Source organism: Rhynchophorus ferrugineus, unplaced genomic scaffold (assembly GCF_030347505.1).
Source record: "Rhynchophorus ferrugineus isolate W39M unplaced genomic scaffold, kcgeb_rfMv2 rfM1, whole genome shotgun sequence".
Lineage (NCBI taxonomy): Eukaryota > Metazoa > Arthropoda > Insecta > Coleoptera > Curculionidae > Rhynchophorus > Rhynchophorus ferrugineus.
This window is the reverse complement of record NW_027472580.1, coordinates 64,917,887-64,989,975: the sequence shown is the minus strand read 5'-3', so window position 1 is coordinate 64,989,975 and position 72,089 is coordinate 64,917,887.

Sequence of the window (72,089 nt, the reverse complement as noted above, 5' to 3'; positions counted from 1 at the left end):
CTGCTTCTAACTTGGGCCAGAATTGTAAAATGGTCTTATAAATTAGCGATTTCGTATCAATTCACATTCCAAGTAATATTTGGCATGCTAATTACGTTGCCGATTGCCAAATTGCATTATTTCTTATAGTTTCCGAGATATGGGCAATCGAAATTTTACGCCTTAGTGTCTGTTTCTAACTGGGATCAAACCTGTAAAATGGTCTTATGAATTAGCGATTTCGCTCCAATTCACATACCAAGTAATATTCGGCATGCTAATTACGTTGCCGATTGCCATATTGCATTATCTCTTATGGTTTCCGAGATATGGACTATCGACATCTTACAATATTGGCTCGGCTTCTAACTTGGGCCAAAATTGTAAAACGGTCTTATGAATTAGCGATTTCGTTCAAATTCACATTCCAAGTAATATTCGGCATGCTAATTACATTGCCGATTGCCAAATTTCATTATCTCTTATATTTTCCGAGATATGGGCAATCGAAATTTTACACCTTAGAGTCTGTTTCTAACTGGGGTCAAAATTGTAAAATGGTCTTATGAATTAGCGATTTCGCTCCAATTCACATTCCAAGTAGTATTCGGCATGCTAATTACGTTGCCGATTGCCAAATTGCATTATCTCTTATAGTTTCCGAGATATGGACTATCGACATCTTACAATATTGGCTCGGCTTCTAACTTTGGCCAGAATTGTAAAATGGTCTTATGAATTAGCGATTTCGCTCCAATTCACATTCCAAGTAATATTCGGCATGCTAATTACGTTGCCGATTGCCAAATTGCATTATCTCTTATAGTTTCCGAGATAAGGACTATCGACATCTTACAATATTGGCTCTGCTTCTAACTTGGGCCAGAATTGTAAAATGGTCTTACGAATTAGCTATTTCGTTCCAATTCACATTCCAAGTAATATTCGGCATGCTAATTACGTTGCCGATTGCCAAATTGCATTATTTCCTATAGTTTCCGAGATATGGACTATCGACATCTGACAATATTGGCTATGCTTCTAACTTGGGCCAAAATTGTAAAACGGTCTTATGAATTAGCGATTTCGTTCAAATTCACATTCCAAGTAATATTCGGCATGCTAATTACATTGCCGATTGCCAAATTTCATTATCTCTTATATTTTCCGAGATATGGGCAATCGAAATTTTACACCTTAGTGTCTGTTTCTAACTGGGGTCAAAATTGTAAAATGGTCTTATGAATTAGCGATTTCGCTCCAATTCACATTCCAAGTAGTATTCGGCATGCTAATTACGTTGCCGATTGCCAAATTGCATTATCTCTTATAGTTTCCGAGAAATGGACTATCGACATCTTACAATATTGGCTCGGCTTCTAACTTTGGCCAGAATTGTAAAACGGTCTTATGAATTAGCGATTTCGCTCCAATTCACATTCCAAGTAATATTCAGCATGCTATTTACGTTGCCGATTGCCAAATTGCATTATCTCTTATAGTTTCCGAGATATGGACTATCGACATTTTACAAGATTGGCTCTGCTTCTAACTTGGGCCAAAATTGTAAAATGGTCCTATGTATTAGCGATTTCGCTCCAATTCACATTCCAAGTAATGTTCGGCATGCTAATTACGTTGCCGATTGCCAAATTGCATTATTTCTTATAGTTTCCGAGATATGGGCAATCGAAATTTTACGCCTTAGTGTCTGTTTCTAACTGGGGTCAAAATTGTAAAATGGTCTTATGAATTAGCGATTTCGCTCCAATTCACATTCCAAGTAATATTCGGTATGCTAATTACGTTGCCGATTGCCAAATTGCATTATCTCTTATAGTTTCCGAGATATGGACTATCGACATCTTACAATATTGGCTCTGCTTCTAACTTGGGCCAGAATTGTAAAATGGTCTTACGAATTAGCGATTTCGTTCCAATTCACATTCCAAGTAATACTCGGCATGCTAATTACGTTGCCGATTGCCAAATTGCATTACTTCTTATAGTTTCCGGGATATGGACTATCGACATCTGACAATATTGGCTCTGCTTCTAACTTGGGCCAGAATTGTAAAATGGTCTTATAAATTAGCGATTTCGTACCAATTCATATTCCAAGTAATATTCGGCATGCTAATTACGTTGCCGATTGCCAAATTGCATTATCTCCTATAGTTTCCGAGATATGGACTATCGACATCTGACAATATTGGCTCTGCTTCTAACTTGGGCCAGAATTATAAAATGGTCTTATGAATTAGCGATTTTGTTCCAATTCACATTCCAAGCAATATTCGGCATTCTAATTACGTTGCCGATTGCCAAATTGCATTATTTCTTATAGTTTCCGAGATATGGGCAATCGAAATTTTACGCCTTAGTGTCTGTTTCTAACTGGGGTCAAAATTGTAAAATGGTCTTATGAATTAGCGATTTCGCTCCAATTCACATTCCAAGTAATATTCGGCATTCTAATTACGTTGCCGATTGCCAAATTGCATTGTCTCTTATAGTTTCCGAGATATGGACTATCGACATCTTGCAATATTGGCTCTGCTTCTAACTTGGGCCAGAATTGTAAAATGGTCTTATGAATTAGCGATTTCGTTGTAATTCACATTCCAAGTAATATTCGGCATGCTAATTACGTTGCCGATTGCCAAATTGCATTATCTCTTATAGTTTCCGAGATATGGACTATCGACATCTTGCAATATTGGCTCTGCTTCTAACTTGGGCCAGAATTGTAAAATGGTCTTATGAATTAGCGATTTCGTTGTAATTCACATTCCAAGTAATATTCGGCATGCTAATTACATTGCCGGTTGCCAAATTGCATTATCTCTTATAGTTTCCGAGATATGGACTATCGACATTTTACAATATTGGCTCTTCTTCTAACTTGGGTCAAAATTGTAAATTGGTCTTATGAATTAGCGATTTCGTTGTAATTCACATTCCAAGTAATATTCGGCATGCTAATTACGTTGCCGATTGCCAAATTGCATTATCTCTTATAGTTTCCGAGATATGGACTATCGACATTTTACAATATTGGCTCTGCTTCTAACTTGGGTCAAAATTGTAAAATGGTCTTATGAATTAGCAATTTCGCTCCAATTCACATTCCAAGTAATATTCGGCATGCTAATTACGTTGCCGATTGCCAAATTGCATTATCTCTTATAGTTTCCGAGATATGGACTATCGACATCTTGCAATATTGGCTCTGCTTCTAACTTGGGCCAGAATTGTAAAATGGTCTTATGAATTAGCGATTTCGTTGTAATTCACATTCCAAGTAATATTCGGCATGCTAATTACGTTGCCGATTGCCAAATTGCATTATCTCTTATAGTTTCCGAGATATGGACTATCGACAACTTGCAATATTGGCTCTGCTTCTAACTTGGGCCAGAATTGTAAAATGGTCTTATGAATTAGCGATTTCGTTGTAATTCACATTCCAAGTAATATTCGGCATGCTAATTACGTTGCCGATTGCCAAATAGCATTATCTCTTATAGTTTCCGAGATATGGACTATCGACATCTTGCAATATTGGCTCTGCTTCTAACTTGGGCTAGAATTGTAAAATGGTCTTATGAATTAGCGATTTCGTTGTAATTCACATTCCAAGTAATATTCGGCATGCTAATTACGTTGCCGATTGCCAAATTGCATTATCTCTTATAGTTTCCGAGATATGGACTATCGACATCTTGCAATATTGGCTCTTCTTCTAACTTGGGCCAGAATTGTAAAATGGTTTTATGAATTAGCGATTTCGCTCCAATTCACATTCCAAGTAATATTCGGCATGCTAATTACGTTGCCGATTGCCAAATTGCATTATCTCTTATAGTTTCCGAGATATGGACTATCGACATCTTGCAATATTGGCTCTGCTTCTAACTTGGGCCAGAATTGTAAAATGGTCTTATGAATTAGCGATTTCGTTGTAATTCACATTCCAAGTAATATTCGGCATGCTAATTACGTTGCCGATTGCCAAATTGCATTATCTCTTATAGTTTCCGAGATATGGACTATCGACATCTTGCAATATTGGCTCTTCTTCTAACTTGGGCCAGAATTGTAAAATGGTCTTATGAATTAGCGATTTCGTTGTAATTCACATTCCAAGTAATATTCGGCATGCTAATTACGTTGCCGATTGCCAAATTGCATTATCTCTTATAGTTTCCGAGATATGGACTATCGACATCTTGCAATATTGGCTCTGCTTCTAACTTGGGCCAGAATTGTAAAATGGTCTTATGAATTAGCGATTTCTTTGTAATTCACATTTCAAGTAATATTCGGCATGCTAATTACGTTGCCGATTGCCAAATTGCATTATCTCTTATAGTTTCCGAGATATGGACTATCGACATCTTGCAATATTGGCTCTTCTTCTAACTTGGGCCAGAATTGTAAAATGGTCTTATGAATTAGCGATTTCGTTGTAATTCATATTCCGAGTAATATTCGGCATGCTAATTACACTGCCGATGGCCAAATTGCATTATCTCTTATAGTTTCCGAGATATGGACTATCGACATTTTACAATATTGGCTCGGCTTCTAACTTGGGCCAGAATTGTAAAATGGTCTTATGAATTAGCGATTTCGCTCCAATTCACATTCCAAGTAATATTCGGCATGCTAATTACGTTGCCGATTGCCATATTGCATTATCTCTTATAGTTTCCGAGATATGGACTATCGACATCTTACAATATTGGCTCGGCTTCTAACTTGGGCCAGAATTGTAAAATGGTCTTATGAATTAGCGATTTCGCTCCAATTCACATTCCAAGTAATATTCAGCATGCTAATTACTTTGCCGATTGCCAAATTGCATTATCTCTTATAGTTTCCGAGATATGGGCAATCGAAATTTTACACCTTAGAGTCTGTTTCTAACTGGGGTCAAAATTGTAAAATGGTCCTATGAATTAGCGATTTCGCTCCAATTCACATTCCAAGTAATATTCGGCATGCTAATTACGTTGCCGATTGCCAAATTGCATTATTTCTTATAGTTTCCGAGATATGGACTATCGACATCTTACAATATTGGCTCGGCTTCTAACTTGGGCCAGAATTGTAAAATGGTCTTATGAATTAGCGATTTCGCTCCAATTCACATTCCAAGTAATATTCAGCGTGCTAATTACTTTGCCGATTGCCAAATTGCATTATCTCTTATAGTTTCCGAGATATGGGCAATCGAAATTTTACACCTTAGAGTCTGTTTCTAACTGGGGTCAAAATTGTAAAATGGTCCTATGAATTAGCGATTTCGCTCCAATTCACATTCCAAGTAATATTCGGCATGCTAATTACGTTGCCGATTGCCAAATTGCATTATCTCTTATAGTTTCCGAGATATGGACTATCGACATCTTACAATATTGGCTCTGCTTCTAACTTGGGCCAGAATTGTAAAATGGTCTTACGAATTAGCGATTTCGTTCCAATTCACATTCCAAGTAATACTCGGCATGCTAATTATGTTGCCGATTGCCAAATTGCATTACTTCTTATAGTTTCCGGGATATGGACTATCGACATCTGACAATATTGGATCTGCTTCTAACTTGGGCCAGAATTTTAAAATGGTCTTATAAATTAGCGATTTCGTACCAATTCATATTCCAAGTAATATTCGGCATGCTAATTACGTTGCCGATTGCCAAATTGCATTATCTCCTATAGTTTCCGAGATATGGACTATCGACGTCTGACAATATTGGCTCTGCTTCTAACTTGGGCCAGAATTATAAAATGGTCTTATGAATTAGCGATTTTGTTCCAATTCACATTCCAAGCAATATTCGGCATTCTAATTACGTTGCCTATTGCCAAAATGCATTATCTCCTATAGTTTTCGAGATATGGACTATCGACATTTTACAAGATTGGCTCTGCCTCTAACTTGGGCCAAAATTGTAAAATGGTCCTATGTATTAGCGATTTCGCTCCAATTCACATTCCAAGTAATGTTCGGCATGCTAATTACGTTGCCGATTGCCAAATTGCATTATTTCTTATAGTTTCCGAGATATGGACTATCGACATCTGACAATATTGGCTCTGCTTCTAACTTGGGCCAGAATTGTAAAATGGTCTTATAAATTAGCGATTTCGTATCAATTCATATTCCAAGTAATATTTGACATGCTAATTACGTTGCCGATTGCCAAATTGCATTATTTCTTATAGTTTCCGAGATATGGGCAATCGAAATTTTACGCCTTAGTGTCTGTTTCTAACTGGGGTCAAAATTGTAAAATGGTCTTATGAATTAGCGATTTCGCTCCAATTCACATTCCAAGAATATTCGGCATGCTAATTACGTTGCCGATTGCCATATTGCATTATCTCTTATGGTTTCCGAGATATGGACTATCGACATCTTACAATATTGGCTCGGCTTCTAACTTGGGCCAAAATTGTAAAACGGTCTTATGAATTAGCGATTTCGTTCAAATTCACATTCCAAGTAATATTCGGCATGCTAATTACATTGCCGATTGCCAAATTGCATTATTTCTTATAGTTTCCGAGATATGGACTATCGACATCCGACAATATTGGCTCTGCTTCTAACTTGGGCCAGAATTGTAAAATGGTCTTATAAATTAGCGATTTCGTATCAATTCACATTCCAAGTAATATTTGGCATGCTAATTACGTTGCCGATTGCCAAATTGCATTATTTCTTATAGTTTCCGAGATATGGGCAATCGAAATTTTACGCCTTAGTGTCTGTTTCTAACTGGGGTCAAAATTGTAAAATGGTCTTATGAATTAGCGATTTCGCTCCAATTCACATTCCAAGTAATATTCGGCATGCTAATTACGTTGCCGATTGCCATATTGCATTATCTCTTATGGTTTCCGAGATATGGACTATCGACATCTTACAATATTGGCTCGGCTTCTAACTTGGGCCAAAATTGTAAAACGGTCTTATGAATTAGCGATTTCGTTCAAATTCACATTCCAAGTAATATTCGGCATGCTAATTACATTGCCGATTGCCAAATTTCATTATCTCTTATATTTTCCGAGATATGGGCAATCGAAATTTTACACCTTAGAGTCTGTTTCTAACTGGGGTCAAAATTGTAAAATGGTCTTATGAATTAGCGATTTCGCTCCAATTCACATTCCAAGTATTATTCGGCATGCTAATTACGTTGCCGATTGCCAAATTGCATTATCTCTTATAGTTTCCGAGATATGGACTATCGACATCTTACAATATTGGCTCGGCTTCTAACTTTGGCCAGAATTGTAAAATGGTCTTATGAATTAGCGATTTCGCTCCAATTCACATTCCAAGTAATATTCGGCATGCTAATTACGTTGCCGATTGCCAAATTGCATTATCTCTTATAGTTTCCGAGATAAGGACTATCGACATCTTACAATATTGGCTCTGCTTCTAACTTGGGCCAGAATTGTAAAATGGTCTTACGAATTAGCTATTTCGTTCCAATTCACATTCCAAGTAATATTCGGCATGCTAATTACGTTGCCGATTGCCAAATTGCATTATTTCCTATAGTTTCCGAGATATGGACTATCGACATCTGACAATATTGGCTATGCTTCTAACTTGGGCCAAAATTGCAAAACGGTCTTATGAATTAGCGATTTCGTTCAAATTCACATTCCAAGTAATATTCGGCATGCTAATTACATTGCCGATTGCCAAATTTCATTATCTCTTATATTTTCCGAGATATGGGCAATCGAAATTTTACACCTTAGTGTCTGTTTCTAACTGGGGTCAAAATTGTAAAATGGTCTTATGAATTAGCGATTTCGCTCCAATTCACATTCCAAGTAGTATTCGGCATGCTAATTACGTTGCCGATTGCCAAATTGCATTATCTCTTATAGTTTCCGAGAAATGGACTATCGACATCTTACAATATTGGCTCGGCTTCTAACTTTGGCCAGAATTGTAAAATGGTCTTATGAATTAGCGATTTCGCTCCAATTCACATTCCAAGTAATATTCAGCATGCTATTTACATTGCCGATTGCCAAATTGCATTATCTCTTATAGTTTCCGAGATATGGACTATCGACATCTTACAATATTGGCTCTGTTTCTAACTTGGGCCAAAATTGTAAAATGGCCTTAGGAATTAGCGATTTCGTTCCAATTCACATTCCAAGTAATATTCGGCATGCTAATTACACTGCCGATTGCCAAATTGCATTATCTCTTACAGTTTCCGAGATATGGACTATCGACATTTTACAAGATTGGCTCTGCTTCTAACTTGGGCCAAAATTGTAAAATGGTCCTATGTATTAGCGATTTCGCTCCAATTCACATTCCAAGTAATGTTCGGCATGCTAATTACGTTGCCGATTGCCAAATTGCATTATTTCTTATAGTTTCCGAGATATGGGCAATCGAAATTTTACGCCTTAGTGTCTGTTTCTAACTGGGGTCAAAATTGTAAAATGGTCTTATGAATTAGCGATTTCGCTCCAATTCACATTCCAAGTAATATTCGGCATGCTAATTACGTTGCCGATTGCCAAATTGCATTATCTCTTATAGTTTCCGAGATATGGACTATCGACATCTTACAATATTGGCTCTGCTTCTAACTTGGGCCAGAATTGTAAAATGGTCTTACGAATTAGCGATTTCGTTCCAATTCACATTCCAAGTAATACTCGGCATGCTAATTACGTTGCCGATTGCCAAATTGCATTACTTCTTATAGTTTCCGGGATATGGACTATCGACATCTGACAATATTGGCTCTGCTTCTAACTTGGGCCAGAATTGTAAAATGGTCTTATAAATTAGCGATTTCGTACCAATTCATATTCCAAGTAATATTCGGCATGCTAATTACGTTGCCGATTGTCAAATTGCATTATCTCCTATAGTTTTGCGAGATATGGACTATCGACATCTGACAATATTGGCTCTGCTTCTAACTTGGGCCAGAATTATAAAATGGTCTTATGAATTAGCGATTTTGTTCCAATTCACATTCCAAGCAATATTCGGCATTCTAATTACGTTGCCGATTGCCAAATTGCATTATTTCTTATAGTTTCCGAGATATGGGCAATCGAAATTTTACGCCTTAGTGTCTGTTTCTAACTGGGGTCAAAATTGTAAAATGGTCTTATGAATTAGCGATTTCGCTCCAATTCACATTCCAAGTAATATTCGGCATGCTAATTACGTTGCCGATTGCCAAATTGCATTGTCTCTTATAGTTTCCGAGATATGGACTATCGACATCTTGCAATATTGGCTCTGCTTCTAACTTGGGCCAGAATTGTAAAATGGTCTTATGAATTAGCGATTTCGTTGTAATTCACATTCCAAGTAATATTTGGCATGCTAATTACGTTGCCGATTGCCAAATTGCATTATCTCTTATAGTTTCCGAGATATGGACTATCGACATCCTGCAATATTGGCTCTGCTTCTAACTTGGGCCAGAATTGTAAAATGGTCTTATGAATTAGCGATTTCGCTCCAGTTCACATTCCAAGTAATATTCGGCATGCTAATTACGTTGCCGATTGCCATATTGCATTATCTCTTATAGTTTCCGAGATATGGACTATCGACATCTTGCAATATTGGCTCTGCTTCTAACTTGGGCCAGAATTGTAAAATGGTCTTATGAATTAGCGATTTCGCTCCAGTTCACATTCCAAGTAATATTCGGCATGCTAATTACGTAGCCGATTGCCATATTGCATTATCTCTTATAGTTTCCGAGATATGGACTATCGACATCTTGCAATATTGGCTCTGCTTCTAACTTGGGCCAGAATTGTAAAATGGTCTTATGAATTAGCGATTTCGTTGTAATTCACATTCCAAGTAATATTCGGCATGCTAATTACACTGCCGATGGCCAAATTGCATTATCTCTTATAGTTTCCGAGATATGGACTATCGACATTTTACAATATTGGCTCTTCTTCTAACTTGGGTCAAAATTGTAAATTGGTCTTATGAATTAGCGATTTCGTTGTAATTCACATTCCAAGTAATATTCGGCATGCTAATTACGTTGCCGATTGCCAAATTGCATTATCTCTTATAGTTTCCGAGATATGAACTATCGACATTTTACAATATCGGCTCTGCTTCTAACTTGGGCCAGAATTGTAAAATGGTCTTATGAATTAGCGATTTCGCTCCAGTTCACATTCCAAGTAATATTCGGCATGCTAATTACGTTGCCGATTGCCATATTGCATTATCTCTTATAGTTTCCGAGATATGGACTATCGACATCTTGCAATATTGGCTCTGCTTCTAACTTGGGCCAGAATTGTAAAATGGTTTTATGAATTAGCGATTTCGCTCCAATTCACATTCCAAGTAATATTCGGCATGCTAATTACGTTGCCGATTGACAAATTGCATTATTTCTTATAGTTTCCGAGATATGGGCAATCGAAATTTTACACCTTAGAGTCTGTTTCTAACTGGGGTCAATATTGTAAAATGGTCCTATGAATTAGCGATTTCGTTGTAATTCACATTCCAAGTAATATTCGGCATGCTAATTACGTTGCCGATTGCCAAATTGCATTATCTCTTATAGTTTCCGAGATATGGACTATCGACATTTTACAATATCGGCTCTGCTTCTAACTTGGGTCAAAATTGTAAAATGGTCTTATGAATTAGCAATTTCGCTCCATTTCACATTCCAAGTAATATTCGGCATGCTAATTACGTTGCCGATTGCCAAATTGAATTATCTCTTATAGTTTCCGAGATATGGACTATCGACATCTTGCAATATTGGCTCTGCTTCTAACTTGGGCCAGAATTGTAAAATGGTCTTATGAATTAGCGATTTCGTTGTAATTCACATTCCAAGTAATATTCGGCATGCTAATTACGTTGCCGATTGCCAAATTGCATTATCTCTTATAGTTTCCGAGATATGGACTATCGACATCTTGCAATATTGGCTCTGCTTCTAACTTGGGCCAGAATTGTAAAATGGTCTTATGAATTAGCGATTTCGTTGTAATTCACATTCCAAGTAATATTCGGCATGCTAATTACGTTGCCGATTGCCAAATTGCATTATCTCTTATAGTTTCCGAGATATGGACTATCGACATCTTGCAATATTGGCTCTGCTTCTAACTTGGGCTAGAATTGTAAAATGGTCTTATGAATTAGCGATTTCGTTGTAATTCACATTCCAAGTAATATTCGGCATGCTAATTACGTTGCCGATTGCCAAATTGCATTATCTCTTATAGTTTCCGAGATATGGACTATCGACATCTTGCAATATTGGCTCTTCTTCTAACTTGGGCCAGAATTGTAAAATGGTTTTATGAATTAGCGATTTCGCTCCAATTCACATTCCAAGTAATATTCGGCATGCTAATTACGTTGCCGATTGCCAAATTGAATTATCTCTTATAGTTTCCGAGATATGGACTATCGACATCTTGCAATATTGGCTCTGCTTCTAACTTGGGCCAGAATTGTAAAATGGTCTTATGAATTAGCGATTTCGTTGTAATTCACATTCCAAGTAATATTCGGCATGCTAATTACGTTGCCGATTGCCAAATTGCATTATCTCTTATAGTTTCCGAGATATGGACTATCGACATCTTGCAATATTGGCTCTGCTTCTAACTTGGGCCAGAATTGTAAAATGGTCTTATGAATTAGCGATTTCGTTGTAATTCACATTCCAAGTAATATTCGGCATACTAATTACGTTGCCGATTGCCAAATTGCATTATCTCTTATAGTTTCCGAGATATGGACTATCGACTTCTTGCAATATTGGCTCTGCTTCTAACTTGGGCCAGAATTGTAAAATGGTCTTATGAATTAGCGATTTCATTGTAATTCACATTCCAAGTAATATTCGGCATGCTAATTACGTTGCCGATTGCCAAATTGCATTATCTCTTATAGTTTCCGAGATATGGACTATCGACATCTTGCAATATTGGCTCTTCTTCTAACTTGGGCCAGAATTGTAAAATGGTCTTATGAATTAGCGATTTCGTTGTAATTCACATTCCAAGTAATATTCGGCATGCTAATTACGTTGCCGATTGCCAAATTGCATTATCTCTTATAGTTTCCGAGATATGGACTATCGACATCTTGCAATATTGGCTCTGCTTCTAACTTGGGCCAGAATTGTAAAATGGTCTTATGAATTAGCGATTTCGTTGTAATTCACATTTCAAGTAATATTCGGCATGCTAATTACGTTGCCGATTGCCAAATTGCATTATCTCTTATAGTTTCCGAGATATGGACTATCGACATCTTGCAATATTGGCTCTTCTTCTAACTTGGGCCAGAATTGTAAAATGGTCTTATGAATTAGCGATTTCGTTGTAATTCATATTCCGAGTAATATTCGGCATGCTAATTACACTGCCGATGGCCAAATTGCATTATCTCTTATAGTTTCCGAGATATGGACTATCGACATTTTACAATATTGGCTCGGCTTCTAACTTGGGCCAGAATTGTAAAATGGTCTTATGAATTAGCGATTTCGCTCCAATTCACATTCCAAGTAATATTCGGCATGCTAATTACGTTGCCGATTGCCATATTGCATTATCTCTTATAGTTTCCGAGATATGGACTATCGACATCTTACAATATTGGCTCGGCTTCTAACTTGGGCCAGAATTGTAAAATGGTCTTATGAATTAGCGATTTCGCTCCAATTCACATTCCAAGTAATATTCAGCATGCTAATTACTTTGCCGATTGCCAAATTGCATTATCTCTTATAGTTTCCGAGATATGGGCAATCGAAATTTTACACCTTAGAGTCTGTTTCTAACTGGGGTCAAAATTGTAAAATGGTCCTATGAATTAGCGATTTCGCTCCAATTCACATTCCAAGTAATATTCGGCATGCTAATTACGTTGCCGATTGCCAAATTGCATTATTTCTTATAGTTTCCGAGATATGGACTATCGACATCTTACAATATTGGCTCGGCTTCTAACTTGGGCCAGAATTGTAAAATGGTCTTATGAATTAGCGATTTCGCTCCAATTCACATTCCAAGTAATATTCAGCGTGCTAATTACTTTTCCGATTGCCAAATTGCATTATCTCTTATAGTTTCCGAGATATGGACTATCGACATCTTGCAATATTGGCTCTTCTTCTAACTTGGGCCAGAATTGTAAAATGGTCTTATGAATTAGCGATTTCGTTGTAATTCACATTTCAAGTAATATTCGGCATGCTAATTACGTTGCCGATTGCCAAATTGCATTATCTCTTATAGTTTCCGAGATATGGACTATCGACATCTTGCAATATTGGCTCTTCTTCTAACTTGGGCCAGAATTGTAAAATGGTCTTATGAATTAGCGATTTCGTTGTAATTCATATTCCGAGTAATATTCGGCATGCTAATTACACTGCCGATGGCCAAATTGCATTATCTCTTATAGTTTCCGAGATATGGACTATCGACATTTTACAATATTGGCTCGGCTTCTAACTTGGGCCAGAATTGTAAAATGGTCTTATGAATTAGCGATTTCGCTCCAATTCACATTCCAAGTAATATTGGGCATGCTAATTACGTTTCCGAATGCCAAATTGCATTATCTCTTATAGTTTCCGAGATATGGACTATCGACATCTTACAATATTGGCTCGGCTTCTAACTTGGGCCAGAATTGTAAAATGGTCTTATGAATTAGCGATTTCGCTCCAATTCACATTCCAAGTAATATTCAGCATGCTAATTACTTTGCCGATTGCCAAATTGCATTATCTCTTATAGTTTCCGAGATATGGGCAATCGAAATTTTACACCTTAGAGTCTGTTTCTAACTGGGGTCAAAATTGTAAAATGGTCCTATGAATTAGCGATTTCGCTCCAATTCACATTCCAAGTAATATTCGGCATGCTAATTACGTTGCCGATTGCCAAATTGCATTATCTCTTATAGTTTCCGAGATATGGACTATCGACATCTTACAATATTGGCTCTGCTTCTAACTTGGGCCAGAATTGTAAAATGGTCTTACGAATTAGCGATTTCGTTCCAATTCACATTCCAAGTAATACTCGGCATGCTAATTATGTTGCCGATTGCCAAATTGCATTACTTCTTATAGTTTCCGGGATATGGACTATCGACATCTGACAATATTGGCTCTGCTTCTAACTTGGGCCAGAATTTTAAAATGGTCTTATAAATTAGCGATTTCGTACCAATTCATATTCCAAGTAATATTCGGCATGCTAATTACGTTGCCGATTGCCAAATTGCATTATCTCCTATAGTTTCCGAGATATGGACTATCGACGTCTGACAATATTGGCTCTGCTTCTAACTTGGGCCAGAATTATAAAATGGTCTTATGAATTAGCGATTTTGTTCCAATTCACATTCCAAGCAATATTCGGCATTCTAATTACGTTGCCTATTGCCAAAATGCATTATCTCCTATAGTTTCCGAGATATGGACTATCGACATTTTACAAGATTGGCTCTGCTTCTAACTTGGGCCAAAATTGTAAAATGGTCCTATGTATTAGCGATTTCGCTCCAATTCACATTCCAAGTAATGTTCGGCATGCTAATTACGTTGCCGATTGCCAAATTGCATTATTTCTTATAGTTTCCGAGATATGGACTATCGACATCTGACAATATTGGCTCTGCTTCTAACTTGGGCCAGAATTGTAAAATGGTCTTATAAATTAGCGATTTCGTATCAATTCATATTCCAAGTAATATTTGACATGCTAATTACGTTGCCGATTGCCAAATTGCATTATTTCTTATAGTTTCCGAGATATGGGCAATCGAAATTTTACGCCTTAGTGTCTGTTTCTAACTGGGGTCAAAATTGTAAAATGGTCTTATGAATTAGCGATTTCGCTCCAATTCACATTCCAAGAATATTCGGCATGCTAATTACGTTGCCGATTGCCATATTGCATTATCTCTTATGGTTTCCGAGATATGGACTATCGACATCTTACAATATTGGCTCGGCTTCTAACTTGGGCCAAAATTGTAAAACGGTCTTATGAATTAGCGATTTCGTTCAAATTCACATTTCAAGTAATATTCGGCATGCTAATTACATTGCCGATTGCCAAATTGCATTAATTCTTATAGTTTCCGAGATATGGACTATCGACATCCGACAATATTGGCTCTGCTTCTAACTTGGGCCAGAATTGTAAAATGGTCTTATAAATTAGCGATTTCGTATCAATTCACATTCCAAGTAATATTTGGCATGCTAATTACGTTGCCGATTGCCAAATTGCATTATTTCTTATAGTTTCCGAGATATGGGCAATCGAAATTTTACGCCTTAGTGTCTGTTTCTAACTGGGGTCAAAATTGTAAAATGGTCTTATGAATTAGCGATTTCGCTCCAATTCACATTCCAAGTAATATTCGGCATGCTAATTACGTTGCCGATTGCCATATTGCATTATCTCTTATGGTTTCCGAGATATGGACTATCGACATCTTACAATATTGGCTCGGCTTCTAACTTGGGCCAAAATTGTAAAACGGTCTTATGAATTAGCGATTTCGTTCAAATTCACATTCCAAGTAATATTCGGCATGCTAATTACATTGCCGATTGCCAAATTTCATTATCTCTTATATTTTCCGAGATATGGGCAATCGAAATTTTACACCTTAGAGTCTGTTTCTAACTGGGGTCAAAATTGTAAAATGGTCTTATGAATTAGCGATTTCGCTCCAATTCACATTCCAAGTATTATTCGGCATGCTAATTACGTTGCCGATTGCCAAATTGCATTATCTCTTATAGTTTCCGAGATATGGACTATCGACATCTTACAATATTGGCTCGGCTTCTAACTTTGGCCAGAATTGTAAAATGGTCTTATGAATTAGCGATTTCGCTCCAATTCACATTCCAAGTAATATTCGGCATGCTAATTACGTTGCCGATTGCCAAATTGCATTATCTCTTATAGTTTCCGAGATAAGGACTATCGACATCTTACAATATTGGCTCTGCTTCTAACTTGGGCCAGAATTGTAAAATGGTCTTACGAATTAGCTATTTCGTTCCAATTCACATTCCAAGTAATATTCGGCATGCTAATTACGTTGCCGATTGCCAAATTGCATTATTTCCTATAGTTTCCGAGATATGGACTATCGACATCTGACAATATTGGCTATGCTTCTAACTTGGGCCAAAATTGTAAAACGGTCTTATGAATTAGCGATTTCGTTCAAATTCACATTCCAAGTAATATTCGGCATGCTAATTACATTGCCGATTGCCAAATTTCATTATCTCTTATATTTTCCGAGATATGGGCAATCGAAATTTTACACCTTAGTGTCTGTTTCTAACTGGGGTCAAAATTGTAAAATGGTCTTATGAATTAGCGATTTCGCTCCAATTCACATTCCAAGTAGTATTCGGCATGATAATTACGTTGCCGATTGCCAAATTGCATTATCTCTTATAGTTTCCGAGAAATGGACTATCGACATCTTACAATATTGGCTCGGCTTCTAACTTTGGCCAGAATTGTAAAATGGTCTTATGAATTAGCGATTTCGCTCCAATTCACATTCCAAGTAATATTCAGCATGCTATTTACATTGCCGATTGCCAAATTGCATTATCTCTTATAGTTTCCGAGATATGGACTATCGACATCTTACAATATTGGCTCTGTTTCTAACTTGGGCCAAAATTGTAAAATGGCCTTAGGAATTAGCGATTTCGTTCCAATTCACATTCCAAGTAATATTCGGCATGCTAATTACACTGCCGATTGCCAAATTGCATTATCTCTTACAGTTTCCGAGATATGGACTATCGACATTTTACAAGATTGGCTCTGCTTCTAACTTGGGCCAAAATTGTAAAATGGTCTTATCTATTGGCGATTTCGCTCCAATTCACATTCCAAGTAATGTTCGGCATGCTAATTACGTTGCCGATTGCCAAATTGCATTATTTCTTATAGTTTCCGAGATATGGGCAATCGAAATTTTACGCCTTAGTGTCTGTTTCTAACTGGGGTCAAAATTGTAAAATGGTCTTATGAATTAGCGATTTCGCTCCAATTCACATTCCAAGTAATATTCGGCATGCTAATTACGTTGCCGATTGCCAAATTGCATTATCTCTTACAGTTTCCGAGATATGGACTATCGACATCTTACAATATTGGCTCTGCTTCTAACTTGGGCCAGAATTGTAAAATGTTCTTACGAATTAGCGATTTCGTTCCAATTCACATTCCAAGTAATACTCGGCATGCTAATTACGTTGCCGATTGCCAAATTGCATTACTTCTTATAGTTTCCGGGATATGGACTATCGACATCTGACAATATTGGCTCTGCTTCTAACTTGGGCCAGAATTGTAAAATGGTCTTATAAATTAGCGATTTCGTACCAATTCATATTCCAAGTAATATTCGGCATGCTAATTACGTTGCCGATTGTCAAATTGCATTATCTCCTATAGTTTCCGAGATATGGACTATCGACATCTGACAATATTGGCTCTGCTTCTAACTTGGGCCAGAATTATAAAATGGTCTTATGAATTAGCGATTTTGTTCCAATTCACATTCCAAGCAATATTCGGCATTCTAATTACGTTGCCGATTGCCAAATTGCATTATTTCTTATAGTTTCCGAGATATGGGCAATCGAAATTTTACGCCTTAGTGTCTGTTTCTAACTGGGGTCAAAATTGTAAAATGGTCTTATGAATTAGCGATTTCGCTCCAATTCACATTCCAAGTAATATTCGGCATGCTAATTACGTTGCCGATTGCCAAATTGCATTGTCTCTTATAGTTTCCGAGATATGGACTATCGACATCTTGCAATATTGGCTCTGCTTCTAACTTGGGCCAGAATTGTAAAATGGTCTTATGAATTAGCGATTTCGTTGTAATTCACATTCCAAGTAATATTTGGCATGCTAATTACGTTGCCGATTGCCAAATTGCATTATCTCTTATAGTTTCCGAGATATGGACTATCGACATCCTGCAATATTGGCTCTGCTTCTAACTTGGGCCAGAATTGTAAAATGGTCTTATGAATTAGCGATTTCGCTCCAGTTCACATTCCAAGTAATATTCGGCATGCTAATTACGTTGCCGATTGCCATATTGCATTATCTCTTATAGTTTCCGAGATATGGACTATCGACATCTTGCAATATTGGCTCTGCTTCTAACTTGGGCCAGAATTGTAAAATGGTCTAATGAATTAGCGATTTCGCTCCAGTTCACATTCCAAGTAATATTCGGCATGCTAATTACGTAGCCGATTGCCATATTGCATTATCTCTTATAGTTTCCGAGATATGGACTATCGACATCTTGCAATATTGGCTCTGCTTCTAACTTGGGCCAGAAATGTAAAATGGTCTTATGAATTAGCGATTTCGTTGTAATTCACATTCCAAGTAATATTCGGCATGCTAATTACACTGCCGATGGCCAAATTGCATTATCTCTTATAGTTTCCGAGATATGGACTATCGACATTTTACAATATTGGCTCTTCTTCTAACTTGGGTCAAAATTGTAAATTGGTCTTATGAATTAGCGATTTCGTTGTAATTCACATTCCAAGTAATATTCGGCATGCTAATTACGTTGCCGATTGCCAAATTGCATTATCTCTTATAGTTTCCGAGATATGGACTATCGACATTTTACAATATCGGCTCTGCTTCTAACTTGGGCCAGAATTGTAAAATGGGCTTATGAATTAGCGATTTCGCTCCAGTTCACATTCCAAGTAATATTCGGCATGCTAATTACGTTGCCGATTGCCATATTGCATTATCTCTTATAGTTTCCGAGATATGGACTATCGACATCTTGCAATATTGGCTCTTCTTCTAACTTGGGCCAGAATTGTAAAATGGTTTTATGAATTAGCGATTTCGCTCCAATTCACATTCCAAGTAATATTCGGCATGCTAATTACGTTGCCGATTGACAAATTGCATTATTTCTTATAGTTTCCGAGATATGGGCAATCGAAATTTTACACCTCAGAGTCTGTTTCTAACTGGGGTCAATAATGTAAAATGGTCCTATGAATTAGCGATTTCGCTCCAATTCACATTCCAAGTAATATTTGGCATGCTAATTACGTTGCCGATTGCCAAATTGCACAATCTCTTATAGTTTCCGAGATATGGACTATCGACATCTTGCAATATTGGCTCTGCTTCTAACTTGGGCCAGAATTGTAAAATGGTCTTATGAATTAGCGATTACGTTGTAATTCACATTCCAAGTAATATTCGGCATGCTAATTACACTGCCGATGGCCAAATTGCATTATCTCTTATAGTTTCCGAGATATGGACTATCGACATTTTACAATATTGGCTCTTCTTCTAACTTGGGTCAAAATTGTAAATTGGTCTTATGAATTAGCGATTTCGTTGTAATTCACATTCCAAGTAATATTCGGCATGCTAATTACGTTGCCGATTGCCAAATTGCATTATCTCTTATAGTTTCCGAGATATGGACTATCGACATTTTACAATATCGGCTCTGCTTCTAACTTGGGTCAAAATTGTAAAATGGTCTTATGAATTAGCAATTTCGCTCCATTTCACATTCCAAGTAATATTCGGCATGCTAATTACGTTGCCTATTGCCAAATTGAATTATCTCTTATAGTTTCCGAGATATGGACTATCGACATTTTGCAATATTGGCTCTGCTTCTAACTTGGGCCAGAATTGTAAAATGGTCTTATGAATTAGCGATTTCGTTGTAATTCACATTCCAAGTAATATTCGGCATGCTAATTACGTTGCCGATTGCCAAATTGCATTATCTCTTATAGTTTCCGAGATATGGACTATCGACATCTTGCAATATTGGCTCTGCTTCTAACTTGGGCCAGAATTGTAAAATGGTCTTATGAATTAGCGATTTCGTTGTAATTCACATTCCAAGTAATATTCGGCATGCTAATTACGTTGCCGATTGCCAAATTGCATTATCTCTTATAGTTTCCGAGATATGGACTATCGACATCTTGCAATATTGGCTCTGCTTCTAACTTGGGCCAGAATTGTAAAATGGTCTTATGAATTAGCGATTTCGTTGTAATTCACATTCCAAGTAATATTCGGCATGCTAATTACGTTGCCGATTGCCAAATTGCATTATCTCTTATAGTTTCCGAGATATGGACTATCGACATCTTGCAATATTGGCTCTTCTTCTAACTTGGGCCAGAATTGTAAAATGGTTTTATGAATTAGCGATTTCGCTCCAATTCACATTCCAAGTAATATTCGGCATGCTAATTACGTTGCCGATTGCCAAATTGAATTATCTCTTATAGTTTCCGAGATATGGACTATCGACATCTTGCAATATTGGCTCTGCTTCTAACTTGGGCCAGAATTGTAAAATGGTCTTATGAATAAGCGATTTCGTTGTAATTCACATTCCAAGTAATATTCGGCATGCTAATTACGTTGCCGATTGCCAAATTGCATTATCTCTTATAGTTTCCGAGATATGGACTATCGACATCTTGCAATATTGGCTCTGCTTCTAACTTGGGCGAGAATTGTAAAATGGTCTTATGAATTAGCGATTTCGTTGTAATTCACATTCCAAGTAATATTCGGCATACTAATTACGTTGCCGATTACCAAATTGCATTATCTCTTATAGTTTCCGAGATATGGACTATCGACATCTTGCAATATTGGCTCTGCTTCTAACTTGGGCCAGAATTGTAAAATGGTCTTATGAATTAGCGATTTCGTTGTAATTCACATTCCAAGTAATATTCGGCATGCTAATTACGTTGCCGATTGCCAAATTGCATTATCTCTTATAGTTTCCGAGATATGGACTATCGACATCTTGCAATATTGGCTCTTCTTCTAACTTGGGCCAGAATTGTAAAATGGTCTTATGAAATAGCGATTTCGTTGTAATTCACATTCCAAGTAATATTCGGCATGCTAATTACGTTGCCGATTGCCAAATTGCATTATCTCTTATAGTTTCCGAGATATGGACTATCGACATCTTGCAATATTGGCTCTGCTTCTAACTTGGGCCAGAATTGTAAAATGGTCTTATGAATTAGCGATTTCGTTGTAATTCACATTCCAAGTAATATTCGGCATGCTAATTACGTTGCCGATTGCCAAATTGCATTATCTCTTATAGTTTCCGAGATATGGACTATCGACATCTTGCAATATTGGCTCTTCTTCTAACTTGGGCCAGAATTGTAAAATGGTCTTATGAATTAGCGATTTTGTTGTAATTCATATTCCGAGTAATATTCGGCATGCTAATTACACTGCAGATGGCCAAATTGCATTATCTCTTATAGTTTCCGAGATATGGACTATCGACATTTTACAAGATTGGCTCTGCTTCTAACTTGGGCCAAAATTGTAAAATAGTCCTATGTATTAGCGATTTCGCTCCAATTCACATTCCAAGTAATATTCGGCATGCTAATTACGTTGCCGTTTGCCAAATTGCATTATCTCTTATAGTTTCCGAGATATGGACTATCGACATCTTACAATATTGGCTCTGCTTCTAACTTGGGCCAAAATTGTAAAACGGTCTTATGAATTAACGATTTCGTTCAAATTCACATTCCAAGTAATATTCGGCATGCTAATTACATTGCCGATTGCCAAATTGCATTATCTCTTACAGTTTCCGAGATATGGTCAATCGAAATTTTACACCCTAGTGTCTGTTTCTAACTGGGGTCAAAATTGCAAAATGGTCTTATGAATTAGCGATTTCACTCCAATTCACATTCCAAGTAATATTCGGCATGCTAATTACGTTGCCGATTGCCATATTGCATTATCTCTTATAGTTTCCGAGATATGGACTATCGACATCTGACAATATTGGCTATGCTTCTAACTTGGGCCAAAATTGTAAAACGGTCTTATGAATTAACGATTTCGTTCAAATTCACATTCCAAGTAATATTCGGCATGCTAATTACATTGCCGATTGCCAAATTGCATTATCTCTTACAGTTTCCGAGATATGGTCAATCGAAATTTTACACCCTAGTGTCTGTTTCTAACTGGGGTCAAAATTGCAAAATGGTCTTATGAATTAGCGATTTCACTCCAATTCACATTCCAAGTAATATTCGGCATGCTAATTACGTTGCCGATTGCCATATTGCATTATTTCCTATAGTTTCCGAGATATGGACTATCGACATCTGACAATATTGGCTATGCTTCTAACTTGGGCCAAAATTGTAAAACGGTCTTATGAATTAACGATTTCGTTCAAATTCACATTCCAAGTAATATTCGGCATGCTAATTACATTGCCGATTGCCAAATTGCATTATCTCTTACAGTTTCCGAGATATGGTCAATCGAAATTTTACACCCTAGTGTCTGTTTCTAACTGGGGTCAAAATTGCAAAATGGTCTTATGAATTAGCGATTTCACTCCAATTCACATTCCAAGTAATATTCGGCATGCTAATTACGTTGCCGATTGCCATATTGCATTATCTCTTATAGTTTCCGAGATATGGACTATCGACATCTTACAATATTGGCTCGGCTTCTAACTTGGGCCAGAATTGTAAAATGGTCTTATGAATTAGCGATTTCGCTCCAATTCACATTCCAAGTAATATTCAGCATGCTAATTACTTTGCCGATTGCCAAATTGCATTATCTCTTATAGTTTCCGAGATATGGGCAATCGAAATTTTACACCTTAGAGTCTGTTTCTAACTGGGGTCAAAATTGTAAAATGGTCCTATGAATTAGCGATTTCGCTCCAATTCACATTCCAAGTAATATTCGGCATGCTAATTACGTTGCCGATTGCCAAATTGCATTATTTCTTATAGTTTCCGAGATATGGACTATCGACATCTTGCAATATTGGCTCGGCTTCTAACTTGGGCCAGAATTGTAAAATGGTCTTATGAATTAGCGATTTCGCTCCAATTCACATTCCAAGTAATATTCAGCGTGCTAATTACTTTGCCGATTGCCAAATTGCATTATCTCTTATAGTTTCCGAGATATGGGCAATCGAAATTTTACACCTTAGAGTCTGTTTCTAACTGGGGTCAAAATTGTAAAATGGTCCTATGAATTAGCGATTTCGCTCCAATTCACATTCCAAGTAATATTCGGCATGCTAATTACGTTGCCGATTGCCAAATTGCATTATCTCTTATAGTTTCCGAGATATGGACTATCGACATCTTACAATATTGGCTCTGCTTCTAACTTGGGCCAGAATTGTAAAATGGTCTTACGAATTAGCGATTTCGTTCCAATTCACATTCCAAGTAATACTCGGCATGCTAATTATGTTGCCGATTGCCAAATTGCATTACTTCTTATAGTTTCCGGGATATGGACTATCGACATCTGACAATATTGGCTCTGCTTCTAACTTGGGCCAGAATTTTAAAATGGTCTTATAAATTAGCGATTTCGTACCAATTCATATTCCAAGTAATATTCGGCATGCTAATTACGTTGCCGATTGCCAAATTGCATTATCTCCTATAGTTTCCGAGATATGGACTATCGACGTCTGACAATATTGGCTCTGCTTCTAACTTGGGCCAGAATTATAAAATGGTCTTATGAATTAGCGATTTTGTTCCAATTCACATTCCAAGCAATATTCGGCATTCTAATTACGTTGCCTATTGCCAAAATGCATTATCTCTTATAGTTTCCGAGATATGGACTATCGACATTTTACAAGATTGGCTCTGCTTCTAACTTGGGCCAAAATTGTAAAATGGTCCTATGTATTAGCGATTTCGCTCCAATTCACATTCCAAGTAATGTTCGGCATGCTAATTACGTTGCCGATTGCCAAATTGCATTATTTATTATAGTTTCCGAGATATGGACTATCGACATCTGACAATATTGGCTCTGCTTCTAACTTGGGCCAGAATTGTAAAATGGTCTTATAAATTAGCGATTTCGTATCAATTCATATTCCAAGTAATATTTGACATGCTAATTACGTTGCCGATTGCCAAATTGCATTATTTCTTATAGTTTCCGAGATATGGGCAATCGAAATTTTACGCCTTAGTGTCTGTTTCTAACTGGGGTCAAAATTGTAAAATGGTCTTATGAATTAGCGATTTCGCTCCTATTCACATTCCAAGTAATATTCGGCATGCTAATTACGTTGCCGATTGCCATATTGCATTATCTCTTATGGTTTCCGAGATATGGGCAATCGAAATTTTACGCCTTAGTGTCTGTTTCTAACTGGGGTCAAAATTGTAAAATGGTCTTATGAATTAGCGATTTCGCTCCAATTCACATTCCAAGTAATATTCGGCATGCTAATTACGTTGCCGATTGCCAAATTGCATTATCTCTTATAGTTTCCGAGATAAGGACTATCGACATCTTACAATATTGGCTCTGCTTCTAACTTGGGCCAGAATTGTAAAATGGTCTTACGAATTAGCTATTTCGTTCCAATTCACATTCCAAGTAATATTCGGCATGCTAATTACGTTGCCGATTGCCAAATTGCATTATTTCCTATAGTTTCCGAGATATGGACTATCGACATCTGACAATATTGGCTATGCTTCTAACTTGGGCCAAAATTGTAAAACGGTCTTATGAATTAGCGATTTCGTTGTAATTCACATTCCAAGTAATATTCGGCATGCTAATTACGTTGCCGATTGCCAAATTGCATTATCTCTTATAGTTTCCGAGATATGGACTATCGACATCTTGCAATATTGGCTCTGCTTCTAACTTGGGCCAGAATTGTAAAATGGTCTTATGAATTAGCGATTTCGTTGTAATTCACATTCCAAGTAATATTCGGCATGCTAATTACGTTGCCGATTGCCAAATTGCATTATCTCTTATAGTTTCCGAGATATGGACTATCGACATCTTGCAATATTGGCTCTGCTTCTAACTTGGGCCAGAATTGTAAAATGGTCTTATGAATTAGCGATTTCGTTGTAATTCACATTCCAAGTAATATTCGGCATGCTAATTACGTTGCCGATTGCCAAATTGCATTATCTCTTATAGTTTCCGAGATATGGACTATCGACATCTTGCAATATTGGCTCTTCTTCTAACTTGGGCCAGAATTGTAAAATGGTTTTATGAATTAGCGATTTCGCTCCAATTCACATTCCAAGTAATATTCGGCATGCTAATTACGTTGCCGATTGCCAAATTGAATTATCTCTTATAGTTTCCGAGATATGGACTATCGACATCTTGCAATATTGGCTCTGCTTCTAACTTGGGCCAGAATTGTAAAATGGTCTTATGAATAAGCGATTTCGTTGTAATTCACATTCCAAGTAATATTCGGCATGCTAATTACGTTGCCGATTGCCAAATTGCATTATCTCTTATAGTTTCCGAGATATGGACTATCGACATCTTGCAATATTGGCTCTGCTTCTAACTTGGGCGAGAATTGTAAAATGGTCTTATGAATTAGCGATTTCGTTGTAATTCACATTCCAAGTAATATTCGGCATACTAATTACGTTGCCGATTACCAAATTGCATTATCTCTTATAGTTTCCGAGATATGGACTATCGACATCTTGCAATATTGGCTCTGCTTCTAACTTGGGCCAGAATTGTAAAATGGTCTTATGAATTAGCGATTTCGTTGTAATTCACATTCCAAGTAATATTCGGCATGCTAATTACGTTGCCGATTGCCAAATTGCATTATCTCTTATAGTTTCCGAGATATGGACTATCGACATCTTGCAATATTGGCTCTTCTTCTAACTTGGGCCAGAATTGTAAAATGGTCTTATGAAATAGCGATTTCGTTGTAATTCACATTCCAAGTAATATTCGGCATGCTAATTACGTTGCCGATTGCCAAATTGCATTATCTCTTATAGTTTCCGAGATATGGACTATCGACATCTTGCAATATTGGCTCTGCTTCTAACTTGGGCCAGAATTGTAAAATGGTCTTATGAATTAGCGATTTCGTTGTAATTCACATTCCAAGTAATATTCGGCATGCTAATTACGTTGCCGATTGCCAAATTGCATTATCTCTTATAGTTTCCGAGATATGGACTATCGACATCTTGCAATATTGGCTCTTCTTCTAACTTGGGCCAGAATTGTAAAATGGTCTTATGAATTAGCGATTTTGTTGTAATTCATATTCCGAGTAATATTCGGCATGCTAATTACACTGCCGATGGCCAAATTGCATTATCTCTTATAGTTTCCGAGATATGGACTATCGACATTTTACAAGATTGGCTCTGCTTCTAACTTGGGCCAAAATTGTAAAATAGTCCTATGTATTAGCGATTTCGCTCCAATTCACATTCCAAGTAATATTCGGCATGCTAATTACGTTGCCGTTTGCCAAATTGCATTATCTCTTATAGTTTCCGAGATATGGACTATCGACATCTTACAATATTGGCTCTGCTTCTAACTTGGGCCAAAATTGTAAAACGGTCTTATGAATTAACGATTTCGTTCAAATTCACATTCCAAGTAATATTCGGCATGCTAATTACATTGCCGATTGCCAAATTGCATTATCTCTTACAGTTTCCGAGATATGGTCAATCGAAATTTTACACCCTAGTGTCTGTTTCTAACTGGGGTCAAAATTGCAAAATGGTCTTATGAATTAGCGATTTCACTCCAATTCACATTCCAAGTAATATTCGGCATGCTAATTACGTTGCCGATTGCCATATTGCATTATCTCTTATAGTTTCCGAGATATGGACTATCGACATCTGACAATATTGGCTATGCTTCTAACTTGGGCCAAAATTGTAAAACGGTCTTATGAATTAACGATTTCGTTCAAATTCACATTCCAAGTAATATTCGGCATGCTAATTACATTGCCGATTGCCAAATTGCATTATCTCTTACAGTTTCCGAGATATGGTCAATCGAAATTTTACACCCTAGTGTCTGTTTCTAACTGGGGTCAAAATTGCAAAATGGTCTTATGAATTAGCGATTTCACTCCAATTCACATTCCAAGTAATATTCGGCATGCTAATTACGTTGCCGATTGCCATATTGCATTATTTCCTATAGTTTCCGAGATATGGACTATCGACATCTGACAATATTGGCTATGCTTCTAACTTGGGCCAAAATTGTAAAACGGTCTTATGAATTAACGATTTCGTTCAAATTCACATTCCAAGTAATATTCGGCATGCTAATTACATTGCCGATTGCCAAATTGCATTATCTCTTACAGTTTCCGAGATATGGTCAATCGAAATTTTACACCCTAGTGTCTGTTTCTAACTGGGGTCAAAATTGCAAAATGGTCTTATGAATTAGCGATTTCACTCCAATTCACATTCCAAGTAATATTCGGCATGCTAATTACGTTGCCGATTGCCATATTGCATTATCTCTTATAGTTTCCGAGATATGGACTATCGACATCTTACAATATTGGCTCGGCTTCTAACTTGGGCCAGAATTGTAAAATGGTCTTATGAATTAGCGATTTCGCTCCAATTCACATTCCAAGTAATATTCAGCATGCTAATTACTTTGCCGATTGCCAAATTGCATTATCTCTTATAGTTTCCGAGATATGGGCAATCGAAATTTTACACCTTAGAGTCTGTTTCTAACTGGGGTCAAAATTGTAAAATGGTCCTATGAATTAGCGATTTCGTTCCAATTCACATTCCAAGTAATATTCGGCATGCTAATTACGTTGCCGATTGCCAAATTGCATTATTTCTTATAGTTTCCGAGATATGGACTATCGACATCTTGCAATATTGGCTCGGCTTCTAACTTGGGCCAGAATTGTAAAATGGTCTTATGAATTAGCGATTTCGCTCCAATTCACATTCCAAGTAATATTCAGCGTGCTAATTACTTTGCCGATTGCCAAATTGCATTATCTCTTATAGTTTCCGAGATATGGGCAATCGAAATTTTACACCTTAGAGTCTGTTTCTAACTGGGGTCAAAATTGTAAAATGGTCCTATGAATTAGCGATTTCGCTCCAATTCACATTCCAAGTAATATTCGGCATGCTAATTACGTTGCCGATTGCCAAATTGCATTATCTCTTATAGTTTCCGAGATATGGACTATCGACATCTTACAATATTGGCTCTGCTTCTAACTTGGGCCAGAATTGTAAAATGGTCTTACGAATTAGCGATTTCGTTCCAATTCACATTCCAAGTAATACTCGGCATGCTAATTATGTTGCCGATTGCCAAATTGCATTACTTCTTATAGTTTCCGGGATATGGACTATCGACATCTGACAATATTGGCTCTGCTTCTAACTTGGGCCAGAATTTTAAAATGGTCTTATAAATTAGCGATTTCGTACCAATTCATATTCCAAGTAATATTCGGCATGCTAATTACGTTGCCGATTGCCAAATTGCATTATCTCCTATAGTTTCCGAGATATGGACTATCGACGTCTGACAATATTGGCTCTGCTTCTAACTTGGGCCAGAATTATAAAATGGTCTTATGAATTAGCGATTTTGTTCCAATTCACATTCCAAGCAATATTCGGCATTCTAATTACGTTGCCTATTGCCAAAATGCATTATCTCTTATAGTTTCCGAGATATGGACTATCGACATTTTACAAGATTGGCTCTGCTTCTAACTTGGGCCAAAATTGTAAAATGGTCCTATGTATTAGCGATTTCGCTCCAATTCACATTCCAAGTAATGTTCGGCATGCTAATTACGTTGCCGATTGCCAAATTGCATTATTTATTATAGTTTCCGAGATATGGACTATCGACATCTGACAATATTGGCTCTGCTTCTAACTTGGGCCAGAATTGTAAAATGGTCTTATAAATTAGCGATTTCGTATCAATTCATATTCCAAGTAATATTTGGCATGCTAATTACGTTGCCGATTGCCAAATTGCATTATTTCTTATAGTTTCCGAGATATGGGCAATCGAAATTTTACGCCTTAGTGTCTGTTTCTAACTGGGGTCAAAATTGTAAAATGGTCTTATGAATTAGCGATTTCGCTCCTATTCACATTCCAAGTAATATTCGGCATGCTAATTACGTTGCCGATTGCCATATTGCATTATCTCTTATGGTTTCCGAGATATGGGCAATCGAAATTTTACGCCTTAGTGTCTGTTTCTAACTGGGGTCAAAATTGTAAAATGGTCTTATGAATTAGCGATTTCGCTCCAATTCACATTCCAAGTAATATTCGGCATGCTAATTACGTTGCCGATTGCCAAATTGCATTATCTCTTATAGTTTCCGAGATAAGGACTATCGACATCTTACAATATTGGCTCTGCTTCTAACTTGGGCCAGAATTGTAAAATGGTCTTACGAATTAGCTATTTCGTTCCAATTCACATTCCAAGTAATATTCGGCATGCTAATTACGTTGCCGATTGCCAAATTGCATTATTTCCTATAGTTTCCGAGATATGGACTATCGACATCTGACAATATTGGCTATGCTTCTAACTTGGGCCAAAATTGTAAAACGGTCTTATGAATTAGCGATTTCGTTCAAATTCACATTCCAAGTAATATTCGGCATGCTAATTACATTGCCGATTGCCAAATTTCATTATCTCTTATATTTTCCGAGATATGGGCAATCGAAATTTTACACCTTAGTGTCTGTTTCTAACTGGGGTCAAAATTGTAAAATGGTCTTATGAATTAGCGATTTCGCTCCAATTCACATTCCAAGTAGTATTCGGCATGCTAATTACGTTGCCGATTGCCAAATTGCATTATCTCTTATAGTTTCCGAGAAATGGACTATCGACATCTTACAATATTGGCTCGGCTTCTAACTTTGGCCAGAATTGTAAAATGGTCTTATGAATTAGCGATTTCGCCCCAATTCACATTCCAAGTAATATTCAGCATGCTATTTACGTTGCCGATTGCCAAATTGCATTATCTCTTATAGTTCCCGAGATATGGACTATCGACATCTTACAATATTGGCTCTGTTTCTAACTTGGGCCAAAATTGTAAAATGGCCTTATGAATTAGCGATTTCGTTCCAATTCACATTCCAAGTAATATTCGGCATGCTAATTACACTGCCGATTGCCAAATTGCATTATCTCTTACAGTTTCCGAGATATGGACTATCGACATTTTACAAGATTGGCTCTGCTTCTAACTTGGGCCAAAATTGTAAAATGGTCCTATGTATTAGCGATTTCGCTCCAATTCACATTCCAAGTAATGTTCGGCATGCTAATTACGTTGCCGATTGCCAAATTGCATTATTTCTTATAGTTTCCGAGATATGGGCAATCGAAATTTTACGCCTTAGTGTCTGTTTCTAACTGGGGTCAAAATTGTAAAATGGTCTTATGAATTAGCGATTTCGCTCCAATTCACATTCCAAGTAATATTCGGCATGCTAATTACGTTGCCGATTGCCATATTGCATTATCTCTTATAGTTTCCGAGATATGGACTATCGACATCTTACAATATTGGCTCGGCTTCTAACTTGGGCCGGAATTGTAAAATGGTCTTATGAATTAGCGATTTCGCTCCAATTCACATTCCAAGTAATATTCAGCGTGCTAATTACTTTGCCGATTGCCAAATTGCATTATCTCTTATAGTTTCCGAGATATGGGCAATCGAAATTTTACACCTTAGAGTCTGTTTCTAACTGGGGTCAAAATTGTAAAATGGTCCTATGAATTAGCGATTTCGCTCCAATTCACATTCCAAGTAATATTCGGCATGCTAATTACGTTGCCGATTGCCAAATTGCATTATCTCTTATAGTTTCCGAGATATGGACTATCGACATCTTACAATATTGGCTCTGCTTCTAACTTGGGCCAGAATTGTAAAATGGTCTTACGAATTAGCGATTTCGTTCCAATTCACATTCCAAGTAATACTCGGCATGCTAATTACGTTGCCGATTGCCATATTGCATTACTTTTTATAGTTTCCGGGATATGGACTATCGACATCTGACAATATTGGCTCTGATTCTAACTTGGGCCAGAATTGTAAAATGGTCTTATAAATTAGCGATTTCGTACCAATTCATATTCCAAGTAATATTCGGCATGTTAATTACGTTGCCGATTGCCAAATTGCATTATCTCCTATAGTTTCCGAGATATGGACTATCGACATCTGACAATATTGACTCTGCTTCTAACTTGGGCCAGAATTATAAAATGGTCTTATGAATTAGCGATTTTGTTCCAATTCACATTCCAAGCAATATTCGGCATTCTAATTACGTTGCCTATTGCCAAAATGCATTATCTCTTATAGTTTCCGAGATATCTACTATCGACATTTTACAAGATTGGCTCTGCTTCTAACTTGGGCCAAAATTGTAAAATGGTCCTATGTATTAGCGATTTCGCTCCAATTCACATTCCAAGTAATGTTCGGCATGCTAATTACGTTGCCGATTGCCAAATTGCATTATTTCTTATAGTTTCCGAGATATGGACTATCGACATCTGACAATATTGGCTCTGCTTCTAACTTGGGCCAGAATTGTAAAATGGTCTTATAAATTAGCGGTTTCGTATCAATTCATATACCAAGTAATATTTGGCATGCTAATTACGTTGCCGATTGCCAAATTGCATTATTTCTTATAGTTTCCGAGATATGAGCAATCGAAATTTTACGCCTTAGTGTCTGTTTCTAACTGGGGTCAAAATTGTAAAATGGTCTTATGAATTAGCGATTTCGCTCCAATTCACATTCCAAGTAATATTCGGCATGCTAATTACGTTGCCGATTGCCATATTGCATTATCTCTTATGGTTTCCGAGATATGGACTATCGACATCTTACAATATTGGCTCGGCTTCTAACTTGGGCCAAAATTGTAAAACGGTCTTATGAATTAGCGATTTCGTTCAAATTCACATTCCAAGTAATATTCGGCATGCTAATTACATTGCCGATTGCCAAATTTTATTATCTCTTATATTTTCCGAGATATGGGCAATCGAAATTTTACACCTTAGAGTCTGTTTCTAACTGGGGTCAAAATTGTAAAATGGTCTTATGAATTAGCGATTTCGCTCCAATTCACATTCCAAGTAGTATTCGGCATGCTAATTACGTTGCCGATTGCCAAATTGCATTATCTCTTATAGTTTCCGAGATATGGACTATCGACATCTTACAATATTGGCTCGGCTTCTAACTTTGGCCAGAATTGTAAAATGGTCTTATGAATTAGCGATTTCGCTTAAATTCACATTCCAAGTAATATTCGGCATGCTAATTACGTTGCCGATTGCCAAATTGCATTATTTCTTATAGTTTCCGAGATATGGACTATCGACATCTTACAATATTGGCTCTGCTTTTAACTTGGGCCAGAATTGTAAAATGGTCTTACGAATTAGCTATTTCGTTCCAATTCACATTCCAAGTAATATTCGGCATGCTAATTACGTTGCCGATTGCCAAATTGCATTATTTCCTATAGTTTCCGAGATATGGACTATCGACATCTGACAATATTGGCTATGCTTCTAACTTGGGCCAAAATTGTAAAACGGTCTTATGAATTAGCGATTTCGTTCAAATTCACATTCCAAGTAATATTCGGCATGCTAATTACATTGCCGATTGCCAAATTTCATTATCTCTTATATTTTCCGAGATATGGGCAATCGAAATTTTACACCTTAGTGTCTGTTTCTAACTGGGGTCAAAATTGTAAAATGGTCTTATGAATTAGCGATTTCGCTCCAATTCACATTCCAAGTAGTATTCGGCATGCTAATTACGTTGCCGATTGCCAAATTGCATTATCTCTTATAGTTTCCGAGATATGGACTATCGACATCTTACAATATTGGCTCGGCTTCTAACTTTGGCCAGAATTGTAAAATGGTCTTATGAATTAGCGATTTCGCTCCAATTCACATTCCAAGTAATATTCAGCGTGCTAATTACTTTGCCGATTGCCAAATTGCATTATCTCTTATAGTTTCCGAGATATGGGCAATCGAAATTTTACACCTTAGAGTCTGTTTCTAACTGGGGTCAAAATTGTAAAATGGTCCTATGAATTAGCGATTTCGCTCCAATTCACATTCCAAGTAATATTCGGCATGCTAATTACGTTGCCGATTGCCAAATTGCATTATCTCTTATAGTTTCCGAGATATGGACTATCGACATCTTACAATATTGGCTCTGCTTCTAACTTGGGCCAGAATTGTAAAATGGTCTTACGAATTAGCGATTTCGTTCCAATTCACATTCCAAGTAATATTCGGCATGCTAATTACGTTGCCGATTGCCAAATTGCATTACTTTTTATAGTTTCCGGGATATGGACTATCGACATCTGACAATATTGGCTCTGATTCTAACTTGGGCCAGAATTGTAAAATGGTCTTATAAATTAGCGATTTCGTACCAATTCATATTCCAAGTAATATTCGGCATGTTAATTACGTTGCCGATTGCCAAATTGCATTATCTCCTATAGTTTCCGAGATATGGACTATCGACATCTGACAATATTGACTCTGCTTCTAACTTGGGCCAGAATTATAAAATGGTCTTATGAATTAGCGATTTTGTTCCAATTCACATTCCAAGCAATATTCGGCATTCTAATTACGTTGCCTATTGCCAAAATGCATTATCTCTTATAGTTTCCGAGATATCTACTATCGACATTTTACAAGATTGGCTCTGCTTCTAACTTGGGCCAAAATTGTAAAATGGTCCTATGTATTAGCGATTTCGCTCCAATTCACATTCCAAGTAATGTTCGGCATGCTAATTACGTTGCCGATTGCCAAATTGCATTATTTCTTATAGTTTCCGAGATATGGACTATCGACATCTGACAATATTGGCTCTGCTTCTAACTTGGGCCAGAATTGTAAAATGGTCTTATAAATTAGCGATTTCGTATCAATTCATATACCAAGTAATATTTGGCATGCTAATTACGTTGCCGATTGCCAAATTGCATTATTTCTTATAGTTTCCGAGATATGAGCAATCGAAATTTTACGCCTTAGTGTCTGTTTCTAACTGGGGTCAAAATTGTAAAATGGTCTTATGAATTAGCGATTTCGCTCCAATTCACATTCCAAGTAATATTCGGCATGCTAATTACGTTGCCGATTGCCATATTGCATTATCTCTTATGGTTTCCGAGATATGGACTATCGACATCTTACAATATTGGCTCGGCTTCTAACTTGGGCCAAAATTGTAAAACGGTCTTATGAATTAGCGATTTCGTTCAAATTCACATTCCAAGTAATATTCGGCATGCTAATTACATTGCCGATTGCCAAATTTTATTATCTCTTATATTTTCCGAGATATGGGCAATCGAAATTTTACACCTTAGAGTCTGTTTCTAACTGGGGTCAAAATTGTAAAATGGTCTTATGAATTAGCGATTTCGCTCCAATTCACATTCCAAGTAGTATTCGGCATGCTAATTACGTTGCCGATTGCCAAATTGCATTATCTCTTATAGTTTCCGAGATATGGACTATCGACATCTTACAATATTGGCTCGGCTTCTAACTTTGGCCAGAATTGTAAAATGGTCTTATGAATTAGCGATTTCGCTTAAATTCACATTCCAAGTAATATTCGGCATGCTAATTACGTTGCCGATTGCCAAATTGCATTATCTCTTATAGTTTCCGAGATAAGGACTATCGACATCTTACAATATTGGCTCTGCTTTTAACTTGGGCCAGAATTGTAAAATGGTCTTACGAATTAGCTATTTCGTTCCAATTCACACTCCAAGTAATATTCGGCATGCTAATTACGTTGCCGATTGCCAAATTGCATTATTTCCTATAGTTTCCGAGATATGGACTATCGACATCTGACAATATTGGCTATGCTTCTAACTTGGGCCAAAATTGTAAAACGGTCTTATGAATTAGCGATTTCGTTCAAATTCACATTCCAAGTAATATTCGGCATGCTAATTACATTGCCGATTGCCAAATTTCATTATCTCTTATATTTTCCGAGATATGGGCAATCGAAATTTTACACCTTAGTGTCTGTTTCTAACTGGGGTCAAAATTGTAAAATGGTCTTATGAATTAGCGATTTCGCTCCAATTCACATTCCAAGTAGTATTCGGCATGCTAATTACGTTGCCGATTGCCAAATTGCATTATCTCTTATAGTTTCCGAGAAATGGACTATCGACATCTTACAATATTGGCTCGGCTTCTAACTTTGGCCAGAATTGTAAAATGGTCTTATGAATTAGCGATTTCGCTCCAATTCACATTCCAAGTAATATTCAGCATGCTATTTACGTTGCCGATTGCCAAATTGCATTATCTCTTATAGTTTCCGAGATATGGACTATCGACATCTTACAATATTGGCTCTGTTTCTAACTTGGGCCAAAATTGTAAAATGGCCTTATGAATTAGCCATTTCGTTCCAATTCACATTCCAAGTAATATTCGGCATGCTAATTACACTGCCGATTGCCAAATTGCATTATCTCGTACAGTTTCCGAGATATGGACTATCGACATTTTACAAGATTGGCTCTGCTTCTAACTTGGGCCAAAATTGTAAAATGGTCTTATGTATTAGCGATTTCGCTCCAATTCACATTCCAAGTAATGTTCGGCATGCTAATTACGTTGCCGATTGCCAAATTGCATTATTTCCTATAGTTTCCGAGATATGGACTATCGACATCTGACAATATTGGCTATGCTTCTAACTTGGGCCAAAATTGTAAAACGGTCTTTTGAATTAGCGATTTCGTTCAAATTCACATTCCAAGTAATATTCGGCATGCTAATTACATTGCCGATTGCCAAATTTCATTATCTCTTATAGTTTCTGAGATATGGGCAATCGAAATTTTACACCTTAGAGTCTGTTTCTAACTGGGGTCAAAATTGTAAAATGGTCTTATGAATTAGCGATTTCGCTCCAATTCACATTCCAAGTAGTTTTCGGCATGCTAATTACACTGCCGATTGCCAAACTGCATTATCCCTTACAGTTTCCGAGATATGGTCAATCGAAATTTTACATCTTAGAGTCTGTCTCTAACTGGGGTCAAAATTGTAAAATGGTCTTATGAATTAGCGATTTCGCTCCAATTCACATTCCAAGTAATATTCGGCATGCTAATTACGTTGCCGATTGCCAAATTGCATTATCACTTACAGTTTCCGAGATATGGACTATCGACATCTTACAATATTGGCTCTGCTTCTAACTTGGGCCAGAATTGTAAAATGGTCTTACGAATTAGCGATTTCGTTCCAATTCACATTCCAAGTAATATTCGGCATGCTAATTACTTTGCCGATTGCCAAATTGCATTATCTCTTATAGTTTCCGAGATATGGACTATCGACATCTGACAATATTGGCTATGCTTCTAACTTGGGCCAAAATTGTAAAACGGTCTTATGAATTAACGATTTCGTTCAAATTCACATTCCAAGTAATATTCGGCATGCTAATTACATTGCCGATTGCCAAATTTCATTATCTCTTATAGTTTCCGAGATATGGACTATCGACATCTTACAATATTGGCTCTGTTTCTAACTTGGGCCAAAATTGTAAAATGGTCTTATGAATTAGCGATTTCGTTCCAATTCACATTCCAAGTAATATTCGGCATGCTAATTACACTGCCGATTGCCAAATTGCATTATCTCTTACAGTTTCCGAGATATGGTCAATCGAAATTTTACACCTTAGAATCTGTCTCTAACTGGGGTCAAAATTGTAAAATGGTCTTATGAATTAGCGATTTCGCTCCAATTCACATTCCAAGTAATATTCGGCATGCTAATTACGTTACCGATTGCCAAATTGCATTATCTCTTATAGTTTCCGAGATATGGGCAATCGAAATTTTACACCTTAGAGTCTGTTTCTAACTGGGGTCAAAATCGTAAAATGGTCCTATGAATTAGCGATTTCGCTCCAATTCACATTCCAAGTAATATTCGGCATGCTAATTACGTTGCCGATTGCCAAATTGCATTATTTCTTATAGTTTCCGAGATATGGACTATCGACATCTTACAATATTGGCTCGGCTTCTAACTTGGGCCAGAATTGTAAAATGGTCTTATGAATTAGCGATTTCGCTCCAATTCACATTCCAAGTAATATTCGGCATGCTAATTACGTTGCCGATTGCCATATTGCATTATCTCTTATAGTTTCCGAGATATGGACTATCGACATCTTACAATATTGGCTCGGCTTCTAACTTGGGCCAGAATTGTAAAATGGTCTTATGAATTAGCGATTTCGCTCCAGTTCACATTCCAAGTAATATTCAGCATGCTAATTACTTTGCCGATTGCCAAATTGCATTATCTCTTATAGTTTCCGAGATATGGGCAATCGAAATTTTACACCTTAGAGTCTGTTTCTAACTGGGGTCAAAATTGTAAAATGGTCCTATGAATTAGCGATTTCGCTCCAATTCACATTCCAAGTAATATTCGGCATGCTAATTACGCTGCCGATTCCCAAATTGCATTATTTCTTATAGTTTCCGAGATATGGACTATCGACATCTTACAATATTGGCTCGGCTTCTAACTTGGGCCAGAATTGTAAAATGGTCTTATGAATTAGCGATTTCGCTCCAATTCACATTCCAAGTAATATTCAGCGTGCTAATTACTTTGCCGATTGCCAAATTGCATTATCTCTTATAGTTTCCGAGATATGGGCAATCGAAATTTTACACCTTAGAGTCTGTTTCTAACTGGGGTCAAAATTGTAAAATGGTCCTATGGATTAGCGATTTCGCTCCAATTCACATTCCAAGTAATATTCGGCATGCTAATTACGTTGCCGATTGCCAAATTGCATTATCTCTTATAGTTTCCGAGATATGGACTATCGACATCTTACAATATTGGCTCTGCTTCTAACTTGGGCCAGAATTGTAAAATGGTCTTACGAATTAGCGATTTCGTTCCAATTCACATTCCAAGTAATACTCGGCATGCTAATTACGTTGCCGATTGCCAAATTGCATTACTTCTTATAGTTTCCGGGATATGGACTATCGACATCTGACAATATTGGCTCTGCTTCTAACTTGGGCCAGAATTGTAAAATGGTCTTATAAATTAGCGATTTCGTACCAATTCATATTCCAAGTAATATTCGGCATGCTAATTACGTTGCCGATTGCCAAATTGCATTATCTCCTATAGTTTCCGAGATATGGACTATCGACATCTGACAATATTGGCTCTGCTTCTAACTTGGGCCAGAATTATAAAATGGTCTTATGAATTAGCGATTTTGTTCCAATTCACATTCCAAGCAATATTCGGCATTCTAATTACGTTGCCGATTGCCAAATTGCATTATTTCTTATAGTTTCCGAGATATGGGCAATCGAAATTTTACGCCTTAGTGTCTGTTTCTAACTGGGGTCAAAATTGTAAAATGGTCTTATGAATTAGCGATTTCGCTCCAATTCACATTCCAAGTAATATTCGGCATGCTAATTACGTTGCCGATTGCCAAATTGCATTGTCTCTTATAGTTTCCGAGATATGGACTATCGACATCTTGCAATATTGGCTCTGCTTCTAACTTGGGCCAGAATTGTAAAATGGTCTTATGAATTAGCGATTTCGTTGTAATTCACATTCCAAGTAATATTTGGCATGCTAATTACGTTGCCGATTGCCAAATTGCATTATCTCTTATAGTTTCCGAGATATGGACTATCGACATCCTGCAATATTGGCTCTGCTTCTAACTTGGGCCAGAATTGTAAAATGGTCTTATGAATTAGCGATTTCGCTCCAGTTCACATTCCAAGTAATATTTGGCATGCTAATTACGTTGCCGATTGCCATATTGCATTATCTCTTATAGTTTCCGAGATATGGACTATCGACATCTTGCAATATTGGCTCTGCTTCTAACTTGGGCCAGAATTGTAAAATGGTTCTATGAATTAGCGATTTCGCTCCAATTCACATTCCAAGTAATATTCGGCATGCTAATTACGTTGCCGATTGACAAATTGCATTATTTCTTATAGTTTCCGAGATATGGGCAATCGAAATTTTACACCTTAGAGTCTGTTTCTAACTGGGGTCAATATTGTAAAATGGTCCTATGAATTAGCGATTTCGCTCCAATTCACATTCCAAGTAATATTTGGCATGCTAATTACGTTGCCGATTGCCAAATTGCACAATCTCTTATAGTTTCCGAGATATGGACTATCGACATCTTGCAATATTGGCTCTGCTTCTAACTTGGGCCAGAATTGTAAAATGGTCTTATGAATTAGCGATTTCGTTGTAATTCACATTCCAAGTAATATTCGGCATGCTAATTACACTGCCGATGGCCAAATTGCATTATCTCTTATAGTTTCCGAGATATGGACTATCGACATTTTACAATATTGGCTCTTCTTCTAACTTGGGTCAAAATTGTAAATTGGTCTTATGAATTAGCGATTTCGTTGTAATTCACATTCCAAGTAATATTCGGCATGCTAATTACGTTGCCGATTGCCAAATTGCATTATCTCTTATAGTTTCCGAGATATGGACTATCGACATTTTACAATATCGGCTCTGCTTCTAACTTGGGCCAGAATTGTAAAATGGTCTTATGAATTAGCGATTTCGCTCCAGTTCACATTCCAAGTAATATTCGGCATGCTAATTACGTTGCCGATTGCCATATTGCATTATCTCTTATAGTTTCCGAGATATGGACTATCGACATCTTGCAATATTGGCTCTGCTTCTAACTTGGGCCAGAATTGTAAAATGGTTTTATGAATTAGCGATTTCGCTCCAATTCACATTCCAAGTAATATTCGGCATGCTAATTACGTTGCCGATTGACAAATTGCATTATTTCTTATAGTTTCCGAGATATGGGCAATCGAAATTTTACACCTTAGAGTCTGTTTCTAACTGGGGTCAATATTGTAAAATGGTCCTATGAATTAGCGATTTCGCTCCAATTCACATTCCAAGTAATATTTGGCATGCTAATTACGTTGCCGATTGCCAAATTGCACAATCTCATATAGTTTCCGAGATATGGACTATCGACATCTTGCAATATTGGCTCTGCTTCTAACTTGGGCCAGAATTGTAAAATGGTCTTATGAATTAGCGATTTCGTTGTAATTCACATTCCAAATAATATTCGGCATGCTAATTACATTGCCGATGGCCAAATTGCATTATCTCTTATAGTTTCCGAGATATGGACTATCGACATTTTACAATATTGGCTCTTCTTCTAACTTGGGTCAAAATTGCAAATTGGTCTTATGAATTAGCGATTTCGTTGTAATTCACATTCCAAGTAATATTCGGCATGCTAATTACGTTGCCGATTGCCAAATTGCATTATCTCTTATAGTTTCCGAGATATGGACTATCGACATTTTACAATATCGGCTCTGCTTCTAACTTGGGCCAGAATTGTAAAATGGTCTTATGAATTAGCGATTTCGCTCCAGTTCACATTCCAAGTAATATTCGGCATGCTAATTACGTTGCCGATTGCCAAATTGCATTATTTCCTATAGTTTCCGAGATATGGACTATCGACATCTGACAATATTGGCTATGCTTCTAACTTGGGCCAAAATTGTAAAACGGTCTTATGAATTAGCGATTTCGTTCAAATTCACATCCCAAGTAATATTCGGCATGCTAATTACATTGCCGATTGCCAAATTTCATTATCTCTTATATTTTCCGAGATATGGGCAATCGAAATTTTACACCTTAGTGTCTGTTTCTAACTGGGGTCAAAATTGTAAAATGGTCTTATGAATTAGCGATTTCGCTCCAATTCACATTCCAAGTAGTATTCGGCATGCTAATTACGTTGCCGATTGCCAAATTGCATTATCTCTTATAGTTTCCGAGAAATGGACTATCGACATCTTACAATATTGGCTCGGCTTCTAACTTTGGCCAGAATTGTAAAATGGTCTTATGAATTAGCGATTTCGCTCCAATTCACATTCCAAGTAATATTCAGCATGCTATTTACGTTGCCGATTGCCAAATTGCATTATCTCTTATAGTTTCCGAGATATGGACTATCGACATCTTACAATATTGGCTCTGTTTCTAACTTGGGCCAAAATTGTAAAATGGCCTTATGAATTAGCGATTTCGTTCCAATTCACATTCCAAGTAATATTCGGCATGCTAATTACACTGCCGATTGCCAAATTGCATTATCTCTTACAGTTTCCGAGATATGGACTATCGACATTTTACAAGATTGGCTCTGCTTCTAACTTGGGCCAAAATTGTAAAATGGTCCTATGTATTAGCGATTTCGCTCCAATTCACATTCCAAGTAATGTTCGGCATGCTAATTACGTTGCCGATTGCCAAATTGCATTATTTCTTATAGTTTCCGAGATATGGGCAATCGAAATTTTACGCCTTAGTGTCTGTTTCTAACTGGGGTCAAAATTGTAAAATGGTCTTATGAATTAGCGATTTCGCTCCAATTCACATTCCAAGTAATATTCGGCATGCTAATTACGTTGCCGATTGCCATATTGCATTATCTCTTATAGTTTCCGAGATATGGACTATCGACATCTTACAATATTGGCTCGGCTTCTAACTTGGGCCGGAATTGTAAAATGGTCTTATGAATTAGCGATTTCGCTCCAATTCACATTCCAAGTAATATTCAGCGTGCTAATTACTTTGCCGATTGCCAAATTGCATTATCTCTTATAGTTTCCGAGATATGGGCAATCGAAATTTTACACCTTAGAGTCTGTTTCTAACTGGGGTCAAAATTGTAAAATGGTCCTATGAATTAGCGATTTCGCTCCAATTCACATTCCAAGTAATATTCGGCATGCTAATTACGTTGCCGATTGCCAAATTGCATTATCTCTTATAGTTTCCGAGATATGGACTATCGACATCTTACAATATTGGCTCTGCTTCTAACTTGGGCCAGAATTGTAAAATGGTCTTACGAATTAGCGATTTCGTTCCAATTCACATTCCAAGTAATACTCGGCATGCTAATTACGTTGCCGATTGCCAAATTGCATTACTTTTTATAGTTTCCGGGATATGGACTATCGACATCTGACAATATTGGCTCTGCTTCTAACTTGGGCCAGAATTGTAAAATGGTCTTATAAATTAGCGATTTCGTACCAATTCATTTTCCAAGTAATATTCGGCATGCTAATTACGTTGCCGATTGCCAAATTGCATTATCTCCTATAGTTTCCGAGATATGGACTATCGACATCTGACAATATTGACTCTGCTTCTAACTTGGGCCAGAATTATAAAATGGTCTTATGAATTAGCGATTTTGTTCCAATTCACATTCCAAGCAATATTCGGCATTCTAATTACGTTGCCTACTGCCAAAATGCATTATCTCTTATAGTTTCCGAGATATGGACTATCGACATTTTACAAGATTGGCTCTGCTTCTAACTTGGGCCAAAATTGTAAAATGGTCCTATGTATTAGCGATTTCGCTCCAATTCACATTCCAAGTAATGTTCGGCATGCTAATTACGTTGCCGATTGCCAAATTGCATTATTTCTTATAGTTTCCGAGATATGGACTATCGACATCTGACAATATTGGCTCTGCTTCTAACTTGGGCCAGAATTGTAAAATGGTCTTATAAATTAGCGATTTCGTATCAATTCATATACCAAGTAATATTTGGCATGCTACTTACGTTGCCGATTGCCAAATTGCATTATTTCTTATAGTTTCCGAGATATGAGCAATCGAAATTTTACGCCTTAGTGTCTGTTTCTAACTGGGGTCAAAATTGTAAAATGGTCTTATGAATTAGCGATTTCGCTCCAATTCACATTCCAAGTAATATTCGGCATGCTAATTACGTTGCCGATTGCCATATTGCATTATCTCTTATGGTTTCCGAGATATGGACTATCGACATCTTACAATATTGGCTCGGCTTCTAACTTGGGCCAAAATTGTAAAACGGTCTTATGAATTAGCGATTTCGTTCAAATTCACATTCCAAGTAATATTCGGCATGCTAATTACATTGCCGATTGCCAAATTTCATTATCTCTTATATTTTCCGAGATATGGGCAATCGAAATTTTACACCTTAGAGTCTGTTTCTAACTGGGGTCAAAATTGTAAAATGGTCTTATGAATTAGCGATTTCGCTCCAATTCACATTCCAAGTAATATTCGGCATGCTAATTACGTTGCCGATTGCCAAATTGCATTATCTCTTATAGTTTCCGAGATATGGACTATCGACATCTTACAATATTGGCTCGGCTTCTAACTTTGGCCAGAATTGTAAAATGGTCTTATGAATTAGCGATTTCGCTACAATTCACATTCCAAGTAATATTCGGCATGCTAATTAAGTTGCCGATTGCCAAATTGCATTATCTCTTATAGTTTCCGAGATAAGGACTATCGACATCTTACAATATTGGCTCTGCTTTTAACTTGTGCCAGAATTGTAAAATGGTCTTACGAATTAGCTATTTCGTTCCAATTCACATTCCAAGTAATATTCGGCATGCTAATTACGTTGCCGATTGCCAAATTGCATTATTTCCTATAGTTTCCGAGATATGGACTATCGACATCTGACAATATTGGCTATGCTTCTAACTTGGGCCAAAATTGTAAAACGGTCTTATGAATTAGCGATTTCGTTCAAATTCACATTCCAAGTAATATTCGGCATGCTAATTACATTGCCGATTGCCAAATTTCATTATCTCTTATATTTTCCGAGATATGGGCAATCGAAATTTTACACCTTAGTGTCTGTTTCTAACTGGGGTCAAAATTGTAAAATGGTCTTATGAATTAGCGATTTCGCTCCAATTCACATTCCAAGTAGTATTCGGCATGCTAATTACGTTGCCGATTGCCAAATTGCATTATCTCTTATAGTTTCCGAGAAATGGACTATCGACATCTTACAATATTGGCTCGGCTTCTAACTTTGGCCAGAATTGTAAAATGGTCTTATGAATTAGCGATTTCGCTCCAATTCACATTCCAAGTAATATTAAGCATGCTATTTACGTTGCCGATTGCCAAATTGCATTATCTCTTATAGTTTCCGAGATATGGACTATCGACATCTTACAATATTGGCTCTGTTTCTAACTTGGGCCAAAATTGTAAAATGGCCTTATGAATTAGCCATTTCGTTCCAATTCACATTCCAAGTAATATTCGGCATGCTAATTACACTGCCGATTGCCAAATTGCATTATCTCTTACAGTTTCCGAGATATGGACTATCGACATTTTACAAGATTGGCTCTGCTTCTAACTTGGGCCAAAATTGTAAAATGGTCTTATGTATTAGCGATTTCGCTCCAATTCACATTCCAAGTAATGTTCGGCATGCTAATTACGTTGCCGATTGCCAAATTGCATTATTTCCTATAGTTTCCGAGATATGGACTATCGACATCTGACAATATTGGCTATGCTTCTAACTTGGGCCAAAATTGTAAAACGGTCTTTTGAATTAGCGATTTCGTTCAAATTCACATTCCAAGTAATATTCGGCATGCTAATTACATTGCCGATTGCCAAATTTCATTATCTCTTATAGTTTCTGAGATATGGGCAATCGAAATTTTACACCTTAGAGTCTGTTTCTAACTGGGGTCAAAATTGTAAAATGGTCTTATGAATTAGCGATTTCGCTCCAATTCACATTCCAAGTAGTTTTCGGCATGCTAATTACACTGCCGATTGCCAAACTGCATTATCCCTTAGAGTTTCCGAGATATGGGCAATCGAAATTTTACACCTTAGAGTCTGTTTCTAACTGGGGTCAAAATTGTAAAATGGTCTTATGAATTAGCGATTTCGCTCCAATTCACATTCCAAGTAATATTCGGCATGCTAATTACGTTGACGATTGCCAAATTGCATTATCACTTACAGTTTCCGAGATATGGACTATCGACATCTTACAATATTGGCTCTGCTTCTAACTTGGGCCAGAATTGTAAAATGGTCTTACGAATTAGCGATTTCGTTCCAATTCACATTCCAAGTAATATTCGGCATGCTAATTACTTTGCCGATTGCCAAATTGCATTATCTCTTATAGTTTCCGAGATATGGACTATCGACATCTGACAATATTGGCTATGCTTCTAACTTGGGCCAAAATTGTAAAACGGTCTTATGAATTAACGATTTCGTTCAAATTCACATTCCAAGTAATATTCGGCATGCTAATTACATTGCCGATTGCCAAATTTCATTATCTCTTATAGTTTCCGAGATATGGACTATCGACATCTTACAATATTGACTCTGTTTCTAACTTGGGCCAAAATTGTAAAATGGTCTTATGAATTAGCGATTTCGTTCCAATTCACATTCCAAGTAATATTCGGCATGCTAATTACACTGCCGATTGCCAAATTGCATTATCTCTTACAGTTTCCGAGATATGGTCAATCGAAATTTTACACCTTAGAATCTGTCTCTAACTGGGGTCAAAATTGTAAAATGGTCTTATGAATTAGCGATTTCGCTCCAATTCACATTCCAAGTAATATTCGGCATGCTAATTACGTTACCGATTGCCAAATTGCATTATCTCTTATAGTTTCCGAGATATGGGCAATCGAAATTTTACACCTTAGAGTCTGTTTCTAACTGGGGTCAAAATTGTAAAATGGTCCTATGAATTAGCGATTTCGCTCCAATTCACATTCCAAGTAATATTCGGCATGCTAATTAGGTTGCCGATTGCCAAATTGCATTATTTCTTATAGTTTCCGAGATATGGACTATCGACATCTTACAATATTGGCTCGGCTTCTAACTTGGGCCAGAATTGTAAAATGGTCTTATGAATTAGCGATTTCGCTCCAATTCACATTCCAAGTAATATTCGGCATGCTAATTACGTTGCCGATTGCCATATTGCATTATCTCTTATAGTTTCCGAGATATGGACTATCGACATCTTACAATATTGGCTCGGCTTCTAACTTGGGCCAGAATTGTAAAATGGTCTTATGAATTAGCGATTTCGCTCCAGTTCACATTCCAAGTAATATTCAGCATGCTAATTACTTTGCCGATTGCCAAATTGCATTATCTCTTATAGTTTCCGAGATATGGGCAATCGAAATTTTACACCTTAGAGTCTGTTTCTAACTGGGGTCAAAATTGTAAAATGGTCCTATGAATTAGCGATTTCGCTCCAATTCACATTCCAAGTAATATTCGGCATGCTAATTACGTTGCCGATTGCCAAATTGCATTATTTCTTATAGTTTCCGAGATATGGACTATCGACATCTTACAATATTGGCTCGGCTTCTAACTTGGGCCAGAATTGTAAAATGGTCTTATGAATTAGCGATTTCGCTCCAATTCACATTCCAAGTAATATTAAGCGTGCTAATTACTTTGCCGATTGCCAAATTGCATTATCTCTTATAGTTTCCGAGATATGGGCAATCGAAATTTTACACCTTAGAGTCTGTTTCTAACTGGGGTCAAAATTGTAAAATGGTCCTATGGATTAGCGATTTCGCTCCAATTCACATTCCAAGTAATATTCGGCATGCTAATTACGTTGCCGATTGCCAAATTGCATTATCTCTTATAGTTTCCGAGATATGGACTATCGACATCTTACAATATTGGCTCTGCTTCTAACTTGGGCCAGAATTGTAAAATGGTCTTACGAATTAGCGATTTCGTTCCAATTCACATTCCAAGTAATACTCGGCATGCTAATTACGTTGCCGATTGCCAAATTGCATTACTTCTTATAGTTTCCGGGATATGGACTATCGACATCTGACAATATTGGCTCTGCTTCTAACTTGGGCCAAAATTGTAAAATGGTCTTATAAATTAGCGATTTCGTACCAATTCATATTCCAAGTAATATTCGGCATGCTAATTACGTTGCCGATTGCCAAATTGCATTATCTCCTATAGTTTCCGAGATATGGACTATCGACATCTGACAATATTGGCTCTGCTTCTAACTTGGGCCAGAATTATAAAATGGTCTTATGAATTAGCGATTTTGTTCCAATTCACATTCCAAGCAATATTCGGCATTCTAATTACGTTGCCGATTGCCAAATTGCATTATTTCTTATAGTTTCCGAGATATGGGCAATCGAAATTTTACGCCTTAGTGTCTGTTTCTAACTGGGGTCAAAATTGTAAAATGGTCTTATGAATTAGCGATTTCGCTCCAATTCACATTCCAAGTAATATTCGGCATGCTAATTACGTTGCCGATTGCCAAATTGCATTGTCTCTTATAGTTTCCGAGATATGGACTATCGACATCTTGCAATATTGGCTCTGCTTCTAACTTGGGCCAGAATTGTAAAATGGTCTTATGAATTAGCGATTTCGTTGTAATTCACATTCCAAGTAATATTCGGCATGCTAATTACACTGCCGATGGCCAAATTGCATTATCTCTTATAGTTTCCGAGATATGGACTATCGACATTTTACAATATTGGCTCTTCTTCTAACTTGGGTCAAAATTGTAAATTGGTCTTATGAATTAGCGATTTCGTTGTAATTCACATTCCAAGTAATATTCGGCATGCTAATTACGTTGCCGATTGCCAAATTGCATTATCTCTTATAGTTTCCGAGATATGGACTATCGACATTTTACAATATCGGCTCTGCTTCTAACTTGGGCCAGAATTGTAAAATGGTCTTATGAATTAGCGATTTCGCTCCAGTTCGCATTCCAAGTAATATTCGGCATGCTAATTACGTTGCCGATTGCCATATTGCATTATCTCTTATAGTTTCCGAGATATGGACTATCGACATCTTCAATATTGGCTCTGCTTCTAACTTGGGCCAGAATTGTAAAATGGTTTTATGAATTAGCGATTTCGCTCCAATTCACATTCCAAGTAATATTCGGCATGCTAATTACGTTGCCGATTGACAAATTGCATTATTTCTTATAGTTTCCGAGATATGGACAATCGAAATTTTACACCTTAGAGTCTGTTTCTAACTGGGGTCAATATTGCAAAATGGTCCTATGAGTTAGCGATTTCGCTCCAATTCACATTCCAAGTAATATTTGGCATGCTAATTACGTTGCCGATTGCCAAATTGCACAATCTCATATAGTTTCCGAGATATGGACTATCGACATCTTGCAATATTGGCTCTGCTTCTAACTTGGGCCAGAATTGTAAAATGGTCTTATGAATTAGCGATTTCGTTGTAATTCACATTCCAAATAATATTCGGCATGCTAATTACATTGCCGATGGCCAAATTGCATTATCTCTTATAGTTTCCGAGATATGGACTATCGACATTTTACAATATTGGCTCTTCTTCTAACTTGGGTCAAAATTGCAAATTGGTCTTATGAATTAGCGATTTCGTTGTAATTCACATTCCAAGTAATATTCGGCATGCTAATTACGTTGCCGATTGCCAAATTGCATTATCTCTTATAGTTTCCGAGATATGGACTATCGACATCTTACAATATTGGCTCTGCTTCTAACTTGGGTCAAAATTGAAAAATGGTCTTATGAATTAGCAATTTCGCTCCATTTCACATTCCAAGTAATATTCGGCATGCTAATTACGTTGCCGATTGCCAAATTGAATTATCTCTTATAGTTTCCGAGATATGGACTATCGACATCTTGCAATATTGGCTCTGCTTCTAACTTGGGCCAGAATTGTAAAATGGTCTTATGAATTAGCGATTTCGTTGTAATTCACATTCCAAGTAATATTCGGCATGCTAATTACGTTGCCGATTGCCAAATTGCATTATCTCTTATAGTTTCCGAGATATGGACTATCGACATCTTGCAATATTGGCTCTGCTTCTAACTTGGGCCAGAATTGTAAAATGGTCTTATGAATTAGCGATTTCGTTGTAATTCACATTCCAAGTAATATTCGGCATGCTAATTACGTTGCCGATTGCCAAATTGCATTATCTCTTATAGTTTCCGAGATATGGACTATCGACATCTTGCAATATTGGCTCTTCTTCTAACTTGGGCCAGAATTGTAAAATGGTCTTATGAATTAGCGATTTCGTTGTAATTCACATTCCGAGTAATATTCGGCATGCTAATTACGTTGCCGATTGCCAAATTGCATTATTTCCTATAGTTTCCGAGATATGGACTATCGACATCTGACAATATTGGCTATGCTTCTAACTTGGGCAAGAATTGTAAAATGGTCTTATGAATTAGCGATTTCGTTGTAATTCACATTCCAAGTAATATTCGGCATGCTAATTACGTTGCCGATTGCCAAATTGCATTATCTCTTATAGTTTCCGAGATATGGTCTATCGACATCTTACAATATTGGCTCTGCTTCTAACTTGTTCCAGAATTGTAAAATGGTCTTACGAATTAGCGATTTCGTTACAATTCACATTCCAAGTAATATTCGGCATGCTAATTACGTTGCCGATTGCCAAATTGCATTATTTCCTATAGTTTCCGAGATATGGACTATCGACATCTGACAATATTGGCTATGCTTCTAACTTGGGCCAAAATTGTAAAACGGTCTTATGAATTAACGATTTCGTTCAAATTCACATTCCAAGTAATATTCGGCATGCTAATTACATTGCCGATTGCCAAATTGCATTATCTCTTACAGTTTCCGAGATATGGTCAATCGAAATTTTACACCTTAGTGTCTGTTTCTAACTGGGGTCAAAATTGCAAAATGGTCTTATGAATTAGCGATTTCACTCCAATTCACATTCCAAGTAATATTCGGCATGCTAATTACGTTGCCGATTGCCATATTGCATTATCTCTTATAGTTTCCGAGATATGGACTATCGACATCTTACAATATTGGCTCGGCTTCTAACTTGGGCCAGAATTGTAAAATGGTCTTATGAATTAGCGATTTCGCTCCAATTCACATTCCAAGTAATATTCAGCATGCTAATTACTTTGCCGATTGCCAAATTGCATTAACTCTTATAGTTTCCGAGATATGGGCAATCGAAATTTTACACCTTAGAGTCTGTTTCTAACTGGGGTCAAAATTGCAAAATGGTCTTATGAATTAGCGATTTCACTCCAATTCACATTCCAAGTAATATTCGGCATGCTAATTACGTTGCCGATTGCCATATTGCATTATCTCTTATAGTTTCCGAGATATGGACTATCGACATCTTACAATATTGGCTCGGCTTCTAACTTGGGCCAGAATTGTAAAATGGTCTTATGAATTAGCGATTTCGCTCCAATTCACATTCCAAGTAATATTCAGCGTGCTAATTACTTTGCCGATTGCCAAATTGCATTATCTCTTATAGTTTCTGAGATATGGGCAATCGAAATTTTACACCTTAGAGTCTGTTTCTAACTGGGGTCAAAATTGTAAAATGGTCCTATGAATTAGCGATTTCGCTCCAATTCACATTCCAAGTAATATTCGGCATGCTAATTACGTTACCGATTGCCAAATTGCATTATCTCTTATAGTTTCCGAGATTTGGACTATCGACATCTTACAATATTGGCTCTGCTTCTAACTTGGGCCAGAATTGTAAAATGGTCTTACGAATTAGCGATTTCGTTCCAATTCACATTCCAAGTAATACTCGGCATGCTAATTACGTTGCCGACTGCCAAATTGCATTACTTCTTATAGTTTCCGGGATATGGACTATCGACATCTGACAATATTGGCTCTGCTTCTAACTTGGGCCAGAATTTTAAAATGGTCTTATAAATTAGCGATTTCGTACCAATTCATATTCCAAGTAATATTCGGCATGCTAATTACGTTGCCGATTGCCAAATTGCATTATCTCCTATAGTTTCCGAGATATGGACTATCGACATCTGACAATATTGGCTCTGCTTCTAACTTGGGCCAGAATTATAAAATGGTCTTATGAATTAGCGATTTTGTTCCAATTCACATTCCAAGCAATATTCGGCATTCTAATTACGTTGCCTATTGCCAAAATGCATTATCTCTTATAGTTTCCGAGATATGGACTATCGACATTTTACAAGATTGGCTCTGCTTCTAACTTGGGCCAAAATTGTAAAATGGTCCTATGTATTAGCGATTTCGCTCCAATTCACATTCCAAGTAATGTTCGGCATGCTAATTACGTTGCCGATTGCCAAATTGCATTATTTCTTATAGTTTCCGAGATATGGACTATCGACATCTGACAATATTGGCTCTGCTTCTAACTTGGGCCAGAATTGTAAAATGGTCTTATAAATTAGCGATTTCGTATCAATTCATATTCCAAGTAATATTTGACATGCCAATTACGTTGCCGATTGCCAAATTGCATTATTTCTTATAGTTTCCGAGATATGGGCAATCGAAATTTTACGCCTTAGTGTCTGTTTCTAACTGGGGTCAAAATTGTAAAATGGTCTTATGAATTAGCGATTTCGCTCCAATTCACATTCCAAGTAATATTCGGCATGCTAATTACGTTGCCGATTGCCATATTGCATTATCTCTTATGGTTTCCGAGATATGGACTATCGACATCTTACAATATTGGCTCGGCTTCTAACTTGGGCCAAAATGGTAAAACGGTCTTATGAATTAGCGATTTCGTTCAAATTCACATTCCAAGTAATATTCGGCATGCTAATTACATTGCCGATTGCCAAATTGCATTATTTCTTATAGTTTCCGAGATATGGACTATCGACATCCGACAATATTGGCTCTGCTTCTAACTTGGGCCAGAATTGTAAAATGGTCTTATAAATTAGCGATTTCGTATCAATTCATATTCCAAGTAATATTTGGCATGCTAATTACGTTGCCGATTGCCAAATTGCATTATTTCTTATAGTTTCCGAGATATGGACAATCGAAATTTTACGCCTTAGTGTCTGTTTCTAACTGGGGTCAAAATTGTAAAATGGTCTTATGAATTAGCGATTTCGCTCCAATTCACATTCCAAGTAATATTCGGCATGCTAATTACGTTGCCGATTGCCATATTGCATTATCTCTTATGGTTTCCGAGATATGGACTATCGACATCTTACAATATTGGCTCGGCTTCTAACTTGGGCCAAAATTGTAAAACGGTCTTATGAATTAGCGATTTCGTTCAAATTCACATTCCAAGTAATATTCGGCATGCTAATTACATTGCCGATTGCCAAATTTCATTATCTCTTATATTTTCCGAGATATGGGCAATCGAAATTTTACACCTTAGAGTCTGTTTCTAACTGGGGTCAAAATTGTAAAATGGTCTTATGAATTAGCGATTTCGCTCCAATTCACATTCCAAGTAGTATTCGGCATGCTAATTACGTTGCCGATTGCCAAATTGCATTATCTCTTATAGTTTCCGAGATATGGACTATCGACATCTGACAATATTGGCTATGCTTCTAACTTGGGCCAAAATTGTAAAACGGTCTTATGAATTAGCGATTTCGTTCAAATTCACATTCCAAGTAATATTCGGCATACTAATTACATTGCCGATTGCCAAATTTCATTATCTCTTATATTTTCCAAGATATGGGCAATCGAAATTTTACACCTTAGTGTCTGTTTCTAACTGGGGCCAAAATTGTAAAATGGCCTTATGAATTAGCGATTTCGTTCCAATTCACATTCCAAGTAATATTCGGCATGCTAATTACACTGCCGATTGCCAAATTGCATTATCTCTTACAGTTTCCGAGATATGGACTATCGACATTTTACAAGATTGGCTCTGCTTCTAACTTGGGCCAAAATTGTAAAATGGTCCTATGTATTAGCGATTTCGCTCCAATTCACATTCCAAGTAATGTTCGGCATGCTAATTACGTTGCCGATTGCCAAATTGCATTATCTCTTATATTTTCCGAGATATGGGCAATCGAAATTTTACACCTTAGAGTCTGTTTCTAACTGGGGTCAAAATTGTAAAATGGTCTTATGAATTAGCGATTTCGCTCCAATTCACATTCCAAGTAGTATTCGGCATGCTAATTACGTTGCCGATTGCCAAATTGCATTATCTCTTATAGTTTCCGAGATATGGACTATCGACATCTTACAATATTGGCTCGGCTTCTAACTTTGGCCAGAATTGTAAAATGGTCTTATGAATTAGCGATTTCGCTCCAATTCACATTCCAAGTAATATTCAGCATGCTATTTACGTTGCCGATTGCCAAATTGCATTATCTCTTATAGTTTCCGAGATATGGACTATCGACATCTTACAATATTGGCTCTGTTTCTAACTTGGGCCAAAATTGTAAAATGGCCTTATGAATTAGCGATTTCGTTCCAATTCACATTCCAAGTAATATTCGGCATGCTAATTACATTGCCGATTGCCAAATTTCATTATCTCTTATAGTTTCTGAGATATGGGCAATCGAAATTTTACACCTTAGAGTCTGTTTCTAACTGGGGTCAAAATTGTAAAATGGTCTTATGAATTAGCGATTTCGCTCCAATTCACATTCCAAGTAGTTTTCGGCATGCTAATTACACTGCCGATTGCCAAACTGCATTATCACTTACAGTTTCCGAGATATGAACTATCGACATCTTACAATATTGGCTCTGCTTCTAACTTGGGCCAGAATTGTAAAATGGTCTTACGAATTAGCGATTTCGTTCCAATTCACATTCCAAGTAATATTCGGCATGCTAATTACGTTGCCGATTGGCAAATTGCATTATCTCTTATAGTTTCCGAGATATGGACTATCGACATCTGACAATATTGGCTATGCTTCTAACTTGGGCCAAAATTGTAAAACGGTCTTATGAATTAACGATTTCGTTCAAATTCACATTCCAAGTAATATTCGGCATGCTAATTACATTGCCGATTGCCAAATTTCATTATCTCTTATAGTTTCCGAGATATGGACTATCGACATCTTACAATATTGGCTCTGTTTCTAACTTGGGCCAAAATTGTAAAATGGTCTTATGAATTACCGATTTCGTTCCAATTCACATTCCAAGTAATATTCGGCATGCTAATTACACTGCCGATTGCCAAATTGCATTATCTCTTACAGTTTCCGAGATATGGTCAATCGAAATTTTACACCTTAGAATCTGTCTCTAACTGGGGTCAAAATTGTAAAATGGTCTTATGAATTAGCGATTTCGCTCCAATTCACATTCCAAGTAATATTCGGCATGCTAATTACGTTACCGATTGCCAAATTGCATTATCTCTTATAGTTTCCGAGATATGGGCAATCGAAATTTTACACCTTAGAGTCTGTTTCTAACTGGGGTCAAAATTGTAAAATGGTCCTATGAATTAGCGATTTCGCTCCAATTCACATTCCAAGTAATATTCGGTATGCTAATTACGTTGCCGATTGCCAAATTGCATTATCACTTATAGTTTCCGAGATATGGACTATCGACATCTTACAATATTGGCTCTGCTTCTAACTTGGGCCAGAATTGTAAAATGGTCTTACGAATTAGCGATTTCGTTCCAATTCACATTCCAAGTAATATTCGGCATGCTAATTACGTTGCCGATTGCCAAATTGCATTATCTCTTATAGTTTCCGAGATATGGGCAATCGAAATTTTACACCTTAGAGTCTGTTTCTAACTGGGGTCAAAATTGTAAAATGGTCTTATGAATTAGCGATTTCGCTCCAATTCACATTCCAAGTAATATTCGGCATGCTAATTACGTTGCCGATTGCCAAATTGCATTATCACTTATAGTTTCCGAGATATGGACTATCGACATCTTACAATATTGGCTCTGCTTCTAACTTGGGCCAGAATTGTAAAATGGTCTTACGAATTAGCGATTTCGTTCCAATTCACATTCCAAGTAATACTCGGCATGCTAATTACATTGCCGATTGCCAAATTGCATTACTTCTTATAGTTTCCTTGATATGGACTATCGACATCTGACAATATTGGCTCTGCTTCTAACTTGGGCCAGAATTGTAAAATGGTCTTATAAATTAGCGATTTCGTACCAATTTATATTCCAAGGAATATTCGGCATGCTAATTACGTTGCCGATTGCCAAATTGCATTATCTCTTATAGTTTCCGAGATATGGACTATCGACATCTGACAATATTGGCTCTGCTTCTAACTTGGGCCAGAATTATAAAATGGTCTTATGAATTAGCGATTTTGTTCCAATTCACATTCCAAGCAATATTCGGCATTCTAATTACGTTGCCTATTGCCAAAATGCATTATCTCTTATAGTTTCCGAGATATGGACTATCGACATTTTACAAGATTGGCTCTGCTTCTAACTTGGGCCAAAATTGTAAAATGGTCCTATGTATTAGCGATTTCGCTCCAATTCACATTCCAAGTAATGTTCGGCATGCTAATTTCGTTGCCGATTGTCAAATTGCATTATCACTTACAGTTTCTGAGATATGGACTATCGACATCTGACAATATTGGCTCTGCTTCTAACTTGGGCCAGAATTGTAAAATGGTCTTACGAATTAGCGATTTCGTTCCAATTCACATTCCAAGTAATATTCGGCATGCTAATTACGTTGCCTATTGCCAAAATGCATTATCTCTTATAGTTTCCGAGATATGGACTATCGACATTTTACAAGATTGGCTCTGCTTCTAACTTGGGCCAAAATTGTAAAATAGTCCTATGTATTAGCGATCTCGCTCCAATTCACATTCCAAGTAATATTCGGCATGCTAATTACGTTGCCGTTTGCCAAATTGCATTATCTCTTATAGTTTCCGAGATATGGACTATCGACATCTTACAATATTGGCTCTGCTTCTAACTTGGGCCAGAATTGTAAAATGGTCTTACGAATTAGCGATTTCGTTCCAATTCACATTCCAAGTAATATTCGGCATGCTAATTACGTTGCCGATTGCCAAATTGCATTATCTCTTACAGTTTCCGAGATATGGTCAATCGAAATTTTACACCTTAGTGTCTGTTTCTAACTGGGGTCAAAATTGCAAAATGGTCTTATGAATTAGCGATTTCACTCCAATTCACATTCCAAGTAATATTCGGCATGCTAATTACGTTGCCGATTGCCATATTGCATTATCTCTTATAGTTTCCGAGATATGGACTATCGACATCTTACAATATTGGCTCGGCTTCTAACTTGGGCCAGAATTGTAAAATGGTCTTATGAATTAGCGATTTCGCTCCAATTCACATTCCAAGTAATATTCAGCATGCTAATTACTTTGCCGATTGCCAAATTGCATTATCTCTTATAGTTTCCGAGATATGGGCAATCGAAATTTTACACCTTAGAGTCTGTTTCTAACTGGGGTCAAAATTGTAAAATGGTCCTATGAATTAGCGATTTCGCTCCAATTCACATTCCAAGTAATATTCGGCATGCTAATTACGTTGCCGATTGCCAAATTGCATTATTTCTTATAGTTTCCGAGATATGGACTATCGACATCTTACAATATTGGCTCGGCTTCTAACTTGGGCCAGAATTGTAAAATGGTCTTATGAATTAGCGATTTCGCTCCAATTCACATTCCAAGTAATATTCAGCGTGCTAATTACTTTACCGATTGCCAAATTGCATTATCTCTTATAGTTTCCGAGATATGGGCAATCGAAATTTTACACCTTAGAGTCTGTTTCTAACTGGGGTCAAAATTGTAAAATGGTCCTATGAATTAGCGATTTCGCTCCAATTCACATTCCAAGTAATATTCGGCATGCTAATTACGTTGCCGATTGCCAAATTGCATTATCTCTTATAGTTTCCGAGATATGGACTATCGACATCTTACAATATTGGCTCTGCTTCTAACTTGGGCCAGAATTGTAAAATGGTCTTACGAATTAGCGATTTCGTTCCAATTCACATTCCAAGTAATACTCGGCATGCTAATTACGTTGCCGATTGCCAAATTGCATTACTTCTTATAGTTTCCGGGATATGGACTATCGACATCTGACAATATTGGCTCTGCTTCTAACTTGGGCCAGAATTTTAAAATGGTCTTATAAATTAGCGATTTCGTACCAATTCATATTCCAAGTAATATTCGGCATGTAATTACGTTGCCGATTGCCAAATTGCATTATCTCCTATAGTTTCCGAGATATGGACTATCGACATCTGACAATATAGGCTCTGCTTCTAACTTGGGCCAGAATTATAAAATGGTCTTATGAATTAGCGATTTTGTTCCAATTCACATTCCAAGCAATATTCGGCATTCTAATTACGTTGCCTATTGCCAAAATGCATTATCTCTTATAGTTTCCGAGATATGGACTATCGACATTTTACAAGATTGGCTCTGCTTCTAACTTGGGCCAAAATTGTAAAATGGTCCTATGTATTAGCGATTTCGCTCCAATTCACATTCCAAGTAATGTTCGGCATGCTAATTACGTTGCCGATTGCCAAATTGCATTATTTCTTATAGTTTCCGAGATATGGACTATCGACATCTGACAATATAGGCTCTGCTTCTAACTTGGGCCAGAATTATAAAATGGTCTTATGAATTAGCGATTTTGTTCCAATTCACATTCCAAGCAATATTCGGCATTCTAATTACGTTGCCTATTGCCAAAATGCATTATCTCTTATAGTTTCCGAGATATGGACTATCGACATTTTACAAGATTGGCTCTGCTTCTAACTTGGGCCAGAATTGTAAAATGGTCTTATAAATTAGCGATTTCGTATCAATTCATATTCCAAGTAATATTTGGCATGCTAATTACGTTGCCGATTGCCAAATTGCATTATTTCTTATAGTTTCCGAGATATGGGCAATCGAAATTTTACGCCTTAGTGTCTGTTTCTAACTGGGGTCAAAATTGTAAAATGGTCTTATGAATTAGCGATTTCGCTCCAATTCACATTCCAAGTAATATTCGGCATGCTAATTACGTTGCCGATTGCCATATTGCATTATCTCTTATGGTTTCCGAGATATGGACTATCGACATCTTACAATATTGGCTCGGCTTCTAACTTGGGCCAAAATTGTAAAACGGTCTTATGAATTAGCGATTTCGCTCCAATTCACATTCCAAGTAATATTCGGCATGCTAATTACGTTGCCGATTGACAAATTGCATTATTTCTTATAGTTTCCGAGATATGGGCAATCGAAATTTTACACCTTAGAGTCTGTTTCTAACTGGGGTCAATATTGTAAAATGGTCCTATGAATTAGCGATTTCGCTCTAATTCACATTCCAAGTAATATTTGGCATGCTAATTACGTTGCCGATTGCCAAATTGCACAATCTCATATAGTTTCCGAGATATGGACTATCGACATCTTGCAATATTGGCTCTGCTTCTAACTTGGGCCAGAATTGTAAAATGGTCTTATGAATTAGCGATTTCGTTGTAATTCACATTCCAAATAATATTCGGCATGCTAATTACATTGCCGATGGCCAAATTGCATTATCTCTTATAGTTTCCGAGATATGGACTATCGACATTTTACAATATTGGCTCTTCTTCTAACTTGGGTCAAAATTGCAAATTGGTCTTATGAATTAGCGATTTCGTTGTAATTCACATTCCAAGTAATATTCGGCATGCTAATTACGTTGCCGATTGCCAAATTGCATTATCTCTTATAGTTTCCGAGATATGGACTATCGACATTTTACAATATCGGCTCTGCTTCTAACTTGGGTCAAAATTGTAAAATGGTCTTATGAATTAGCAATTTCGCTCCATTTCACATTCCAAGTAATATTCGGCATGCTAATTACGTTGCCGATTGCCAAATTGAATTATCTCTTATAGTTTCCGAGATATGGACTATCGACATCTTGCAATATTGGCTCTGCTTCTAACTTGGGCCAGAATTGTAAAATGGTCTTATGAATTAGCGATTTCGTTGTAATTCACATTCCAAGTAATGTTCGGCATGCTAATTACGTTGCCGATTGCCAAATTGCATTATCTCTTATAGTTTCCGAGATATGGACTATCGACATCTTGCAATATTGGCTCTGCTTCTAACTTGGGCCAGAATTGTAAAATGGTCTTATGAATTAGCGATTTCGTTGTAATTCACATTCCAAGTAATATTCGGCATGCTAATTACGTTGCCGATTGCCAAATTGCATTATCTCTTATAGTTTCCGAGATATGGACTATCGACATCTTGCAATATTGGCTCTGCTTCTAACTTGGGCCAGAATTGTAAAATGGTCTTATGAATTAGCGATTTCGTTGTAATTCACATTCCAAGTAATATTCGGCATGCTAATTACGTTGCCGATTGCCAAATTGCATTATCTCTTATAGTTTCCGAGATATGGACTATCGACATCTTGCAATATTGGCTCTTCTTCTAACTTGGGCCAGAATTGTAAAATGGTCTTATGAATTAGCGATTTCGTTGTAATTCACATTCCAAGTAATATTCGGCATGCTAATTACGTTGCCGATTGCCAAATTGCATTATCTCTTATAGTTTCCGAGATATGGTCTATCGACATCTTACAATATTGGCTCTGCTTCTAACTTGTTCCAGAATTGTAAAATGGTCTTACGAATTAGCGATTTCGTTACAATTCACATTCCAAGTAATATTCGGCATGCTAATTACGTTGCCGATTGCCAAATTGCATTATTTCCTATAGTTTCCGAGATATGGACTATCGACATCTGACAATATTGGCTATGCTTCTAACTTGGGCCAAAATTGTAAAACGGTCTTATGAATTAACGATTTCGTTCAAATTCACATTCCAAGTAATATTCGGCATGCTAATTACATTGCCGATTGCCAAATTGCATTATCTCTTACAGTTTCCGAGATATGGTCAATCAAAATTTTACACCTTAGTGTCTGTTTCTAACTGGGGTCAAAATTGCAAAATGGTCTTATGAATTAGCGATTTCACTCCAATTCACATTCCAAGTAATATTCGGCATGCTAATTACGTTGCCGATTGCCATATTGCATTATCTCTTATAGTTTCCGAGATATGGACTATCGACATCTTACAATATTGGCTCGGCTTCTAACTTGGGCCAGAATTGTAAAATGGTCTTATGAATTAGCGATTTCGCTCCAATTCACATTCCAAGTAATATTCAGCATGCTAATTACTTTGCCGATTGCCAAATTGCATTAACTCTTATAGTTTCCGAGATATGGGCAATCGAAATTTTACACCTTAGAGTCTGTTTCTAACTGGGGTCAAAATTGTAAAATGGTCCTATGAATTAGCGATTTCGCTCCAATTCACATTCCAAGTAATATTCGGCATGCTAATTACGTTGCCGATTGCCAAATTGCATTATTTCTTATAGTTTCCGAGATATGGACTATCGACATCTTACAATATTGGCTCGGCTTCTAACTTGGGCCAGAATTGTAAAATGGTCTTATGAATTAGCGATTTCGCTCCAATTCACATTCCAAGTAATATTCAGCGTGCTAATTACTTTGCCGATTGCCAAATTGCATTATCTCTTATAGTTTCCGAGATATGGGCAATCGAAATTTTACACCTTAGAGTCTGTTTCTAACTGGGGTCAAAATTGTAAAATGGTCCTATGAATTAGCGATTTCGCTCCAATTCACATTCCAAGTAATATTCGGCATGCTAATTACGTTGCCGATTGCCAAATTGCATTATCTCTTATAGTTTCCGAGATATGGACTATCGACATCTTACAATATTGGCTCTGCTTCTAACTTGGGCTAGAATTGTAAAATGGTCTTACGAATTAGCGATTTCGTTCCAATTCACATTCCAAGTAATACTCGGCATGCTAATTACGTTGCCGACTGCCAAATTGCATTACTTCTTATAGTTTCCGGGATATGGACTATCGACATCTGACAATATTGGCTCTGCTTCTAACTTGGGCCAGAATTTTAAAATGGTCTTATAAATTAGCGATTTCGTACCAATTCATATTCCAAGTAATATTCGGCATGCTAATTACGTTGCCGATTGCCAAATTGCATTATTTCCTATAGTTTCCGAGATATGGACTATCGACATCTGACAATATTGGCTCTGCTTCTAACTTGGGCCAGAATTATAAAATGGTCTTATGAATTAGCGATTTTGTTCCAATTCACATTCCAAGCAATATTCGGCATTCTAATTACGTTGCCTATTGCCAAAATGCATTATCTCTTATAGTTTCCGAGATATGGACTATCGACATTTTACAAGATTGGCTCTGCTTCTAACTTGGGCCAAAATTGTAAAATGGTCCTATGTATTAGCGATTTCGCTCCAATTCACATTCCAAGTAATGTTCGGCATGCTAATTACGTTGCCGATTGCCAAATTGCATTATTTCTTATAGTTTCCGAGATATGGACTATCGACATCTTACAATATTGGCTCTGCTTCTAACTTGGGCCAGAATTGTAAAATGGTCTTACGAATTAGCGATTTCGTTCCAATTCACATTCCAAGTAATACTCGGCATGCTAATTACGTTGCCGATTGCCAAATTGCATTACTTTTTATAGTTTCCGGGATATGGACTATCGACATCTGACAATATTGGCTCTGCTTCTAACTTGGGCCAGAATTGTAAAATGGTCTTATAAATTAGCGATTTCGTACCAATTCATATTCCAAGTAATATTCGGCATGCTAATTACGTTGCCGATTGCCAAATTGCATTATCTCCTATAGTTTCCGAGATATGGACTATCGACATCTGACAATATTGACTCTGCTTCTAACTTGGGCCAGAATTATAAAATGGTCTTATGAATTAGCGATTTTGTTCCAATTCACATTCCAAGCAATATTCGGCATTCTAATTACGTTGCCTATTGCCAAAATGCATTATCTCTTATAGTTTCCGAGATATGGACTATCGACATTTTACAAGATTGGCTCTGCTTCTAACTTGGGCCAAAATTGTAAAATGGTCCTATGTATTAGCGATTTCGCTCCAATTCACATTCCAAGTAATGTTCGGCATGCTAATTACGTTGCCGATTGCCAAATTGCATTATTTCTTATAGTTTCCGAGATATGGACTATCGACATCTGACAATATTGGCTCTGCTTCTAACTTGGGCCAGAATTGTAAAATGGTCTTATAAATTAGCGATTTCGTATCAATTCATATACCAAGTAATATTTGGCATGCTAATTACGTTGCCGATTGCCAAATTGCATTATTTCTTATAGTTTCCGAGATATGGGCAATCGAAATTTTACGCCTTAGTGTCTGTTTCTAACTGGGGTCAAAATTGTAAAATGGTCTTATGAATTAGCGATTTCGCTCCAATTCACATTCCAAGTAATATTCGGCATGCTAATTACGTTGCCGATTGCCATATTGCATTATCTCTTATGGTTTCCGAGATATGGACTATCGACATCTTACAATATTGGCTCGGCTTCTAACTTGGGCCAAAATTGTAAAACGGTCTTATGAATTAGCGATTTCGTTCAAATTCACATTCCAAGTAATATTCGGCATGCTAATTACATTGCCGATTGCCAAATTTCATTATCTCTTATATTTTCCGAGATATGGGCAATCGAAATTTTACACCTTAGAGTCTGTTTCTAACTGGGGTCAAAATTGTAAAATGGTCTTATGAATTAGCGATTTCGCTCCAATTCACATTCCAAGTAGTATTCGGCATGCTAATTACGTTGCCGATTGCCAAATTGCATTATCTCTTATAGTTTCCGAGAAATGGACTATCGACATCTTACAATATTGGCTCGGCTTCTAACTTTGGCCAGAATTGTAAAATGGTCTTATGAATTAGCGATTTCGCTCCAATTCACATTCCAAGTAATATTCAGCATGCTATTTACGTTGCCGATTGCCAAATTGCATTATCTCTTATAGTTTCCGAGATATGGACTATCGACATCTTACAATATTGGCTCTGTTTCTAACTTGGGCCAAAATTGTAAAATGGCCTTATGAATTAGCGATTTCGTTCAAATTCACATTCCAAGTAATATTCGGCATGCTAATTACATTGCCGATTGCCAAATTTCATTATCTCTTATAGTTTCTGAGATATGGGCAATCGAAATTTTACACCTTAGAGTCTGTTTCTAACTGGGGTCAAAATTGTAAAATGGTCTTATGAATTAGCGATTTCGCTCCAATTCACATTCCAAGTAGTTTTCGGCATGCTAATTACACTGCCGATTGCCAAACTGCATTATCACTTACAGTTTCCGAGATATGAACTATCGACATCTTACAATATTGGCTCTGCTTCTAACTTGGGCCAGAATTGTAAAATGGTCTTACGAATTAGCGATTTCGTTCCAATTCACATTCCAAGTAATATTCGGCATGCTAATTACGTTGCCGATTGGCAAATTGCATTATCTCTTATAGTTTCCGAGATATGGACTATCGACATCTGACAATATTGGCTATGCTTCTAACTTGGGCCAAAATTGTAAAACGGTCTTATGAATTAACGATTTCGTTCAAATTCACATTCCAAGTAATATTCGGCATGCTAATTACATTGCCGATTGCCAAATTTCATTATCTCTTATAGTTTCCGAGATATGGACTATCGACATCTTACAATATTGGCTCTGTTTCTAACTTGGGCCAAAATTGTAAAATGGTCTTATGAATTACCGATTTCGTTCCAATTCACATTCCAAGTAATATTCGGCATGCTAATTACACTGCCGATTGCCAAATTGCATTATCTCTTACAGTTTCCGAGATATGGTCAATCGAAATTTTACACCTTAGAATCTGTCTCTAACTGGGGTCAAAATTGTAAAATGGTCTTATGAATTAGCGATTTCGCTCCAATTCACATTCCAAGTAATATTCGGCATGCTAATTACGTTACCGATTGCCAAATTGCATTATCTCTTATAGTTTCCGAGATATGGGCAATCGAAATTTTACACCTTAGGGTCTGTTTCTAACTGGGGTCAAAATTGTAAAATGGTCCTATGAATTAGCGATTTCGCTCCAATTCACATTCCAAGTAATATTCGGCATGCTAATTACGTTGCCGATTGCCAAATTGCATTATCACTTATAGTTTCCGAGATATGGACTATCGACATCTTACAATATTGGCTCTGCTTCTAACTTGGGCCAGAATTGTAAAATGGTCTTACGAATTAGCGATTTCGTTCCAATTCACATTCCAAGTAATATTCGGCATGCTAATTACGTTGCCGATTGCCAAATTGCATTATCTCTTATAGTTTCCGAGATATGGGCAATCGAAATTTTACACCTTAGAGTCTGTTTCTAACTGGGGTCAAAATTGTAAAATGGTCCTATGAATTAGCGATTTCGCTCCAATTCACATTCCAAGTAATATTCGGCATGCTAATTACGTTGCCGATTGCCAAATTGCATTATCACTTATAGTTTCCGAGATATGGACTATCGACATCTTACAATATTGGCTCTGCTTCTAACTTGGGCCAGAATTGTAAAATGGTCTTACGAATTAGCGATTTCGTTCCAATTCACATTCCAAGTAATACTCGGCATGCTAATTACATTGCCGATTGCCAAATTGCATTACTTCTTATAGTTTCCTTGATATGGACTATCGACATCTGACAATATTGGCTCTGCTTCTAACTTGGGCCAGAATTGTAAAATGGTCTTATAAATTAGCGATTTCGTACCAATTTATATTCCAAGGAATATTCGGCATGCTAATTACGTTGCCGATTGCCAAATTGCATTATCTCTTATAGTTTCCGAGATATGGACTATCGACATCTGACAATATTGGCTCTGCTTCTAACTTGGGCCAGAATTATAAAATGGTCTTATGAATTAGCGATTTTGTTCCAATTCACATTCCAAGCAATATTCGGCATTCTAATTACGTTGCCTATTGCCAAAATGCATTATCTCTTATAGTTTCCGAGATATGGACTATCGACATTTTACAAGATTGGCTCTGCTTCTAACTTGGGCCAAAATTGTAAAATGGTCCTATGTATTAGCGATTTCGCTCCAATTCACATTCCAAGTAATGTTCGGCATGCTAATTTCGTTGCCGATTGTCAAATTGCATTATCACTTACAGTTTCCGAGATATGGACTATCGACATCTGACAATATTGGCTCTGCTTCTAACTTGGGCCAGAATTGTAAAATGGTCTTACGAATTAGCGATTTCGTTCCAATCCACATTCCAAGTAATATTCGGCATGCTAATTACGTTGCCTATTGCCAAAATGCATTATCTCTTATAGTTTCCGAGATATGGACTATCGACATTTTACAAGATTGGCTCTGCTTCTAACTTGGGCCAAAATTGTAAAATAGTCCTATGTATTAGCGATCTCGCTCCAATTCACATTCCAAGTAATATTCGGCATGCTAATTACGTTGCCGTTTGCCAAATTGCATTATCTCTTATAGTTTCCGAGATATGGACTATCGACATCTTACAATATTGGCTCTGCTTCTAACTTGGGCCAGAATTGTAAAATGGTCTTACGAATTAGCGATTTCGTTCCAATTCACATTCCAAGTAATATTCGGCATGCTAATTACGTTGCCGATTGCCAAATTGCATTATCTCTTACAGTTTCCGAGATATGGTCAATCGAAATTTTACACCTTAGTGTCTGTTTCTAACTGGGGTCAAAATTGCAAAATGGTCTTATGAATTAGCGATTTCACTCCAATTCACATTCCAAGTAATATTCGGCATGCTAATTACGTTGCCGATTGCCATATTGCATTATCTCTTATAGTTTCCGAGATATGGACTATCGACATCTTACAATATTGGCTCGGCTTCTAACTTGGGCCAGAATTGTAAAATGGTCTTATGAATTAGCGATTTCGCTCCAATTCACATTCCAAGTAATATTCAGCATGCTAATTACTTTGCCGATTGCCAAATTGCATTATCTCTTATAGTTTCCGAGATATGGGCAATCGAAATTTTACACCTTAGAGTCTGTTTCTAACTGGGGTCAAAATTGTAAAATGGTCCTATGAATTAGCGATTTCGCTCCAATTCACATTCCAAGTAATATTCGGCATGCTAATTACGTTGCCGATTGCCAAATTGCATTATTTCTTATAGTTTCCGAGATATGGACTATCGACATCTTACAATATTGGCTCGGCTTCTAACTTGGGCCAGAATTGTAAAATGGTCTTATGAATTAGCGATTTCGCTCCAATTCACATTCCAAGTAATATTCAGCGTGCTAATTACTTTACCGATTGCCAAATTGCATTATCTCTTATAGTTTCCGAGATATGGGCAATCGAAATTTTACACCTTAGAGTCTGTTTCTAACTGGGGTCAAAATTGTAAAATGGTCCTATGAATTAGCGATTTCGCTCCAATTCACATTCCAAGTAATATTCGGCATGCTAATTACGTTGCCGATTGCCAAATTGCATTATCTCTTATAGTTTCCGAGATATGGACTATCGACATCTTACAATATTGGCTCTGCTTCTAACTTGGGCCAGAATTGTAAAATGGTCTTACGAATTAGCGATTTCGTTCCAATTCACATTCCAAGTAATACTCGGCATGCTAATTACGTTGCCGATTGCCAAATTGCATTACTTCTTATAGTTTCCGGGATATGGACTATCGACATCTGACAATATTGGCTCTGCTTCTAACTTGGGCCAGAATTTTAAAATGGTCTTATAAATTAGCGATTTCGTACCAATTCATATTCCAAGTAATATTCGGCATGTAATTACGTTGCCGATTGCCAAATTGCATTATCTCCTATAGTTTCCGAGATATGGACTATCGACATCTGACAATATAGGCTCTGCTTCTAACTTGGGCCAGAATTATAAAATGGTCTTATGAATTAGCGATTTTGTTCCAATTCACATTCCAAGCAATATTCGGCATTCTAATTACGTTGCCTATTGCCAAAATGCATTATCTCATATAGTTTCCGAGATATGGACTATCGACATTTTACAAGATTGGCTCTGCTTCTAACTTGGGCCAAAATTGTAAAATGGTCCTATGTATTAGCGATTTCGCTCCAATTCACATTCCAAGTAATGTTCGGCATGCTAATTACGTTGCCGATTGCCAAATTGCATTATTTCTTATAGTTTCCGAGATATGGACTATCGACATCTGACAATATAGGCTCTGCTTCTAACTTGGGCCAGAATTATAAAATGGTCTTATGAATTAGCGATTTTGTTCCAATTCACATTCCAAGCAATATTCGGCATTCTAATTACGTTGCCTATTGCCAAAATGCATTATCTCTTATAGTTTCCGAGATATGGACTATCGACATTTTACAAGATTGGCTCTGCTTCTAACTTGGGCCAGAATTGTAAAATGGTCTTATAAATTAGCGATTTCGTATCAATTCATATTCCAAGTAATATTTGGCATGCTAATTACGTTGCCGATTGCCAAATTGCATTATTTCTTATAGTTTCCGAGATATGGGCAATCGAAATTTTACGCCTTAGTGTCTGTTTCTAACTGGGGTCAAAATTGTAAAATGGTCTTATGAATTAGCGATTTCGCTCCAATTCACATTCCAAGTAATATTCGGCATGCTAATTACGTTGCCGATTGCCATATTGCATTATCTCTTATGGTTTCCGAGATATGGACTATCGACATCTTACAATATTGGCTCGGCTTCTAACTTGGGCCAAAATTGTAAAACGGTCTTATGAATTAGCGATTTCGCTCCAATTCACATTCCAAGTAATATTCGGCATGCTAATTACGTTGCCGATTGACAAATTGCATTATTTCTTATAGTTTCCGAGATATGGGCAATCGAAATTTTACACCTTAGAGTCTGTTTCTAACTGGGGTCAATATTGTAAAATGGTCCTATGAATTAGCGATTTCGCTCTAATTCACATTCCAAGTAATATTTGGCATGCTAATTACGTTGCCGATTGCCAAATTGCACAATCTCATATAGTTTCCGAGATATGGACTATCGACATCTTGCAATATTGGCTCTGCTTCTAACTTGGGCCAGAATTGTAAAATGGTCTTATGAATTAGCGATTTCGTTGTAATTCACATTCCAAATAATATTCGGCATGCTAATTACATTGCCGATGGCCAAATTGCATTATCTCTTATAGTTTCCGAGATATGGACTATCGACATTTTACAATATTGGCTCTTCTTCTAACTTGGGTCAAAATTGCAAATTGGTCTTATGAATTAGCGATTTCGTTGTAATTCACATTCCAAGTAATATTCGGCATGCTAATTACGTTGCCGATTGCCAAATTGCATTATCTCTTATAGTTTCCGAGATATGGACTATCGACATTTTACAATATCGGCTCTGCTTCTAACTTGGGTCAAAATTGTAAAATGGTCTTATGAATTAGCAATTTCGCTCCATTTCACATTCCAAGTAATATTCGGCATGCTAATTACGTTGCCGATTGCCAAATTGAATTATCTCTTATAGTTTCCGAGATATGGACTATCGACATCTTGCAATATTGGCTCTGCTTCTAACTTGGGCCAGAATTGTAAAATGGTCTTATGAATTAGCGATTTCGTTGTAATTCACATTCCAAGTAATGTTCGGCATGCTAATTACGTTGCCGATTGCCAAATTGCATTATCTCTTATAGTTTCCGAGATATGGACTATCGACATCTTGCAATATTGGCTCTGCTTCTAACTTGGGCCAGAATTGTAAAATGGTCTTATGAATTAGCGATTTCGTTGTAATTCACATTCCAAGTAATATTCGGCATGCTAATTACGTTGCCGATTGCCAAATTGCATTATCTCTTATAGTTTCCGAGATATGGACTATCGACATCTTGCAATATTGGCTCTGCTTCTAACTTGGGCCAGAATTGTAAAATGGTCTTATGAATTAGCGATTTCGTTGTAATTCACATTCCAAGTAATATTCGGCATGCTAATTACGTTGCCGATTGCCAAATTGCATTATCTCTTATAGTTTCCGAGATATGGACTATCGACATCTTGCAATATTGGCTCTTCTTCTAACTTGGGCCAGAATTGTAAAATGGTCTTATGAATTAGCGATTTCGTTGTAATTCACATTCCAAGTAATATTCGGCATGCTAATTACGTTGCCGATTGCCAAATTGCATTATCTCTTATAGTTTCCGAGATATGGTCTATCGACATCTTACAATATTGGCTCTGCTTCTAACTTGTTCCAGAATTGTAAAATGGTCTTACGAATTAGCGATTTCGTTACAATTCACATTCCAAGTAATATTCGGCATGCTAATTACGTTGCCGATTGCCAAATTGCATTATTTCCTATAGTTTCCGAGATATGGACTATCGACATCTGACAATATTGGCTATGCTTCTAACTTGGGCCAAAATTGTAAAACGGTCTTATGAATTAACGATTTCGTTCAAATTCACATTCCAAGTAATATTCGGCATGCTAATTACATTGCCGATTGCCAAATTGCATTATCTCTTACAGTTTCCGAGATATGGTCAATCAAAATTTTACACCTTAGTGTCTGTTTCTAACTGGGGTCAAAATTGCAAAATGGTCTTATGAATTAGCGATTTCACTCCAATTCACATTCCAAGTAATATTCGGCATGCTAATTACGTTGCCGATTGCCATATTGCATTATCTCTTATAGTTTCCGAGATATGGACTATCGACATCTTACAATATTGGCTCGGCTTCTAACTTGGGCCAGAATTGTAAAATGGTCTTATGAATTAGCGATTTCGCTCCAATTCACATTCCAAGTAATATTCAGCATGCTAATTACTTTGCCGATTGCCAAATTGCATTATCTCTTATAGTTTCCGAGATATGGGCAATCGAAATTTTACACCTTAGAGTCTGTTTCTAACTGGGGTCAAAATTGTAAAATGGTCCTATGAATTAGCGATTTCGCTCCAATTCACATTCCAAGTAATATTCGGTATGCTAATTACGTTGCCGATTGCCAAATTGCATTATTTCTTATAGTTTCCGAGATATGGACTATCGACATCTTACAATATTGGCTCGGCTTCTAACTTGGGCCAGAATTGTAAAATGGTCTTATGAATTAGCGATTTCGCTCCAATTCACATTCCAAGTAATATTCAGCGTGCTAATTACTTTACCGATTGCCAAATTGCATTATCTCTTATAGTTTCCGAGATATGGGCAATCGAAATTTTACACCTTAGAGTCTGTTTCTAACTGGGGTCAAAATTGTAAAATGGTCCTATGAATTAGCGATTTCGCTCCAATTCACATTCCAAGTAATATTCGGCATGCTAATTACGTTGCCGATTGCCAAATTGCATTATCTCTTATAGTTTCCGAGATATGGACTATCGACATCTTACAATATTGGCTCTGCTTCTAACTTGGGCCAGAATTGTAAAATGGTCTTACGAATTAGCGATTTCGTTCCAATTCACATTCCAAGTAATACTCGGCATGCTAATTACGTTGCCGATTGCCAAATTGCATTACTTCTTATAGTTTCCGGGATATGGACTATCGACATCTGACAATATTGGCTCTGCTTCTAACTTGGGCCAGAATTTTAAAATGGTCTTATAAATTAGCGATTTCGTACCAATTCATATTCCAAGTAATATTCGGCATGTAATTACGTTGCCGATTGCCAAATTGCATTATCTCCTATAGTTTCCGAGATATGGACTATCGACATCTGACAATATAGGCTCTGCTTCTAACTTGGGCCAGAATTATAAAATGGTCTTATGAATTAGCGATTTTGTTCCAATTCACATTCCAAGCAATATTCGGCATTCTAATTACGTTGCCTATTGCCAAAATGCATTATCTCATATAGTTTCCGAGATATGGACTATCGACATTTTACAAGATTGGCTCTGCTTCTAACTTGGGCCAAAATTGTAAAATGGTCCTATGTATTAGCGATTTCGCTCCAATTCACATTCCAAGTAATGTTCGGCATGCTAATTACGTTGCCGATTGCCAAATTGCATTATTTCTTATAGTTTCCGAGATATGGACTATCGACATCTGACAATATAGGCTCTGCTTCTAACTTGGGCCAGAATTATAAAATGGTCTTATGAATTAGCGATTTTGTTCCAATTCACATTCCAAGCAATATTCGGCATTCTAATTACGTTGCCTATTGCCAAAATGCATTATCTCTTATAGTTTCCGAGATATGGACTATCGACATTTTACAAGATTGGCTCTGCTTCTAACTTGGGCCAGAATTGTAAAATGGTCTTATAAATTAGCGATTTCGTATCAATTCATATTCCAAGTAATATTCGGCATGCTAATTACGTTGCCGATTGCCAAATTGCATTATTTCTTATAGTTTCCGAGATATGGGCAATCGAAATTTTACGCCTTAGTGTCTGTTTCTAACTGGGGTCAAAATTGTAAAATGGTCTTACGAATTAGCGATTTCGCTCCAATTCACATTCCAAGTAATATTCGGCATGCTAATTACGTTGCCGATTGCCATATTGCATTATCTCTTATGGTTTCCGAGATATGGACTATCGACATCTTACAATATTGGCTCGGCTTCTAACTTGGGCCAAAATTGTAAAACGGTCTTATGAATTAGCGATTTCGCTCCAATTCACATTCCAAGTAATATTCGGCATGCTAATTACGTTGCCGATTGACAAATTGCATTATTTCTTATAGTTTCCGAGATATGGGCAATCGAAATTTTACACCTTAGAGTCTGTTTCTAACTGGGGTCAATATTGTAAAATGGTCCTATGAATTAGCGATTTCGCTCTAATTCACATTCCAAGTAATATTTGGCATGCTAATTACGTTGCCGATTGCCAAATTGCACAATCTCATATAGTTTCCGAGATATGGACTATCGACATCTTGCAATATTGGCTCTGCTTCTAACTTGGGCCAGAATTGTAAAATGGTCTTATGAATTAGCGATTTCGTTGTAATTCACATTCCAAATAATATTCGGCATGCTAATTACATTGC